Below are 72,089 nucleotides of genomic sequence, written 5' to 3' on the forward strand. Positions count from 1 at the left end.
ATGCAGTAAACCGCCCGTTACTCACTATGAGAGAATTTCCCCTAACATGCCGTAACAATTATTCTCTAATGATCGCCTGAGGCTCTAAATGTGTAACCAATGACTACTACAGACTACTACAGACTACTCATGTGTCCTCTCACTCCACAGAGAGTTATTAGTTCAGCAACTACTGCTCCCTCTTCCCAGTGATGGCGATTATTAGTAATATCGGCCCTGGGCTCCCTCTTCCCAGTGATGGCGGTTATTAGTAATATCGACCCTGGGCTCCCTCTCCCCAGTGATGGCGGTTATTAGTAATATCGGCCCTGGGCTCCCTCTTCCCAGTGATGGCGGTTATTAGTAATATCGGCCCCGGGCTCCCTCTTCCCAGTGATGGAGGTTATTAGTAATATCGGCCCTGGGCTCCCTCTTCCCAGTGATGGCGGTTATTAGTAATATCGGCCCCGGGCTCCCTCTTCCCAGTGATGGCGGTTATTAGTAATATCGGCCCTGGGCTCCCTCTTCCCAGTGATGGCGGTTATTAGTAATATCGGCCCTGGGCTCCCTCTTCCCAGTGATGGCGGTTATTAGTAATATCGGCCCCGGGCTCCCTCTTCCCAGTGATGGCGGTTATTAGTAATATCGGCCCCGGGCTCCCTCTTCCCAGTGATGGCGGTTATTAGTAATATCGGCCCCGGGCTCCCTCTTCCCAGTGATGGCGGTTATTAGTAATATCGGCCCCGGGCTCCCTCTTCCCAGTGATGGCGGTTATTAATAATATCGGCCCCGGGCTCCCTCTTCCCAGTGATGGCGGTTATTAGTAATATCGGCCCCGGGCTCCCTCTTCCCAGTGATGGCGATTACTAGTAATATCGGCCCTGTGCTCCCTCTTCTCAGTGATGGTGATTACTAGTAATATCGGCCCTGGGCTCCCTCTTCCCAGTGATGGTGATTACTAGTAATATCGGCCCTGTGCTCCCTCTTCTCAGTGATCGCCCTGCTCCCATTTACATCTAAACTCCTCGAGCGCCTAGTCTACACCTGCCTATGCTCTCACCTCAACGACAACAACCTCCTCGATCCCCTACAATCTGGCTTCCGCCCCCTACACTCCACCGAAACTGCCTTACTCAAACTCTCCAACGACCTGCTAACCGCCAAAGCTAATGGCCACTATTCAGTGCTCCTACTCCTTGACCTCTCTGCGGCCTTCGACACAGTCGACCACCCCCTCCTCCTCCTCAAAAAACTACACTCCCTCGGCCTCAGAGATTCTGCTCTCTCCTGGCTCTCATCCTACCTGTCACAATGCTCCTTCAGTGTTACCTATAATGCTACCACCTCCCCCTCACTCCCCCTCTCTGTTGGGGTCCCTCAAGGCTCTGTCCTTGGGCCCCTTCTCTTCTCCATCTACACCTCCTCCCTTGGCCAACTCATACACTCTCACGGCTTTAACTACCACCTCTATGCCGACGACACACAAATTTATCTCTCTACCCCCCACCTCACCCCCTCGGTCTCCGCCCGAATCACACACCTGCTGAGCGACATATCAGACTGGATGTCGCTCCACGTCCTTAAACTGAACCTCTCTAAAACCGAGTTTCTTGTCTTCCCCCCAGCCCGGACACCACCCCCCATTGACTTCTACATCACATCCAACAACGCTACCATCAAACCCGCCCCGCAGGCCAAAGTACTTGGTGTCATTCTGGACTCCAACCTATCCTTCCAGCCCCAAGTCCAATCTTTAACAAACTCGTGCAGACTCCACCTCCGCAACATCGCCAAAATCCGCACGTTCCTAATTCCAGAAACCACTAAACAGCTCATCCACTCCCTCATCATATCACGACTCGACTACTGCAACTCCCTCCTCACTGGCCTGCCTCGCCGCTGGCTATCCCCGCTTCAGTCGATCCTGAATACGGCTGCCAGACTCATTCACCTTTCTAACCGCTCCGTCTCCGCCACCCCCCTCTGCCAATCCCTCCACTGGCTTCCGATTGCGCAACGGATCAAATTCAAAATCCTAACACTGACGTACAAAGCTGTTCACCATACTGCCCCGAACTACATCACTGGCCTAATATCCAAGTACCGCCCAGCACGCACACTCTGCTCCTCACAAGACCTCCTTCTCTCTAGTTCCCTGGTCTCCTCCTCCCATGCCCGCCTCCAGGACTTCTCCAGGGTGTCACCCATCCTCTGGAACTCCCTGCCCCAACCCATCAGATTATCACCTACTCTCCTCTCCTTTAGGCGCACCCTGAAAACCCATCTCTTCAGGGAAGCCTACCCCACCCCCTGCTAACTTGCCGACCTCCTCCACTCTTCCTACCACTCCATCCCCCACAGCTATCTCCTCCTGTGCCACCATCCCCTCCCTCCTAGATTGTAAGCTCGAAAGAGCAGGGCCCTCAATCCCCTCATGTTTTGCATTGTATTGGTATTGTTCTGTCACATGTTCTGTCCCCCTTTGTAATGTACAGCGCTGAGCGAACTATTGGCACTTTATAAATACTGTATAATAATAATAATATCAGCCCTGAGCTCGCTCTTCCCATTGATGGTTATTATTAGTTATATCAGCCCTGGGATCCCTCTTCGCAGTGATGGCGATTATTAGTAATATCGGCCCCGGGATCCCTGTTCCCAGTGATGGTGATTATTAGTTATATCAGCCCTGGGCTCCCTCTTCCCATTGATGGTGATTATTAGTTATATCAGCCCTGGGCTCCCTCTCAGATCAATTACAACTGGGGAAGTCACTTACATTGCTCACAGCTGCTCTCCAGCGCTCATTAGCGTTCAAAGATAGTATCGTTGTGAGGAGACTTCAAGAAAATGGCGGCTGAAGCGGGGACATGAATTTTGATCACTAGGGGACGCACGCAGCGTTTGCACGGCGCGGTTTTCAAACGTCCCGGAAGTGAAGTGCCTATTCTTCTTATGGGTTTTCCCTGACGGGTCTTATTGTGGGCAGCTGATAGGTGACCGTTCAGCTGGGCTGAGAGGAGAGTTCGGAGGGTGAGTTACAGGGGCGGCTTGGAGATAGACTGTTCTGCCTGACACCGTGTTATGTGGAGGAGGGGTGAGTCCTTATGGGTGTATCCTGTACAGAGGGGTGACTTGGTCTGTGCACTCTCAATGTCATTTTAAAAGCTTGCTGATAGGCGGGGAGTTTATAGCAGAAGGAACCCTGACTGTGTCATGTGCTGGAAAGGCTGTCATGTACACCGAGCCATGCACAGTGCAGTGTACTGTCCCCAATGGGGACCACCATGATGTGACTCCTGTACGCAGGCGGCAGTGTTGTCATTCAAGTGGCCAAAGAGACGGAGCCTGGAATGAAGCGTGGGTGATGATGGAAGTACCTAGGACCCTGAGGATTGGTCAGCTCAGTGCTGGAGGGATCCTGGACAGCTCAGTCCGCCATAATGTGTTCATGTGTGGTGCACACTAGAATATTCTGGCAATAACCTACCTGAGGACCCTGAGAAAAATAAATAACTGTTTACTATTGCTTTAAAGCGGACCTTCACTCCAATAATACATTTAATGGAATCTTCCCTTCCTCTGCTATCTAAGCATGACAATTTTTTTTCTTTAAAGGATAAAGCAGAGCTCCACCCAAAAGGGGAAGTCCCGCTTTAAGGACTGGCCCCCCAATCCCGATTAAGGATTGGCACCTTTGGGGAGCGAGTACCTGAATTTGACAGGTACCAGCTCTCACTCCGCTGCATTCGCCTTGGCGATCAGAAGTTGTCCTCCCTGTAGTCTTCTGAGACACTTGACAGGTCCCAGGAGACTACGGGGCCATTCACAAAGCACAGCACTTCTCATACATGCGCAGTGAGCACCCAGCTATGAAGCCACTAGCTGTCACAGACAGGTGCCTGAAGATGCAAGGACTGAGAACACAGGGCGGCCAGTAAAACGGGGGGGGGGACATCAAGGGACAGGGGTCTACAGTTTTTTAGTTGCTGACTTTTTTAAATTTTTTTTTATTTTCACTGGAACTCCACTACAAGTCCACTTAAAAAAAAAAAATATATAATTTTTTTTTGCAGGGAATGTATTAAGGTAAAAAAATGTTTAGGCTTTACAACCACTCTACAACGAATACTTCCTGGGTCTAGTGATGAGCTACTCCCTCTGTACTCCATATGAGATGTAGGAAAGTCCCACCTGTGTCAAAACTGCAACTAGACAAGCTGTCAACACGTACATCCAAACAGGCAAAGGTCGGCGCACAGGTGGGTTAAGACTAGATGCTGATGCTTTTCCACTCTTACAGTCCTTAGTTGTCACTACAACTAAGGCCTGTAAGGGCGGGAACACATCAGCCTCTATTGTGTAAAGGATCCCTTTGTATACCTATGGATATGGAATTGTAGTGTATTGCGGGTGTAACCCAAATAAAACTTTTTATCTGCATTGAACACCTGAGTGAGGACCTTTTGCTTTTGGATGTCTATTCTTAACCCACCTGAGCAAGCCCACCAGAAGCCTGTACTGGACCACCCAGGGATGTTGAATTTATATCGCCCGACGCCTGGGACATGTAGTGCCGTGCAGGTATTTTTTTTTTAACCTTCAGTTTCCCCGCAGCAGGGCTCACCTGTCAGTTGGAAGCATTTGGGTGGCAGCACTGCCACCGATTGCTTCCACACAGTGCCAGCCTCTCCATCCCCCCATCTCCCGGGCTCTGCTTGTCCATCTGTGGGGCCGGGATGGGCTCACTGCCGTTGGCTAGAGGGGAGGAGAGCGGACACGTCCACTCCCCTCCCCTTCTTGTCTTGACCCGGAAGTGACGTTATGATGTTACTTCCGGGTCCCCTTTGAATGACTCCCGGCCATCGAGGCCGGGAGAGAATGTAATGCGGTGCGAGGTCTTCAAGTTTTCAGTTTTACTCAAATTTAGTTGATGCAAAAATGAATACATCCCACAACAAAAACTACTACATCTAGTATTTTGTATGACCTCCATGATTTGTAAGGACAGCACCAAGTCTTCTAGGCATGAAATTAACAAGTTGCCGACATATTGCAACATCTATCTTTTTCCATTCTTCAAGAATAATTTCTTTTCCAGCCTGGATGCTGGATGGAGAGTGATGCTCATCTTGTAACTTCAGAATTCCCCATAGGTGTTCGATTGGGTTCAGATCAGGAGACATACTTGGCCACTGAATCACTTGCACCCTGTTCTTCAGAATTGCAACAGTGGCCTTAGATGTGTGTTTTGGATCATTGTCATGTTGGAAAAGTGTACGACGACCAAGGGCACGGAGTGATGGTAGCATCTTCTCTTTAAATATAGAGCAGTACATCTGTGAATTCATGATACCATCAATGAAATGCAGCTCCCTGACACCTGCAGCACTTATGCAGTCCCACAGAAGAACACTTCCACCACTGTAGGCACCGTGCATTTTTATTTCTACTTCTCACCTTTGCCACGCCTTACAGCTTTGAAGCCATCAGTTCCAACAACATTTATCTTGGTCTTATCACTCCAGAGTCCCAGTAGTCTTCCTTTTTTTTTCCAGCATGAGCCCTGGCAAATTCTAGGTGGGCTTTTTTCTGCATGCGCTTTAGGAGAGGCTTCCTTCATGGATGACATCCATTCATGCCATTCCTCTGCAGTGTACGCCGTATTGTGTCATGGGAAACAGTCACCCCAGTTTGGCTTTCTACTACTTTAGCTTACTGTAGTGAACTTGTTTGGTGATTTTCCTCTGCCCTTCCCTTCAAAAGATGCTTCTATCGAGGTGTTAACTTCCGTGGATGACCTGGACGTCTCTGTGAGATGGCTGCAGTTCCATCTTTGTTAAATTTTTGTATCACTTTTGCTACAGTATTCTGACTGATAAGTAAGCTTTGCTCATCTTCTTGTAGCCTTCACCTTTCTTGTGTAAAGAAATTTTCTTTCTCAGACCTTGTGACATTTCTCTTGCCCTTTTATAATCAACTGTCTGCTGGACAACTGTTTAAGGAATATTTAGAATCCCCTGTAGTTGAGTTCTTGGTAATTAGGATTTTTTTGTCTAAAATTTTAGCTTTGCTCCTAAGACTTTCATTGGGGTGTATTCATTTTTGCAACATTGTATTGAATGAATGTGTTAGGAAAAATACTTTTTTGTGTGTGCAAATTAACAAATCTTGTTTGCAATCAATGGACCACTTTTGAGTATAGTGTCCCATAGAAAATGTTGATTCTGAAAGGAAAGTGAAGATTTTCTGATAAATCTGTTGGGGTGTACTCATTTATATGTGTGTGTGTGTGTGTATATATATATGTATGTGTTTACATATGCCTCAAACGGTTTGTTTTTGGGTTTAGATGTACTCGGAACATTTAAGTTCTGTAAAACTATAAAATGTATTGTGTGTATTATTTATTTATTTTTTTTAAACTAGTTACAACTTTTCTTTTCTCCTTTTTTAGAACGCAACAAAAATATGACCTCTAAAATCCTGACTAACAAGCTGGGCCTAAAGTCTCCTGTACCAAAATGTGACAACAATTTGGAGAAGCTCAAGAGAGAAAATGCTGCTTTGAAAAAGAAACTGGAGGATTCCAAATCAAAGATGTCTGATGCAGAGAGGAACAGACTGTTGGAGGTAATACATCACTGATGCATGTGGTCGCATCATTACAAAACGAGTGTTGGATGTTGCTGTGGCTTTGAGTAGAGTAGGGGGTTAAAATGAAACACTAGGCACATGTTAAAAACAAAAAAAAAAAGGCTAATGAATGCAGGTATTTTTGAAAACCAATCACTAAATGCTTTTTAAATGTAGCTGGTGTAAATACTTTTTTACTTTTTTAGCCTCTTCAATTCCCATGTACAGCAACCACCCAGAAGTACTTGAGTCCAGTCAGCTGTCCTTCATTCCCTTGTGCTGGCAGGAGGCAAGAGCGTAGAGCACTGTTGTTTGACTCCAGGAAAGTCATGCCATTGTGTTGGCTGCGATGTGCTACAGTACTCTGTAGGTTTCAGGGCAGGATTTACTGAAAGACACATCCTTTGGTATGCAAGACAGCTCCTTGTGTTGTATACCAACTCTATTAATCTGTGGGCATGGTTCAGCTTTAGTGATATGAAGATGTAAATGACTAATTTGTAAATGATGATACTTTGAAGGCTAAAGTAGATGAGCGAGGGTACACTTCTGGTACTGGGTAATTTAACTTCACACCACCAACCACAACATTATTAGCAAACTGATTTCAGTGTGTTTTAAAATGAAGTGATTTTAAATGAGGGGTAAAATCATGATTGCATTGAATTGTGTCCTTGTAGAAAATACTTGACCTTGAAACACAGATGGTGAAAAACAGTCAGAATCTTGAAATTATACAAAATCGTAATGATGCACTGAATGCCAAGAATAAAGAGCTGGTCCTAGAAGCAAATGAGGAAGCCAAGCGCATAGAGAACATTTCCAGTGAGATTCGCAAGCAGATGCCAGAGGTTCTACCACGTATAGTTCAGCCCAAGACCAGCATGTCACAGACTGGCCAGGTACTGTCAGATGTTTCCCAAAACAAAGCCTCTTTTATGAGATCAGGGTTTCCTATTGATTGTAATTCTGAAATGGTGCACAACTTTTGGAGACATTTTACATTTAGTGATCTTCATATAAACCTGTATTCTGCATTTTAGTCACATTCAAAATAAATGCTGCCTTTACATATTTCGGCCTTTAAAAAAATTACATTCCAGAATTGCTATCTGTCAGTCTGTTTTTAGATATTTTTTGCATTTTGTTGTAAAGTAGTGCATTTTGAAGCAGCCATATTGGCTTCCCTGCATTGTACATAATATAACTATATATAGGTTACTTCCTGATTTTTCTTTTTACATCTTCATCTTGTGAGGCATAGCATATACACACAGGAATGTCTTCTCCAAAGGATTTCTATGAGCATGAAGACTTGAGTTAGCCAGGGGATATTGTAATACAGATGACAGTGTTAGACTGTCGCTATAAACAGCAAGTTGGCTACATGAGTGCAAGAGGAAGGAGAACAAATTGGTGAGTACAAATTGGTTTTCACTATCTGCATGCCTGTCCCAAGCCCAGCAATTCTGGAGGATTGAGAAAGGACCTGGCAATGTAATGCATTAAAAAAAAAAAAAAAAGTAAATTCTATGAAAGACTTTGTTACCAAAAGAGCTTTATTGAAAGAATACTTTTTACAAAGCTGATATATGGTATAACCATAAAATGACACCAATGCAGCTAATGAAACCTCTGCCCTTGAAGGGCTAGAAAGGGAAAAAATTATTTCAGGAGGGGGATCTGTTCTGCAGGGGTCAAAGGTGAAGTAGTCCTGTTGTGAAGCAAGAGATAGGTTAGTAGTCCAACCTGGGTTGCCATATAGAGAGAAACTTATGTTTGTCTTCCAATATTGGCATTCGTTTTTCATTAACTAGAAAACCTTGGATTCCGGATTTAACTTCCTCGAATTAAAGATCTGGTGTCCTCCATGCACAAGCTATGGTGTGTTTTGTTGCCATAAAATGAATGCAATTAAAGCTCGAGAGCGCTGGGGAGCCTCTAATCGGTTTTTGAATCTCCTAGATTTTTCTGTGAGTTAAGCTGTGTGACCAAATAGATCATGTTATAAATGCGTGCGTATCCGCAATCGCTGGGCCTCCGGACAAGGCCTTCATACATGGTACATAGTGCCTTTTGGCCTTACATCTTCTGAAACAAGAGGCATCATAGCCGGGGACATAGTTTGCTGTACGTGGTGGGGGTGAAATACCATCGGTAGAGGACCTTTTTTATAAGAGTTTTCAAGGACCTATATATTATGGGAGCATTTTGCAACTGTTTGCCAAACTGGCACCCAGTCTTCTAGTGTTCGTTTCTTGTAAGTCTTTTTCCCATTGGGTGTAGTACGTGGGTAGGGATTCAGAAACATGGTTTCGAAGAGCTTTCTAAATAAGACAGGGCTCCCCTGGTAGTAGCAGATGATTTACAAAGAGGTTCAAAACTGGTCAGAGTTCTCGAAGAGGTGGAATTGCATATTAGATAAAGTGACATATCTGTAGGTAGTGAAATGACTCATTGGAGGATGTCTTAGTGTTGTTGAAATTGTGCAAATGCATACCTTTCGCAGCCAGCATTGAGCATAAGATGGTGAAACTGTGGGCAAGCCACCATCCAAAAGCGGCCTTACTCGACTCCCCTGGGGGAAACATAGGGCAGTCAAATATCTGTAACAGTTGCAGGTAGGGAGATATGAGGCTGGCTGAGTAGTTACAAGAGTCCCATATCTTAAATGTATATGGGTCAGAATTGGATTAAGTGGTTTAGATCATGAAAGTGGAGGGAGCCAAATGATGGAGGAATGAAAGACTTTCAAGTATTTTCAGACATGGTACCCAGAGAGGTAACCCACAGAATCAATGAGAGTCAGATACATCTGACTAAATACATAGTTAGGGCTATATATATATATATATATATATATATATATATATATATATATATATATATAATTTATTTTTTTGGGCACAGTTTTTTTTAGTTTTTTTTTTTTTTTTTTTTTTTTTTTTCCCCCAGGTATTTGCCAAAATATATTCAAGCTATAGTTATACAATGGATAGGAGCTGAAAGTGCACTTTCTCAGGTTTAATTTCAGGGTATGTACATCTAAATTGGAGGAAGGGTTTAGGAATTACAGCTCTTAAGAGTAGCCATCCCTCCTTTTTTCAAGGGACCAAAAGTAATTGGACAATTGAATGAAAAGCTGTTTCATGGCCAGGTGTGGGCTACTCCTTCGTTATTTCTTCATCAATCAGGAAAAAGGTCTGGAGTTGAGTCTAGTGTGGTATTTGCATTTGGAATCTATTGCTGTGAACCTACATCATGTTTTCAAAGGAGCTGTCTATGCAAGTGAAACAGGCCTTTGTAAGGCTTCAAAGATGAAACAAATCCATCAGAGATCGAGATCGCAGCAACATTAGGAGTGGCCAGATCAACAGTTTGGTACATTCCGAGGGAAGAAGAACGCACTGGTGAGCTCTGCAACATAAAAAGGCATTGAGGTCCACGGAAGACAACAGTGGTGGATGATCGCAGGATCCTCTCTATGGTAAAGAAAAACCCATTCACAACATCCAGACAAGTGAAGGACACTCTCCAGGAGGTGGGCATATTATTTTTAAAGTTCACAATCAAGAGAAGACTTCACGAGAGCAAATACAGAGGATTCACCACAAGGAGCAAACCATTCATAAGCCTGAAGAATAGAAAAGCCAGATTAGACTTTTCTAAAAAAAAATCTAAAAAAGCCAGACCAGTTCTGGAAAAGCATTCTTTGGATGGATAAAACTAAGATTAATCTGTATCAGAATGACGGGAAGAAAAAAGTGTGGAGAAGGCTTGGAACACCTCATGATCCAAAGCACACAATGTCATCTGTAAAACATGGTGGAGGCAGTGTGATGGCATGGACATGCATGGCTTCCAGTGGCACTGGGTCATTGGTGTTTATTGATGTGACAGAAGACAGAAGCAGCCAGATGAATTCTGCAGTGTTTAGAGATACTGTCAGTGAAATGCAGCAAAGTTGATTGGACAGCGCTTCACAGTACAGATGGACAATGATTCAAAACACACTGCAAAAGCAACCCAGGAGCTTTTGAAGGAAATGAAGTGGAATACTCTGCAATGGCCAAGTCAGTTACCTGATCTCAACCCAATTCAGCATGCATTTCACTTGCTGAAGGCAAACCTAAAGGCAGAAAGACCCACAAACAAAGAACAACCGAAGACAGCTGCAGTTAAGGCCTGATAAAGCATCAAGAGGAAACCCAGTCTTCGGTAATGTCCATGGGTTCCAGACTTCACACAGTCATTGCCAGTTAAGGATTCTCAACAAAATATTAAAAATGAACATTTTATTTATGATTATATTCAATTGTCCAATTACATTTGAGCCCCTGAAAATGGAAGGACTGTGTATAAAAAATGGTTGCAGTTCCTAAAATTTGTACTTGATAATTTTCAACCCCTTGAATTAAAGCTGAAAGTCTACACTTCAAATTAATTTGGATTGTTTCGTTTTAATTTATTGTGGTGGCATACAGAGCCAAAAGTATGAAAATTGTGCTTGTCTAAATATATATGGACGTGTGTGTGTGTGTGTGTGTGTGTGTGTGTATATATGTATGTGTGTATATATAGGACAGTGGCTTATTGTGTACTGCTGTGATCTAAAGAGATGCTGACGAGAATGATAGGCGAGCAGAAATCATTGGAGGCAGTGACACAGTTTTTCATTATATTTCACCTGTGATCTCTAGGCTTGTTCTTGAGACATTATAGTATTACAGTAAAGGCTGACCCTTCCTGACAACCAGTTAGAAAACACTTGGTGTGTGTCTGTCTCCAACATGCACTTTTGTATATATTCTCATTAACTCAAGGCTAGTATGGTAATGCTTTGATCTTGGCTGCATTTGTTACCTCAGAACATATTTCCTCCTGAGTGGTCCCAGTTAGCTAGAAGATATTTTTTTGTTTCCCTTAGAACCAAAACTTTGCATTCTTTTGGAATGAGTACGTTTGGCTGTTTTTATACTTGACTTTGCCTCTTTAAGAGTATTTATTTTAAATATTGACACTGGTAATATAAAATAGTTTGACAGATTCTGCATTTTTTTTGTTGTACAATGAATTGTTAATCTATAGCCATTGTTAGTCTGTGTCCATGCACACATCCAGTAGGTGTTTAGTCATAATTAGGAGTGATTACAAATTGAAAAAATAACCATCAAAAGCGCATTTAGGAGAGGAGCTTTTGAGCAGAAGAACACTTGATGTGCCTAAATGCGTGTAAATGCTAGACGTGTTTATGAGCGTTTTGAATTGTAATGTAATCCATTAATGCTGAAGCTTGATGAGATTAACTTCACGTGCAATGTACAGCTTTAGTTGTGATGATTTTTTTTTTTTTTTTTTTTTTTTTAAAGACGCATGCATTCGGCTTTAAAGAGTAACTCCGTTCTTGCTGACAAATATTCCTCTCTGGGTGATCTATGTATATTGCAAAGATTTTAACAAACTTGGTTGCAGATTCCTACCTTTTTTTTGTTGTTCTGAAAATATAGCTTTTTCGTTTTGTGTCCATGTGCAGAGTGAATCTGTATGGGAGTGATTTCATAATTCTCAATCAGCTTCTGCACCTGCAGAGCTCTGAGGAAAGTAGCAGGGCCTGCATCCCTTTCGACGTATTTTTCCCTCTGGAAGTATCTAAAAAAATGACTTTTGTGCTCAAAATCTTAATGCAGACTTTTGGGAAAATCAGTGAGCCAATCACTCAAGTAGAAAATGACATTTCTGGGGGGGTGGTCTGTACACTATCTGTGTACAGAAGGCCTCTGGGCATCCATATTGCACTTTACAGAAAATTATAAGGAAAGGTAATTTTTAGTTACAATGTGACTTGTATCACAATTGTATATGCTATATTAGGTTTTTTTAGTTTGCTAATTTTTTTTCCCACGAAGGTGGAGTTACCCTTTAAAGTGCCAAATGCAAAAATAGTGAGGAGTTTCAGTGGTTGGGGCTTGGTGGGTATCAGTTTGGGATGTGAGTGGTTGAGGGTAGGTGGATGTCAGTCTGGGGTGTCAGTGGATGGAGGGTAGACAGACAAGGGCCCGTTTACACCACAGTTTTGGCATTCCGATGCATTGATGCATTTATTTATGCGTTCTGATGCGTTTCTTCATCTCAATTCAGGACATTTTAGTTCATTTCTGATGCGATTACATGTGTTTTCAATGTCTTCCAGTTACTTTTTCTTTTCTTCATTTCAATTCAGGACATGCACTTTCTGGTGCGTTTATATGCATTACAGTGCAGTTTTTGTGTTCCAGTGCGTTTTGATGCTTCCTGGTGTTTTTTTTTTCTCCCTTATCTCAATTCAGGACGTGCATTTCTGATGCGTTTGCATGTGATCGCATGCGTTTCGAAGTCTTCCAGTGCATTTTTGATGCTCTCTTGTGCGTTGTGTGTTTTTTTTTTTCTTGTTTTTTTTTTTTCAGTTCAGGACAGAAAATCTGGGTTCTGGTGTGTTTTCATGAGTTCTGGTGCATTTTCTATGTGTTCATGCTGATGAATCATAAGATGCATGTGACATGAACCAGCCCAAGCAACACAGAACGCTGGCTCTTTTCTGACACATTGACACAGAATATGTCACGTGAGAGAAAATAGGGCTATAAAGTGTATCTAAAATCAGATTAGATAACCCCTGTCAGGTTGCTGTATATTGTGACACTTCTGGAATTATTCCTGCACACACATTTACTGACAGGTCCACTTTATATCCTCCAAACCCTCTCTGTCCAGTCCTGTCATTGTCACAGCTTTATCTGAACACACTGCCTGTTTGACCAGCTGAAATCTCCCTTCATATTTTTTTTTAATGTTTTGTTGCATACTAAAAGGTTAGATGTGTTCTATAACACGAGAGCTTCATTATTCAATACCAAAAATCTTCAAAGTAAAAAAGTTCATCATATAATGCAGGGCTCTCCAAACCTTTCAAACAAAGGGCCAATTTTATGACCTTTTGGCTTTAGGAGGGGGCCAGACTGTGGCCAATGCAAGTAAACCACGCCCCATCCTTGCTTCTTATGGGAAGAATATTGCCCCATTGTTGGTGTCAGTGGAAGGAATATTGTCTCAAGGGTCACATCTGGCCCCATGGTCACAATTTGCAGATCACTGATCTAGAGAAACAGTAGTAGCCAAAGTGATATTCTATACCATACTGTACTTATACTCTTAATCCTGACCGGATCATTGTCAGTACTGCCAGTAAAGTCATCGCTGGAGTTGGGAGCGCTATATCTGTGTGTGATTCACAGCTAATAGAAGGAAATATAAGAATTATAGAGAGAAATATGGGGCTGCCATTGCTCACCTCCTGGGAAGTAAGTGTGTGTGTGTGTGTGTGTGTGTGTGTGTGTGTGTGTCGATTTTTATCAGGCAAAAATAGGGTTAACTGCATTTTTGCTGATAGAAAAAAAATTTAAGTGCTGATAATTGACTTCAATGCAGAAACTCCCCCTGTTGACTTTAATACAAAAACGCCTCTAAGTTTAATTTGATATATATTTAATTTTCTGTCCAATTTTTGTGTGTCACTCTCAAGTTATTTTATGTTACTGAATTGTATTTTTTAAATTCATGATATTAATTAAAAATTTTAATCTAATACAAATATATATAAAAATGGTGTGTTGTGGTGTGTGTGTGGGTTGTTTTTTTTTTTTTTTTATAAACTCCATTTCATTTTTGCTTTTTGGCCAAGTGCATCCTGAAGTTTCAGTCCAGAATTTTCATTTTGGTGCACCACTGTATAACAATCTCTTGATAATCCTTTTTAATAGCTCCTGGTTGATGTAGTTTCCATTGTTTCCACCAGATGGTGATATTTGGCCATAGCAGATTTTGTAGGTTCCACATGAGGACTAGAGAGCAGTGAATGGGAAGAAGGCTGGGTTAGCTCAGTATTTCATACCTGTTCTGCCCTGTAAACCATTGCTGTGTTTTATTTATTGATTTTTTACCCAGTTAATTAGAATGTTATTTCTGTTGATTCGTACTTGCAGTTTAGAATGTTACTTATGTTATTTGATTCATATTTGTAATGTTGATTTATACTTCTACATGTAGTTAGTTGTGTAAGGATGGCCATGCACTATAAAATTTGATTGTACAATCATCTTTAGAATTTCCACAAATCTGTTATGTAATAGGGGGGCACCCCTAAGGGCCAGTTCACACCACAAAAACGCACTCCAGATGCATTCCAGATACGTTTTTGCTTACAGTTCATACCACACTCCATTCCGGTGCAGTTTTGATGCGGTTTGCCATGTTCCAGTACAGTTCTGTGCAGAAAAATGCAGCATGTTCCTTTTTTTTTTTTTTTTTTTTTCCCCGCATCAGAACCAACTGCACTGGTGTGAACTAGGCCATTGGAATACATGTAAAACGCTGTGCATGCATTTTTGATGCAAAAACAAAAAACCAAACTGGACTGCATCTGCTGTGAACTAGCCTTAACACTTCTGATTTGTACTAAATCAGGCAGGCTCTTGTGGTATATAGTTGATGGTGGATCTAAAGATTATACAATCGGATGGTCAGACTTCATAAAAGTGACAAATTGCAGAAGAAATGTGCACTTTTGCTGCTTTCATCCTCGCACATAAGAGAGAATTTTGGTTACTATAATGTTAAACCCGGGAGTCCGTGATCCGTGTGTCACCCTGACACAGCATATTACATTACTGCTGTGTCTGGGAGATCACATGACATTTTACCATGTGATTGCTGTGTCCATTCACAGCAATCGCATAGTAAACATACCAAACCTAAAGTAAATATCAGTCCTCTTTGTTCTCTCACAAATGAGCTGTGAGAGAAGAGAGAACCCTTGCTGCAGCCTGTGAGTGTACAGCAGCCTGTCACAGTGCATGTACACTCAGCCTGCAATGCTAGCCAGCACCAGTGTCCCTGATCGCTGCCCCAGTTTATCAATATTAGACAATGCAACCAGCCCCTATAGCCTGTCACAAGTGCTAGCAATAACAGGGCCATACACTGTAACAGCGTCCTGCACTGCATTACATTCAGGGGAGACATGCAGGGTCTCAAAAAAGAGAACCTGTCACCAAAAATCATCACATTGGGGTCTTTGTCCCCTATGTAATGGAAAAATAAATTCAGTAAAAAGTATTTTGTTTTTTATTAACGTGACCCCCAACCCCCCCCCCCGCCTACACATGAAAACAATGACTGCGATACACATGTTACATTCCGTTGCGCATGTCAAAATGCGAGCAATAATTCTAGCACCAGACCTCCCGTAATACTAAACTGATGACCTATAAGGGGCTTCAAAAGAAAAAATTGGATAATTTATTGCTTTTGTGCCCTAGAAATTTTTTTTTATTAGGACAAGTAGATTGTCATGAGGACCAAATAGATTGGGGCACAGATTTAGTCCCTGAACAAGTAGTTTTTTCAAAAATTTCCACACCCCTGCTAGATGCTTGATTTTATATTCCTGTTGCATGAGCTCGTGAAATGGCGATGAATGTCCGTGCCCTATATTTTCTATAGGCAACACTTTTAAACCCCTTTTTATAGGTCATCAGTATAATGTTACAGAGGATGTTTCATGCTAGAATAAATGCTCTCATTCTGGCGTGTGCGGCGATAGGAATCTGCAGCACAGTTTGTTCAAATCCCTGCAATGATAACCCAGAGGGAATTATTGTGTTGTGTTTTTTTTTTTTTTTTTTTTTTTTTTTTTTTTTAAATCAACAAAAATGAAGTTACTCTTTAAAAGAGACAGCATTTACTGACATCTTTAAAGTGTAACTAAAGACAAAACTTTTTTTATTTATTTTGGATTGTGTGGAAAGGGCTTAGAACACCTGTTGGGTTTTTATTGGCATCTGTGTCCCTATGTGGGAGATCTACACTTTGTATTTGTCCTGTTTACCTTTAGCACCGAGACTGAAAGTAAAAGAAAACCAGAATAGAGAGGAAATCTTTCAATGCAGACACTAGTTCTGGTGACAACCAGGAATTCTCTCACTTTGGATGGGGTTGCCTCTCACTTCCTGTTTTGGCTATGTGACAGGAAGCGAAGAAAAATCTTTCCAATGGAACACAGATGGCAAAAAAGGACTCTGTCTGAAGTTTTGCCTTTGGTTCTACTTTATCCTGGGTTCACATATATGCGGTGCAGTATATCGCATGTGATTCGCACAGGAGCCACACTGCATTCTTTTGCAAATCACATGCGATTTGTGTGCGGTGCAATTAGAGCCATACATTTTGTATGGCTCTAATCGCACCCGCACCAAAAAGGTGCAGGACCCTTTTTTTTTCTTTGGTCCGCACTAGAATTGGATCGCATGGGTATTCACACCTGTGTGATCCAATTCTGCACATCACACCGTGTTTTGCGAACCACTTTTGGGGTGTTGTTAACATACACACCTGCAGCGGTTCCAGTGATGTGCTCACCCGCACCATCTCTTCTCTGCCTCTTCTATCCCCGGCTCCAGCATCACAACTGTAGGCACCAGGCTGTGACAGCTTGCGGCTGTGAGTCACGCTGCGCACTCTCATTAGTCCGGTAGTCTTCTGGGTCCTGTGAAGGTTTCCCCCCCCCCCCCAAAAAAAGGGGGGGCAGGCAAATAAGCGGAGCTTCTGCATTTTGAGTGGACCTCCACTTTAAGTTCATAAGGTCTGTGCCCTAACAGTGCTGAACCTGTAAGTACAGAGATAAGAAAAGTATCACTGACCTTAAGGGCACAATTGTCATCACTCAAATGCACACACATGTGAATAGGGCTTTGTTTAGGCAATCAAGCTAAATCTGCAATCTAGGACCTACCATGAAACCTTTTATATCTGTTCTCACCTTTTTGATTTGTCAGTTGTGGGACTTACACTACTGTGCTTCTCTATAGGACACACCTAAAGAGGCAACTGTCAGTAATGTTCAGATTCTGGAAGCACAGCTGAGAGATGTGAGTATATCAGTCCTCCATAGTTCAGTATTCCTACATGTGATGATAATAGAAACAAATTGTGTGTAAGGTAGCAGATGATATGGTAATCATTTCTAAAGACATCTAAACATACCTTTTCCAGATGTGGCTGTAATCCGTCTCTATTTCACTTATGGTGAAATGTGGCAACTATTCTGAATAAATAAGTAGCAGCAATCCTTAATTGCAAGACCGTCTGCTCCAGACTGAGACAAAGAAAAATGAACTTGCTGTTCAAATATTTGATTGCTTTCCTAGCTGTTTTTAGCCGGAGAAGGATTTCTAATGGGCAAAACTCTGCTTAGACATTACGTGAAATAGAACAAATTGGACATAAAGTAGTTGTAAACCCTGACATATACCCAGTGAAGTGACCGGCTGCAGGTGATTCAGAGGTGAACCTAATTTTCTTAAGTTAGTTGTACCTGTTTATCCGCAGTTCTGTCCCCTTTATCTATTTAAAGTGCAAACTTTGCACAGTATCTCTCAGCTCTGAAAAGCAGGGGGCGGGTAGCCAAAGTTACTGATTGAGGGATGATTGGCGAGAAGGGACACATCCCCCTTTACACAGGAACAGAGCTGAGGCTGTCAATCTGCTGGAGGTCCCTCCCTGTCACCATTTTTCTGTTGGTGTCAGGAAAACTCATCAGAAGTGACTCATGTTGTTTCAGGGGCTACTTCGATACCCATCCAAGTTATTTGGTCACATCAAACTAACCGTGACAGTGGCTAGTTCTCAAATGAAAAAAAAATAAAGTAAGGTATGATGACTTTATAAATACATGAAAAGTGTTCCATTTCCATTGGTTTATTGAGAATGGTGTGTTTAGGTTAGTTAAGTAACCTGAGTAGTGTTTCATACAATGTAACCAAAGCTGGCCATACACTAATAGATTTTTTTTCTGACTGAATGGAAAAATCCTTACAGATGCCCCATCCACTCTAACATTGTAGATGCATGAATCCCCCCTGTCAGGCTATTGTATTCTGAAAGCAGATGTAGGTGGTTGTCAGAATACCTGAACTGCTGGATGATTGGATGCAGTCGCTGCTCAACCGACAATCCACTGCCATGATCTGTGCTAATAGCCTCTATATTTGAGTGCTAAATGTCACCATGTTAGATACTTTAATCCATCCCACACATGGATCATACTAAATGTAGCAGTTTTGTCAGATTCATAGGTTGCCACATTAGTCATACCTCTTATTCTATGATTATATATATTTTTTTTTTGTCCTATACCTAAAATACATCTAAATTTCTGTTATAAATGTCTATTTCCAATTCCTGTGTTTTCAGGCTCTTGAAAAGAACCAGCAGTGGTTGGTGTACGACCAACAGCGTGAGACCTACGTCCAGGGACTGATGGCTCAAATTTTCAATCTGGAGCAGCAGGTGGCCAGCACTAATCAAAACAAACAGCAGACAAAGGAGATCAGCTGTGATGGTGCAATGCTTTATTTCTGGATGTATTCCTAAAAACAGTAGCAATTTTACCACTTTTCAGCCTGTTATACCCCTTTATTACCAGGCCAATTTCAGTTTTCACGGATATGATAGTTTGACTAACAATTACTCTGTTATACAACACTGTGCCCAAATGAGTTTTAACTTTTTTTTTTTTTTTTTTTAAGAGCGCTTTTCTTTTGGCAGTATTTAATAATCCCTGTTTGTTTGTTTTTTTTATACTATTTTTTTGTTTCCCTTTCTGTTAAATTACAAATGCTAGAATAGTACAAAGCCCCCCAAAATGACCCTTTTTTGGAAACTAGATACCTCAAGATGACTTAATGTTTTTACACAAATTTTTGAAAATGCAGAAACATGCCAGTACTGGGGGAAAACATGGAGCTTGAGAATGGTGCACCAAATACATTAATGTCCTACATGGGGAGGAGGAAGTGAAGGGGTTAGTGTACTGGTTGGTCACATACAGTGGAAGGATGGTGATTTTCCTTGAGGTTTTTTTTATACTTCCCCCAACAAATGTGCAGAATTAATGAATGTTTATTACATTTGTTAACCTACTATTGATGCCTAACTCTTTCAGTCTTTCTTAAGTAATCCGTACCTGGAACAGAGGACCATTAGAGCTTGATTGTGTGCTGTCCAGCCACTGCTAACATTGTTTAAAGGTGCAGGTTTTGGGGCTGCTGGTCATGATCCTGGCATCACTATCTTGACGTTCAGTAACCTGGGACATGCATGTGGTCATGAAGTCTGAACTCCTGTCCTTCATTCTTGTTCCATGTCAGTGGCTGTCAAACTGGTGAAGACACTCTCAGTACCACTACCTGTTTTACAAAAAAAAAAAACCCCCCAAAAAAACAAAAATGGACGCTACCATATTTTTTTTTTTTTTTTTTTCCTTTTCGCAGCTAAACAATGGTAGGTTAACCCTGGTGACAGATTACTAGCACATAAAGTGTACATCATATTAGATTTTTTTTTTTTTTTTGTAACGTGGTCATGAGCACTAAGTTTATAAGAACACAACATGCTAGGGCCACAGACCGCATCCCAGCAGGATTTTAAAGCAAGCAAATGCCCCTTAGCATTAACTCTAAAACTGCTTTACAAACTAAATTTTTTTTTTCCAGTGCCAGCAGGAGCCATAATTCTGCCTTCGCACTGTAGAGCTCCATCCAAAAAGTTCCCAGTTCATCTGTCCGGTTTATATTGCTCTCTAAGTCCCCTTGGTCACTAGGGCAAGAATTGATTGGAAATCTCTCACTAGGTTTAAACCCAAAACAATGTTTTGGCTTTCTTTTTAGCTACAGAAAATGTAATGAATATTCATTTTGTAAAATATTATCCTTTTTAGCTAAAGAGGATGATAAACAGAAATATTATGACCGGCTTCTTCTTGCTGCCAGAAAAGATCTTGAAGGAGAACGTCAGATCACAGAGCAGTTAAATTCAGAACTCTCTGAAATGAGAATCAAACTTGAGGAGAAGACGAAAGAGGCTGCAGACTTGTCAATCGCCTTGAAATCCCTAACTGAGAGTGAACGGCAGCAGCGGGATGATGACCGCAGATATCTAAAGGACAAGATGCAGAGACTGAGGAGAGAACTGGATGTGTACCGGGAAATGTATGAAGAAGAGAAGAGGAAAAACTCTGAACTCTCTTCTCAGGTATACATACTTTATTTTTACACTTTTCTAGCTGGAAAAATAGGAGATGCTGAATGTTATAACTTTTGAGCTTTTGTTTGACTCTACAGACTACATCTGCTCAGTTATTACTTTTCTGTGCAGAGAAAAAACTGTATAGAATGCCATCATTTTGTAGGTATTTGACCCTTTGTGCTTCCATTTATCTGGACAAACATGGCTCCCATCCTGGCAACACAGGGCACATGCAGTAGGGGTTCTTATAAATAAACATTTACACCCCCCCCCACTTGCTATGTAAATTCACTGCTAGTCTGGGTGGTGTTTTGTTCATTTGAAGTGTTACTAAACCCACAACTGTAAAATCAGTCTGTATATGCAGTAAAGCATGTTGGTTATATCTCACTGTGGTACCTAAGGGGTAAGCCTCTGCATTATGTAAAAATGCTGTTTGATCCTGGCTTCTCTGATCATCCCCTTCTTCCAGTGTCTTCCTCTTATCTTCTGATAAGACACATATCGTGTAGAGACACTACATGCTCAGTTTGGTGTGTATAGCTAGAGAGGGTTTTTTTTTTTTCTTGGGAGAGTATATGTGATCAGCACAGGTCCAATCAGCACTGTCCAGGCAGAGGTCAGGGGGTTTGTATCCTCCTCGAGCAGAATTAAATCTCCTCCTACAAGCTGTAACCAGTGCCACTGATAGAAATCACAAGACTGCTATATACTGCTGATGAGAGAAGGCATTTATCAGTTTATATTTAATAAAATGATTGCATTTCTGTGTACTGTGGGAGACCAGGTATAGTGAATGCAGGGTCCTGGGTTTACTAACACTTCAAATTTTCATTCATCCTGCAGAGTACTGTAAGCACGGATCTTCCATCATTGAAATGTCTGGTGAAAGTGCAGTGATGATTGCTCGCGTTGTAACTTCCTCTCCCCTTGTCCCTTCACAAAAACAGGGTAGAAGCCATTATTGGACAAAAAGATTGTGACATTCATCTGCCCCTCGCATTGTCAGTACATCCGTACGGCAAGCAGATATACTGACAGATCTGCAGGAGACCTGCATGGCACCAGCAGTTTACCAGTGCATCAGTTTACCTGCAAAAAAAGTGTATTTATTTTTTTGTGTGTGGTTTTGTTTTTTTCTCTTTTTAAGATAGTGAAGATGGATTAGAACACATATTAGGTTTTTATTACTGTCTTTATCTGCATTTAGGGAGATTCACTCTCTCTATTTGTCCTGTTTACCATTTGAAAATGAAAGTAAGAGAAATCCCAGAAATGTAATGAAGGAGAAATCTTCTAATGGGGACACTAGTTCTGGTGATCTTGGGGGGGGTCAAGGGATTCCCTCAATTTTCAGTGATTTCCTCCCACTTCCTGTTTTGGCTATGGGACAGGGAAATCTCACCAATGTGACACAGATGGCAAAAAATAAAACCTAAAAGAGGTCCAAACACCCCCCCCCCCCCCCCATTTGTGAGGTCAGGCACTGATGTCGGACGAGAATGCCTGGCTCACAGTCTCTGCTCTAATTCATCCCAAAAGTGTTCTATGGGGTTGAGGTCAGGATTCTGTGCAGGCCAATCAAATTCCTCCAACCCAAACTCGCTCATCCTTGTCTTTATGGACCTTGCTTTGTGCACTGGTGCGCAGTCTTGTTGGGATAGGAAGGGGCCATCCCCAAACTGTTCCCACGAAGATGGGAGCATGAAATTGTCCAAAATGTCATGGTATGCTAGCGCCTTAAGAGTTCCCTTCATTGGAACTAAGGGGCCCATCCCAACCCCACATCATGATCCCCGTCCACCAAATTTGACCTGAACATCTGAATCCAATGATTCCGAGGGCTGTCCCAATACTTTTGGCAATATAGTGTATATTTCTACCATCATAAAAACTTGCACTCAGCTGATTTGGAGAGCTCTTGTTTAGGGGGGGTGTCAGATCTCTGCAAAAAGACCACTACTTGCCACAGAGGGCAAGGGTTCTTCTCTACAACATGTTGGCAGAGGACAGGCCTTTCTATTCAATATTCAGGTTGTAAGAAAACTGTAGGACCTTGGGCCTAAACACTGGCTTGTATAAACACCTCTCAAGGCACAGGGAAGAAAAGAGCCTCAAACCAGAACTCTAACCTCAAAGTTACTAACATTACTGGCATCTCTGTGATATTGGAATGTGGGAGTCTTTCTACAGGAATCTCAATTACCATTGAGAGCTTGTACTATGGTCAGAATTGGTTGTGGGCAGGAACTATGGTCAGGGAAAAGGAAATTTGGATTTGGTGTACCTTGCAGTTCAGTAGTTCACATATATGCGGCCCGTGTTTTGCATGGCCACGAGAGCCCATTCATTTGAATGGACGCCCGTGACACGCAGGAAAGAAGTCCCTGCACTTTTGAAAATGCAGCCTGCACGGGAACCTAAGTTCCCAGTACAGTTACGTTTTCCAGTGCAGGCGGCGTGCCATTAGAACTAATGGCACCCGCCCGTGGGTTTGCATTTCTCTGTGCGGGTTTGGTGCGGCACCACCCGCACAGATGTGAACCTAGGGTCACATGACCAAGAGGTTCTGATTATTACATTGTACCCAATCACTTTGTAGATGTACTAATGAAAAAAAAGTGAAGACCTACTGATTCGAATGGCTCTGGTCACAAAGGTGCAATGATGGCATTTGTGTATCCAATAATGAGCATTTCTCTTAGGTTCATTGATTGACACAGCAGCTTTTTTAACCTTAATGAAGCAGGGTTTTATATCTCCACCTACAGAAGTAGGACACTAGGCAGAAAAAAAGACTTGGTGCCTCCTGTGCGCATTCCTCTCTGTGTAAACCCTCCTCTTTGCTATAGGTCTCCCATCTTTTCTGCCTAGGGTCTCGGGAGTATGGATGTGAAGTTTTGCTGGGACTTGTGGCCCCACAACTTTTCCTTTTTTTTTTTTTTTTTTCCTGGACTTTTGTGTTCCTGCAGAGATCTTCTATCAACAGTCAGGCTGGGCGATGGGCTGGATAATCTAAATCCAGTGGTCATCTCAGTCTGACCAGTGAACAAGTGCAGACCACCAGCTCCAAGCTCACGACTATGCCCCATGGACCAGGGTGACCAGCGAGTTAAATGCCTCGCGGGGACACATATATGACCGGGTGCTTTTAGTGTCCCCATGGGAGGTTCACCCATGCACTTTGCTGGATTGGAAAGTAGTGCCCCCCCCCCTCTCCTGTCCAGGACAGAGTGCGGGTGTGGTTGTCCCCTGGGGTGATCGGTCCTGTGGGGTCCCCTCTCACCCAAAACATCCCACCCCCCTCCCCCCCCCCTTTCATACACCTACGCCTTGGAAAGGGTGTGGACTTAGCCCATGTACCTCATTCCTGGCTGGAACCTGGTAGTGCGTGCTTCCTCTCCTTCCCTCTGTGGTCTGGGACTGGAGGGGGCCTTGTCCTGCTGTGGGGGGAGGTGTCCAATATGATTTGCAGGTCTGCCTGGATCGGGGGGTGCAGGGCGTGCTGTATGTGGCTGGGATGGCCGACAGCCATGTTATTATAGCCGTGGTGGCCAATTTCTTGGAGGTTTTTGGCCTCCGGCCTCTAATGCCAGACAGGGCGGCCATTTTTATTTTTTTTTAGATCTTCAGTCGGTGGCCATTTTTTGGGGGGGTCTGAGTGGCTATCAAGTGATGGAAGCCACCTGGGAGAAATCCTTGGCGGCCATTTTCCCATCGTCAGTGGCGAGGATTCCCTCAGGTACCTTGAGCTTGTGGAGGCAGGGCTCAACACACTGTGCGGGACATGTGGGCACCTTGGCAGCTCCTGGCGGTGGTTGTGGGTCCTCCCTGGGGGTCGGTCTTTCTCCTTTATGGGGTGTCTTCTGTACTGGGAGCGTCCAGGTCCCCCTCTTGCTCCAGTGTCTAGCTGGGGGGACTAGACCCATGGTCCCTTGGTTCCCCCTAGATGCATTGTTGGCCATCCTGGAGACATTTGTGTCCCATGTGGAGGTGGCAGTTGGCCACAAGGTGAGCAAGAAGCGCCCCTGCCACCATCCTCGGACGATTCTGAGACTGAACCAGATCCCACCACCGTGAGTTCCGCATTTACTGCAGATCCTGAGGGCGCATCCCCTGTTTCCCCTGATGAGGACGACTGGCCCTCTGCCTCTGTTGCCGCATAGGAGAAGGCATTGGTAGCGGCACTTTATGATTTGGTTCTTGAAACACTAAAGATTGATGACCCTGCGAGGTGAGCTGATGTGATACCTGTTCCTTTTGGTACGCACAAGCTGGTTTTGACTGCTAAGGTGTTTTCTTACCCCGAATATTTTGACAGATCTGTTTAGAAGGATTGGAGTAAGCCAAATGGTCCGTTTGTGCTTCCCAAACGCTTTGTGGTGCATTATCCTTTTGAGGAGGCCCTGCTGAAGAAGTAGATATCTCCGACAGTGGTTGATCCTTCCATCACCAGGCTTAACAAGACCACATTGATTCCTGTGGAGGAATCCACCTCATTTAAGGACCCTGCAATCCACAGGGCGGAGGCCGGATAGACACTTAGGCGCAGGCTACGGCCTCTGTCTCCCAGACACTGACGGAAGTCCAAGGCTCTACAACAAGGCTTGACTTCTAATCAGTAGTTCTAAGAGTATGTGGAGCTGGCGGACCAGTTAGTCCAGGGTGTTTGTGATGCCACCCTTGATGCAGCTCCTCTTTTTTTCCAAACTTACCATCTCGGCCGTTGTGCTTCAAGTCCTTTTGGCTCAAGTGTTGGTTGGCAGACCAGGCCTCCAGGAAGGCCCTGGCGGACCTGCCCTCTCTGAACGACCGACTTTTTGGTGCTACCCTGGATGACAAAAAGAACCTTACTGGGGGCAGGAGTACCTTCCTCCCTCAGGCCACGAAGGGGAAGGAACCTTGTCGGAAGTCAGGGCCAATGTTTACGGCAGATAAACACATTTTTCGCCCGTCCAGCTCCACAGCCAAGGGCTTCAGGCCTTTTAAGGCCCCCCCCCGCAGGTGGGACCAAGTGTCCTTGGCCTCAAAAGACCTCCAAACTTGCGGATAAGTCTCCCTCAGCATGAAGGTTTGGAAGCGGGTGGGGGGATGCGTTTTCGAAAGGTTTCCGGGCCTGTGGACCTCCCTCATTCACGACAAGTGGGTTCACGAAATCATTCTATCAGGATACAAGATAGTTTCATTCCCTTACACTGGACAGATTTTTTTTTTTTTTCCCCCTCCAATCTGTGGCTTAAGCCAGGTCACCTGCAAGCCCTGTATGGGGCTGTGCAGGAATTGCTGCTCCATGGAGTGGTCGTCCCAGTACCTGATTCAGAGCATTTTTGCAGCTTTTACTCCAACCTGTTCACTGTTCCCAAGGTGGACAGGTTTTTCCCAGTCCTGAACCTCAAGGCCCTGAATGTCTTCATGCAGGTTCACGAATTCAAGATGGAATCTATCCACTCAGTGGTGGCCTCCCTCTACCAGGAAGATTTCCGGGCCTCCTTGGACAACAAGGACGCTTACCTGCACATCACCATTTGCGAGGGACATCAGCGCTTCTTTCGTTTTGGCATTGAGGACGTGCACTATCAATTCATGGCGTTGCCCTTTGGTCTCGTCTCCGCAGCTGGGGTGTTTACCAAGTTCCTAGCCCCAGTCCTGGCCTTATTGAGACTACCTAAATAATTTGCTCCTGTGTGCAGAGAGTCGCACATCGCTATTAGTGTGGAGATCACCATGGGACTACGGGACTTCAGGTGGATCCTGAACCTCAGGAAGTTGCTGTTGACTCTCTGTCCAGGTGCCTGGGGCTGATTCCCGATTCGGAGAAGGCCAAGGTACTCCTTCCATCAGAGAAATTGTTGAAGCTTCGGTCGTCAGTTCGGCAACTCTGTCTTTGCATGTGGGTGTTAAGCTTGATGGTGTCTACCTTTTTTTTTTTTTTTTTTTTTTTTTTTTTTTTTTTTTTTTTTTTTTTAAGCAGTTCCGTATGCCCAGTTTCATACGAGAACACTACAGAGGAATAGCCTATCGTAATGGAACAGGGCTTCCGCCTCCTTGGATCTTCTGATTCACCTGGAACGGTTGCTGAGGGCCTACCTTCTTTGGTGGATGAGGTCCCCAGCTCTACGGAATTGGAAGTCTTTCTTTCCCGTTCGCTAGACTGTGGTCCTGACAGATGCCAGTCTGTTGGGCTGGGGAGGAGTCCTGTGAGCAGACTCTGCTCAGGGTCGATTGATTCTGGGGGAAGCTCGCTTACCCATCAATATCCTGGAGCTTTGGGTGATCAGGTTGTCACTGACTCATTCGATGGACCATCTGTCAGGTCTGCTGACCAGGATTCAATCTGACATTGCCACTGTGGTGGCGTATGTGAATCATCAGAGGGGACACAAGAAGTGCAGCAGCGTCGCTGGAGGCATCTCACATTTTACATTGGGCAGAGAGGTTTGTACCGGCTCTGTCCATCGTATACATTCCAGGCGTCTCAAACTGGCAAGCGGATTATCTCAGCCGTCAGGCTCCGGATCAGGGAGAGTGGTCCCTACATCCGGAAGTGTTCCTTCAGCTCTGCATTTGCTGGGGGACTCTGGACATGGATCTTCTCGCTTCCCGCCTCAATTGGAAAGTTCCACTGTTCGTGGCATGATCTTTGGATCTCCTGGCAGAAGCAGCGAATGTGCTGGTTTGCACCATGGGATCAGTACACTCTCGTCTACGCCTTCCCTTTCCTTTAACTGATTCCTCGCCTGCTACAAAGGATAGAGGCTGAAGGGATTCCAGTCATCCTTATTTCTCCGGACTGGCCTCGTTGTCTGTGGTATGCCGACGGGGTGGATACTCCCTGTAGATTGCCTCTTAGGAAAGACCTTCTCTCTCAAGGGTCGGTCTTCCACCTTGCTTTACCGTTGCTGGCTTGACGGTGTGGCTATTGAAAACCAGGTTCTGAAGGACAGGGGGTTTTCTGGCTTGGTGATTCTGACTGTTGAAGGCCTGTAAGTACCTCCCTGGAAGATTTATTATCGCACCTGGAGAGCCTATATTGGTTGGTGTGAAGCCTTGGGGTTCCATCCATGTTCCTTGGTTGCTGCTTGGGTGCCTTCCTCCAATGGGGTGTGAATCAAAGGCTTGCGTTGAGTACAATCAAGGGTCAAGTCTCTGCTCTGACAGTTTTCTCTCAGCGGCCCTTAGCTACGCATTTTTTGGTCTATACTTTAAATTGGGGGGGTTCATTACGTGGTCCCTCCTGTGCACTCCCCTTTTGTCACTGTGGGATTTGAATTTGGTGCTGTTGGCTCTTTTAGAGGCCTCCATTTGAGGCCATTCAGGAAATCCCCTTGCTTACACTTTCACAAAAGGTTGCTTTTCTTGTCACTATCACTTTGGCTCAGAGGGTGTTGAAGTTGGCAGATTTGTCCTGTAAGTCGCCTTATATGGTTTTACACAAGAACAAGATGGTGCTTTGGCCTTCTTCCTTTCTCCTGAAGGTGGTGTCGGATTTTCATTTGAGTATATTCTTCTCTCACTGTGTCCATGACCAACTCACCCTAAAGAGGTGGCTCTACATTCCCTGGATGTGGTCTTTGTGGATTGCTGCCTTTCGGGGGTCAGATGGTCTGAAGAAGTGCCTGGAGGCATCTTCTGCCATTATTTTTCTCGTTGGATTTGACAGACGATTGTTCAGGCGTATGCTGTTAAAGGGCAGGAGCCTCCCTTCCCGGTTATGGCGCACTCTACTAGGGTGGTTAGTGCCTCCTGGGTGTTCTGACATCAGGAGTCTGTTTTTCAGGTTTGCAAGGCGGTGACCTGGTCATCTGTGCACGTTTACGAAGTTCTATAAAGTTGTGTTTGCATCCTTTGATGCCAGTTTTGGCTGCAAAATGTTGCAGGTGGCTGTTTAGGGCTCCTGGGCCTCCCATTTTTGGGGTTGTTTGGAGTGTTGGCTTGTTGCCCTGGGGGATCTTTCTTTTTACATTGTATGGTTGCCCTCCCCTCATTCTGGCACAGCTTGGGGACATCCCTGCTTCCTTAAGGTTAAAGAAGCCGCTGTGTCCATCAATGAATATAAGAGAAAACGGGATTCTTTTTTTTTTGTACTCACCGTAAAATCCCTTTCTCTGAGTTCATTGATGGACACAGCACCCACCCCTCTAGGGAGATCTCTCCTTTGACACTGCTTGTGACTGACTGGAGACCTATAGCAGAGAGGGGATTTTATACCCAGAGAGGACTGCCCATAGGAGGTGCCAAGTCTTTTTTTCTGCCTAGTGTCCTCCTCCTGTAGGTGGGGCTATAAAACCCTGCTTCATTAAGGTTAAAGAAGAAGCCACTGTGTCCGTCAATGGTAGGATGAGTACAAAAAATCCTGTGTTTGCATGCAAAAAGACCCTTCCCAACCTAACTTTAAAATACAAGAAACTGCAGATTAGGAACTGCTGATAGGACCGTTTTGATAAATGTCCCTCTGTGTAAGTTGGGTATTATTGCATAGCTTACATTTTTCACATCTCCCCCACTTTGGATCACTATAATAAATATTTCCTTATCTTTGGTTTTTTGACTGAAGAGAGATTTAACAGAAATTACTGTTTCCTAGATTGAGAAGATGCAAAGATCGCTGTTGAGGCAGCAAGAGGACCAGCAAAATGTGGCAGCTTTGGAGCAACAGGTGAAAGATAATTTTTCTGCTTTCTTATTGCTACTCTGTAGTTTGTCGGGGAATATACAGTATGTAATGCGTACGTACACACGTGTCCATTTTGTATTGGACCTACTGGGTGCAAACTCTTCCCCAGACCTGTTATGGAGCTAGAGGAAGTAAGAAGTGCAGTGGTGTCACTGCATTTGTGCTTTATTGAAATCCACGAGTCCCTATGCTGTAGTGGCAGATGAGGTGTATTCTTTCTATTTGTAAATGGATCTGTGATTGGATGACATGGCTGTGCGGACAGAGGCACAACTAATTCAAAACAAAAAATATACTGTATGTATGGGGAGAAGACTTCCCCATAATTCAGGTAAGTGTTTGTGTGGGGGGGGGGGGGGCTGTTGAATGTGACCATGCTTCATGTTACACCCTAAATATGAATGTAACTGGAAACATGGTCAGAGAAGTCCGTTATACTTTTAAACTGCAGAGGAAGGAGAGAGGAGAGGAGTCAGTGGGCGGACTTATCCGCTTGTGTGCATAAATGTGAGCTATTGCGAACTGCTGTTTCTTATGTGATTTAGATCCGGAAGTGCACCTCTGACTTGGAAAATGAGAAGATTGACAGGCATAATGTTCAGCACCAACTTTATAAAGTTCTAAAGGAATTGCGTAAGACACAGGACCAGATAACAAAGCTGGAGCCGGGGGTAAGTCTAGATTTATTTATTTATTTATTTTTATTCCTTTTTCTATCACGTACATACATACAGCTAAAACATGCAAAATTACTAGCCTGCATTTTTTAACCACTTTACAACTGCGCTACAGCGCTGTTGTCCAGTTCTGGGAGGGCGTCGTATGACGTCCTCCCAGAATGCACCCCCTGTGCTGTCAGTGATCGCTGTGTCCTACGGATACAGCTGATCACACGACTGGGTAAAAGGCCAATCATGGTGGCTTTTTACCACATGATCAGCTGTTTCCAATGAAACAGCAGATCACAAAGTAAATATAGTTGCCGGTTATCGACAGTACTTTCCTCACGCTGTCGAATCGTGAGAAAAGTACTGCTGATAACCGGCAAATGTCATGATCAGTGCCCTGATCATCAGTATCCAGCAGTGCTACCCATCAGTGCCCATTATTGCTGCATATCAGTGCAGCCTCATCAATGCCCACCAGTGCCACCTATCGGTGTCCATCAGTGTAGCCTCATCAACGAACATCAGTAAAGGAGAAAAATTGCCTGTTTGTAAAATTTTATAATAGAAACAGACTTTTTTTTTCAAAATGTTTTGCTCTTTTTTTGTTTATAGTGCAAAAACATAAACACCCCAGTTGCAATTAAATACCACCAAAAGAAAGCTCTATTTGTATCCATATGAAATTTTTATAATTTTTTTCACACCGTGCTGCATAACCGCGCAATTGTCATTCAAAGTGCTACACCACTGAAAGGTGAAAATTGGCCTGGGCAGGAAGGGGGTGAAACATAACCATCACTGAGCTTCAATTGAGGTATGTTTTAACTGATTCCTGACTGCCCCAGGGCGGTGCAAAAGCATGTGTGTGTGTATATATACATGATTTTGCATTTCTGGGTAGGGCATGCGTGCCGCCATTGGCTGCTACAGCTGTCGATCACCAGATCCAGGCCGGAGATTTCCCTGCTGACACCCGATGATCGCCGAGTATCACTGACATGGGAGAGATCTGTGTGTAAACAACACAGGTCACTCTCCTGCCAGCAGTAACATGCTGCTGTGTATTTGCAGAGAAATGCACAGCAGTATGTTTCTCTAGTAAAGCACACAGTAAAACAGCACACAGTTAACCCTTTAATCGCCCCAGATGTTAACCCCTTCCTGCCCAGTGTCATTAGTACAGTGACAGTGCTTTTTATTGGCACTGATGACTGTATTCGTGTCATTGGGATGTCAGTGGCAGTTACGTCCCCCCCCCCTCCAGTGTCAATGCCCAACGCAGTCCCACTATCAGTCGCTAATCGCCACCATTACTAGTATAAAAAAGTAAAAAGCAGCCTATCTACTTCTTTATCTGTTAACCACTTCCTGTCCGGACACTTTTACCCCCTTCCTGTCCAGGGCAATTTTCAGCTTTCAGCGCTATCACACTTTGAATGACAATTGCGCGGTCCCATCTGAATTTTTTACCATTTTTTTGAGACCGATAAAGCTTTATTTTGGTGGTATTTATTCACCGCTGGGATTTTTATTTTTTTTACTATGTAAATGAAAAAGTCCAAAAATTTTGACAGTGTTTTTTTTTTTTTTTATAAAATTTTGCAAATTAAATAATATTTCATCATAAATCTTGGCCAAAATATATTCCGTTATTTTTTTAGTAAAAAAAAAAAATCCAAATTAGTTTATAACCAAAAATTATAATTTTTAAACATTTTGTTTTACATTTTTATTTTATTTTTTTATTTTTTATTTTTTTTTTTTTACATACTGTCACCCTAGCAGTACAGTGTCACCATGGTGACACTGTACTACTTGTGGGGGGTGATGAAGATTTTTTTTTTTTTTTTTTTTTTTACACTGATTGCTTTTACACCCATATAGGATGTAAAAGCAATCATTTCTCTTTCTCTCTGTCTGCATTCTTGCAGTCATTGAGAAATACTGAGTGAGCTGTGATTGGTCACAGCTTGTCACATGATACAAGGCTGTTGTGAATAGCCTTGTACCATGTGACCTCTGTGATCATTCACAGATTTCACACGTAGTAAGCAATGATGTCACAAGTGACATCTTGCTTACTACTTTGCATGTGATCACTGATTCGCCAGTCAGTGATCACATGATCGGGACCTCGTACAGAGGTCCCGTCCGACGATCGGTGTTTCACTGTGTCCAGAGGACACAGTGGGCACCGGATCGCGGTGGTGCGCGCTCCCAGGGAGCGCGCACAGCTAGAAAAGGTGGGTGCCGTTTAGGAACGGCAACCCGCCCCTGGACTGCCACCGCCCTGCCGTTTATAAACAGGCGGACGGCAAGAGGTTAAGTTGAAGTCTAATTGGTGACTGCAGGGCAACAAACTTGAGCTGTCTTTGTTGCCTGTTCCTGACAATTCCTTGAAACACTCTGAGGTATACAGCGCTACACTACTTCTTTCCATGAGGTATAAAACTTTTAAAAGAACATTATTTAGCATAAGTCATCCACAAATCTCATAATCCATTTTAATTTTTGGGTCTCTCTCACAGAAACGTGACATTTATTTTGTCGATTCAACTAGCAACTTTGTGTCTGATTTTGACAAACTGTCCACAAGAGAGAAATACCCATCTCCAAAACCTAAAACTCTTCTTGATGAAAGTTTTCTAGAATGCCCACGATGTCAAGTTATGTACCCTACCAGCCAGCACCGTGAACTCCTTGCCCACATTGATGTCTGTACCAGCTGAGCAACTGACTGATGCTTTATATCTCTGTCAAAGGGATTGACTGTATTACACTCCTTTTTATTCATATAACGGTGATTTTTATACGCTTTGTTTTTATGTATATGTAACGTACGATTCATGTAGATTTTATGTATATGTAGACTACGATACTGTTTCTATGATTCATCAAAATGTTATGGCAATGAACAAACCAGAATAAAGGCCACAAATGTGGCATACTGTATACCTTAAAGCGGAGTTCCAGCCATTTTTGTGTTTATTAAAAGCCAGCAGCTACAAAAACTGTAGCTGCTGACTTTTAATAAACACACACTTACCTGTCCCAGGGTCCAGTGATGTCCTCACCCTGTCCCTTGCTTGCGGCTTCACAGCCTGGTGCCAACTGCAATGGCACTTGTCGCTCTGCTCTTCCTGATTGGCCCAGCAGTCTTCTGGGACCTGTGAAAGTTCCCAGGAGACTGCGGGAGGAAGGAGGGGGCCGAACTTCCGGCTCACTTCGCCGCGGTGAACTGAGCCAGAAGTGGGAGGTGGGTACCTGTCAAAACCAGGTACCCGCTCCCCCCCCAAAAGGTACCAAATATGGCAGTGGACGGGGGGAGGAAGCAAACAAGCGGAGCTTCCACTTTTAAGTGGAACTCCGCTTTAATACATTCGATAGGGGTTTTTTGATTGTGTACTCTTGACATAGAACTACTTATTGACCTGACTTTGTACAGGAATCAGACTTTCCTCGTATTCCTTTACCTTTTATTTGTGTTTGAATGCTTGTGAAAATGGATTAAAGAGCTGTTAAGTATTAGCCAGCTAGAGGAATTGGGGAAGGGGGTGCACAAAATATGTGTAAATAGCATTTCTGTTGCCCATTCAACTACTCTACTAGCTTTTTCGTTTCGGCTTTAGAACGCCTGCAGGTATATCAGGGAGTGGAGGCAGAATTCCTGCTGAGCAACTGCTGAGAGAAATTCATTTACTGCATGAGCTAACTGTAAACATCAGAGGACCCTAAAGGGTGCAGGCAAGAGGTGACCCTACAAAAGGTCTTGTCTCTTTTTTGTGTGTGTGTGTGTGTGTGTGTCTGTTTAAAACTACAGTCTTTTATCCAAATTTTAGAGAGGAATCTACTGGACTCTCAGAACTTTTATAGAGATGTTATCAAGTCTTCTTTTACTATATAATATTATATTTAACAACTGACAGGCCCTGAAGCTGCATTTGCCATTGTTGGGGTGAGTTATCAGGGTTAAAAAGATGCTATGATTATTTTGTAAATGTTACGTGTGGAAAATGATTGATTGTGTTCTTGCAGTGCACTGATTTTAAAAAGTAACTCCACGCTGGTTTTCAGTGGGGGAATGATTCTGCTGTAGTTGTGTTACTTACTGTATGATATGCTTGTCGAACTCTAGAAAGGCCATTGCTGTTGCTTTGTTTGCATGTTGGGCATTTCCTATATTACTTTATTCCATAAAGTGCAGTAGTGTGTAGCAAACAATCAGAATTCATCGTGCTTAAGCCAGACAAATACAAGGGTTCTGATTTGGTTGCTGTGGGTTACTTCACTTAAGAATAAGTGAAGTAACAGGACCCATAGATTTGAATTTGATTTGAAAATAAAGCAGAGGTTTACACTTACATAGGAGAAGCACAGGCAAACACTCCTAGCCACCCTGAAACCTTCTCCTATGCTCTGTGCCTGTCTGCTCATTCGTTTCTATGGAACTCTCATTCTCTGACCTTGTAAACAGTCATACTACCAGTGTTATTGAGTGACAACTGATTTGGCATGGAGTAAGCAGCAGCTAAAAAGTAGGGAAATATAAAAGGCAAATTCTATTCTGGGATGGATCTCTGTGGGATACCATGGCTTCTTTTGCCCCTGCAGGAAGAATGAGCCAGTAATTACTGTTACTGAACTGTGGAAAAGGAGAAAAGTATGGAATGAACATGACCTAGCCTAAAAAGTACTAACAGTGCTGAAGTACCTACACACTTTGTGCTACCCGCAGGTACCTGCATTCATTTTAAACTAATTCCTACAGAGTTCCCTGGATTGAAGGCCAAGGCCCTACACAGGACATAAACACGTTGATACAATGAATCCCATTGCTTGCTTTTTTTTCCCCAACTTTTTATTAAAGTGTCACAAAAAGGTACTTCATTTACTTTATGCACTAAAGGGCATTGCGACACAGCACAGTCACATGCAGTCAGCTGCAGTGCATGGTTTTTTGATGTAGCACACTGTAACCCATCAGTGCAATGCTATCTTGTGAACAGACACACAGAAAATATTTGAGCCTGTGTTTGACACCATGCCCATTGAGCTGTATTGGTCAATGAGTCCCCAGTCTTGACTTGCAGAAAACTACAATCCTGGACCTAAAATTTAAGGGGGTTTCACTTGTACTATTCCTAAGTCTAAAGCTAGCATACATGACTAGACTTTTCTTCATCCTGCGGACTGAATCTGAGAAATGAGTAGATTTCCCCATCCATGCTTACCAGGGTGGATGGGTGGCATCTGTGCTGCTACCTACTGTATGCCGACACCTGCAGCTGCCTGAATACCCAAACAGTAATTTCATCTGACTGAATGCAGCCACTGTTCAGCCGACAAATTTTCATCCGGCTCCTTTTGATTTCTCAGTCGACTTTTGTAGAGCTATTTGGTACTGCCAGGACAACCTACAGCTTGAATATTTGTCCGATTTTAAGCAGACATCACCCAAAAATTAGATCTGTTTATGGCTGACCAAACAAAATTACATGCGTACACTTTTAAGACCTGGTCAGGTTCACATCATTACTTACGATTTACATTCACTCTAATAAAACTGCAGATTTCCCCCTTAATCTTGCGTTTTGCCACAACACTGGGCCAGTGTTTCTAGGAGTGGAATGGCTTTAATTTTTTTTTCTTTTAAACATTTTATTTAAGGCCCCTGTGATCCAATGTTTTCCTCTACAGAAACTTGAACATGCTGTTTACCTCGGGATTGTGCAACTTTGTCATTCTAACATCTTAGGAACCAAGTCCCAGCTTGTCTCCATCAGCAGCTGGAGGGCCACAGGGTGTCTTAACTTATCAAATTGCACTTTGTTAACTCTTTGTTTCATGGCTTGTAGATTTTGTTTGTTTTTATATTTTTTTTATCAGAGCCAGTAATATATTTGAAATGTCAAGTCCGTGTCCTTTAAAAATATTGATTTGTTTTTCTGTACAAGAAAAGGGAATTGAATAAAATAAAAGCTCTATATAAACCATCTTGTGTGTTTTTTGTTTTGTTTTGCAATGCAGACATTGGTGCTGATTTACTAAAGCAGGCAGTTCACTTGACAAATTGAATGTTGGTGAATAAGCTGAAGCTGTGTTCATTTTGAATAGTCAGTTATGCGCTATACAAAAAAAAATTAATTTCTCTTAACTATGATTGGGTATTTAAAGTTAAAGCAGAGTTCCAGCTGAAAAAAAAAGTCAGCAGCTACAAAAACTGTAGCTGCTGACTTTTAAAATACAGCCACTTACCTGTCCCTCAGTCCAGCGGTGTCCTCTCCACGGCTTCTCTTCCTGGCGCCAGCATCTTCAGTGTGGGCACAGCTTAAAGCTTCACAGCCGGGTGCCCACTGCGCATGCGCATGTGTCCCAGAAGACTACGTGGGGGTGGGGAGGACAACTCACAGCGGAAGTGGCAGCGGGTACCCCCCCCCACTCCCCAAAGGTGCCAATCCTTAATGGGGAGCGGGGGACAAAGACCTAAAGTGGAACTTCCCCTTTTGGGTGGAGTTCCGCTTTAACATAATCTACTCCTTTTAGTAAATGAATCCATTGTGTGAGTGCGCCTGTTGCATACAGTAGAATTGCACCAGCTAACACTAAACAAATGTGGTCCCTAGGGTTTGTATCTTAATTAGATGCAGTCGTAGAGTCGTTCAGCTCATAAAATAGTCTTCCTAGTCTGATCCTCATATTGTCCAATTTACCTAAATATGGACCCATACATGGCACACTGTAGTACAGATCAATTTGATTTGGGATAAGATTTCTGCCATCAATACCCAGTCTTGTATATAGATGTCAAAACCAATGTTGCTTGCTATGTGATAATACTATGGATTTTGCTTGTACAACCTTTTGGCACATAAACTCTCAAAACCACTGTTTTCTTGTGGAATGCCACATTTTGTTTTTTTGGTTTTTTTTGGGGGGGGGGGGGGTTGTAGGAAACCTGTTTTGAGAATTGATTAAATTCTCATTTTGAAAATTCTAGTTGCGGAGTGGTTATGATCCAAAAGTATTTGATGCTTGGAAGCACTGACATGGAGAGAGTATATAGTTCTAACTTTATTGGCTGCATGTGTGTTCCAGATCAGCAAGCACTGGAGTAGATCACAACAATAAAGCAAAAACAGGCCACCAAAAATGACACAAATTAGCGGTGTCATTAGCATATCTCCGACTCACTTGTATAAGTGTGGATACAAAAAACCCAAAAACTACATACTAAACAATATGGTAGTGTGACAAGAACACCCCTACCTAAAAAAGCAGGTTACTAGATGATCCACGCGGAGTAATATGAATTCAAAAGAATTTTTAACAATACTTTATTTGATCACATAGATCATAGGGAGGTTAAACATAAGCACGGTGTACATATGAAAAAAACTCCTTCTAGAAGAATGCCTAATATCAGGGAAAATAAATGGCTAAGTACTTTTCTAGACCTAGTACATGATGACCTTGGAAAAATAGATTGGACAATGAGGAACGCTGATAACCTCACTAGAGGTGAAAGAATAGCACTTAGGGAACTTAAAAATGCTAAAAACATTGTGATTAAAAAGAGTGATAAAGGGGGGAATGTAGTACTACTAGAGAGTGTGGAATATGAGAAGGAGGTGCTTCGACAGCTGAAGAGTCTGGATACATATCGTAAACTACATAACAATCCGTTCCCAAAACTTGTGGTTGATTTAAATAAAAAAGTGGGACTGGCACGTGAAGCAAACTTATTAACCAAACGGGAATGTGATATGTTGTTAGTTGATACATATAATATTCCCACCTTCTATGTAATCCCAAAAATACATAAAAATCCCTCTCAACCACCGGGACGCCCTATAGTATCTGCTATTGGTGGCCCCCTGGAACCAATAGGCAAATTTGTAGACGACTTAATCAAGGATCTGGTCTTGGAACTCAGATCCTATGTAAGGGATACGGGAGATGTACTTAAAAAGATTGTAAATGTAAAAGTACCAAAAGGCGTACTCCTGGTGGGTATCGATGTGGAATCATTGTATACCTCCATCCCACATGTATGGGGACAGAAAGCGGTGGCCCATTTTCTGGAGACCTACTTTCCCGAAATGGAGGCTCAAAATGAATTTATATTGGATTTGCTGGAGTTTATGCTGACCCATAACTGCTTTCAGTTCCTGGGTTCCTTCTATCAGCAAATATGTGGCACCTCCATGGGAGCACCCTGGGCTCCGGCATTCGCGTGTTTACATCTAGGTCTGTGGGAAGAGGAGTTAGTATATCCCTCCACTTCCTATAAACAATACGCAATAACTTGGTTGCGATACATTGATGATGTGCTGATGGTCTGGGATGGAGGTATCGATGAGCTTAAAAGATTTATGGAATCTTTGAACAAGAATGATAGAAATATCAAACTTACTTACACAGTGGATAGAGAGGTGATAACCTTCTTGGATTTGTCAATCTCTGTCCACGGAGATGAATTGGTCACCAAAACATTTAGAAAGGAAACAGCGGCCAATACACTTCTACATGCTAATAGCTATCACCCAAGGAGTTTAAAACAGGGAATTCCTATTGGTCAGTTTCAGAGAATAAAAAGAAACTGTACAGAAGATTTAGAGTATAGACATGAATCTATCCAACTCTATAAGAGGTTCAGAGAGAGGGGCTATTCACATAGATCCCTAAGAAGAGCAAAAAGAAGAGCCCTCAGTAAAACAAGAGAGGAACTTATTAATAAACCAAAATTAAAGGTAACTGCGAACACTGTAAATCAACCGGTAAGATTTATAACTAAATTTGGACAACAATGGGGTGAAGTCAAGAAGGCCCTGGACTCCCATTGGCATCTACTAACTCAAAATCCGCAGATAGCGAGATTGGTAGGTGAGAGCCCCCACATGGTAGCAAATTGAACTCGGAACCTAAATGATATACTAGTACAATCAGAATTTCAGAGGGCACCACAAAGAAACTGGCTAACTAGGAGGACTGGCGTATATGGTATGTTTCCATGTGGCCACTGTCAGATTTGTCCATTTGTACATAAGTCCAATCAGTTCTTCAATAATGATAACTCTAGGATATTTCAAATACGAAGCTTTATTAACTGCTCTAGTAGTAAAATGATATACATGATAGAATGTCCATGCAAAAAGATATATATAGGTAAAACAAAAAGAAGCCTCAGGACTAGGATTGGCGAACATCTGAGAGATATTAGAAATGAAAATAGGAATGCAAGAAAGGGAGAAAAAGAGAACCCACTGGCACAACACTTTAAAGAAGTACACGGAGGCAAAACAGATGGTCTGAAAGTGAAAGGGATCTTCCTGCTGAATATTTCGGCTCGTCGGGGTGACTTTGACAAAGTCCTCCTACAAAAAGAAAAATTTTGGATTTATACCCTGGGGGCACTTGTCCCATTTGGACTAAATACAGAACTCAACTTTGGGGTGTTTTTGAAATAAATTCCCCTGAACTCTTCATATACCCTGAGCTATAATCTATATTGGGATAACATATATATGAATTAAATATGGACCTCTGTGGACAAAATATGAATCTAACTATGTAATCTTCTCTATTCCTTTTGGGTGGTGAGCATGATAATAATAGGACTGATATTCGAGATCCTGGTGGCTGGACCTGGTCTTGATGTTTCCCAGTGTGAACAAGAAATATGTTTATAATAATCTCCTCTTTATTATCCTCTTAGAGGATGATTTGATCTATAGCAATTAGGCTCCTCTTGTATATCCAGCAATCATTCTTTTAAAATTCAAGATATGTGTTTTAATTCACTTTGGATATTCTCAGTGTAGTGATATTCTTTCAACACAAGATGGCGAGGTGGAGACTATTTGGTATGCAATTAGTGCACCATATAAGGCGAAGGATTGAAGTCCCCTCCCAGTTCTGACGAAGTCTGCGGTGATTGTCGGACGAAACGCGTCAACGTATTGACGTCACTACGCTCGGCGTCTTCACTGGGTGCGGCGCCCACGAGGCGGGAAGGAACGGCGGTGTCACAGCTCCCTGCTAGGAAGGCCCAAGACCCTCTGAGAACTACCACTGGGCTACTATTACAGCGGTTCGCAAAACGGCAATCCCTCAGGGAAACATACCTTCCACCGGTGGCAAGTTATTTAAAGCTTACGGCTGTTGAGATTTATAGAGCCTATATGGTGGCAATAGGGCATGTTTTATGGGCCTAATTTACCCTGTATACTCGGGGAATTTTTTGGAAACCCTCTTTGGAGGATAATCTACATGTATATATATATATATATATATATATATATATATACACTATCCTATTCAGGCAATTTTTGCTGTGACATAGCCACATCCTTATAAAACCGCAATAACCTTCTCTAATTGAGCAATTTTTGGAAACCCTGCATTGGGTATATTAAACTCAGGTATCTACGGCCTGCTATATGTTACATACACACTATATATGTGTTTGGAATCCACGCACTGTGACTACCTGGCTCCTCACCCCCATATGCATTTTTGAAAAAGCATCAAGGACCTGATCCTATTTCAAGTTGACAGGAGTCTCCTTGATCTTTATTGATGGTAATATATCCACATTTTGTGTGTGTTTTGTTTTCGGGGTCACTTGATGCCTATGATCTATATATTTATCATTTTTCTCTCTATATATCCTCAGAATCATTTGGTACTGTGGACCTTGTTTTACTTGGGGTGGCTATCCAGGAAATCCCTACATTTGAGAAGCGGGCATGATAGTCTCATTATTGAGAAGGTAATAGTAGTATCCATTGACTAATGTGGAGGGAGGCCTGGTGATTTTTGGATGTGAATTGGTTTTCATATTCCTATACATACAATATGTATTTTTGTGTTCCAGCTCTTACATTCCAGGAGGTCCCTGACACATATGGGGAACATATCTGTTGAACACATGGTTTACTCGAATTTAAGTGGGAAACCCACGGAAATCCAGGATAACTATCGCATCATTACACAACTCTGCCTTATATGGTGCTCTATTTGCTAAGATGACCCTAAATTGAAGACGCTAAGTGTTTTTTAACATGATTTTATTTTTTTCATATGTACACCGTGCTTATGTTTAACCTCCCTATGATCTATGTGATCAAATAAAGTATTGTTAAAAATTCTTTTGAATTCATATTACTCCGCGTGGATCATCTAGTAACCTGCTTTTTTAGGTAGGGGTGTTCTTGTCACACTACCATATTGTTAAGCACTGGAGTAGACCTGAACGATTTGCAGCCACCGTATTACTTTTAATATTTTCTTAGATGAATTTTAAAATAGCACCTCCGTTTGTCCTGAATTGGCCCCTGTATCGTCGTCTTGCCTCAGTTTTTTTCTGTTTGGGATCTGGTCTCTTCTTCCTGCTCGCACATTTAAAGTGGAATTCACATCAATACCTAACTAACACGAAACCTACTCCCACACCCATTCTAACTGTAAAGAAAAGATCACTATACTTACCTATTCTGAAGCCACTCCGGTCTCCAGCTGTGGCTTCTGTGCAGCCAACAACGGCTGAGAAAATGCCTAGGAGAGGACGTCATCCATAAACTTATAATGGGGCATCTGTTGTCGGCTGCCTTTCCTGCACACAGAAGCCACAGCTGACAGCTTGGTTTAGGACTTGACCAGAGCGTCTTCAGGATAGGTAAGTGTAGGGATCTTTTCTTTACAGGGTTAGATAGAATAGCTTTAGAATGGGGGTGGGAGTAGGTTTAGCGTTTTGGTAAATACTGGAATACCACTTTAATTTGCTCCACTTTTCTGATGGAGTGGGATGGTCCTGGACCAAAAGATATTTTAACTGCAGTTGAGGAAAGTAAGGTGAGTAACCTGGCTGTATTGTCTGGCATGGTTGCATGAATGTCAAATCTGGCTGAACAGAATTATAAATTAGTTGCAAGTTAGACTGTTCACATGTGGTTATTAAAGGATACATTCACCTTTTTAAAGGAGCTCCTTTGCAGGTTAAAAAAAAAGTGCATTTTTTTTTTTTTTGTCTACAGGAGCCTGGAAAGCATTGCACCAGCAATCAGTAGATTGCTGATGCTATGCAGGTCTCCTGCAGACCTGTCAGAACATCTGCTTGCCGTACGGGATGTACAAGCAAGCAGATATTTTGGCAGGAAGCATCAGTGATCTACCATGGCACTCCACAGCACTGTCGGAACTTGCAGTTCATTAATTCACGGAACTCCGTGAATGGATGATGAGCCCCTGTGGGTGGAGCCCCGCACATCCGCGCTGTTTTCAAATTTGAAATAGTACAGGGAGACTTCTCCCTGTACTATCTGTCAGAGGGAGAGGGGGTGGCAGCGACGACTATGGGAACTTGTTACATGTTCCCAAAGGTGAACTTATGCTTTAACTGTAAACTTAGTTTTTTGCCTGACGTTTCACCTTAAAATACCAAATGGGGTGGAGCCTTAAACAAACCAGTTAAATTGATTTCTAAAGTACTGCAGAGCTCCTTTAGCTCCTGATATGTGCCTACTGTACCATGTCTTTGTATGGGGGAAAAAAGTATCCTGTTTCTTTGTATTGCTTTTACTTCCTTTATGTGAAATCCCTGGTCTTCTTGCCAGTCCCTCTGCTTTCCTATTAAAAAAAAAAAAACAACTGAATAAACTAGGTATGAGTGCACATTGTAGTCGGTCCTCTAGCTTTCTCTCCTCCAATAATCAGACTTCTGCTCTCATGCCCCTCTCCACTCCCCCTGCACAGCCATTCTTTGGGAAGTTCAGTGTTCTGCTTCTTCTCCTCCCCCAGCTCTCTGTTCTCAGCTGCATAAGATACCTAGAGGGTATGTGATCATAGCTAAAACGGAGGAAAAAAAAGATATTTATAATATTTTTAGTTTTTTTTATATGTATGCACAAATGTTTTTTGCGTTTCATTTCTTTTTTTAAACTGATTGGGTGGTTTTACAAGGTGAGGGTTTATGCATATGAGGGGTCTTCAAAAAGTGTGTGTGTATGTATATATATTCACTCACTGGCCACTTTATTAGGTACACCTTGCTAGTGCCAAGAAAATATCCCCGACCAACAGCATTACCCCACCAGCCTGAACTGTTAATACAAGGCAGAATCGATCCAAGCTTTTAATTTGTTTATACCAAATTCTGACCCTACCATCTGAATGTCGCAGCAACCAGTCTGCCCATTCTCCTCTGACATCAACAAGGCATTTTCGTCCACACGATGACTGAACGTCATCCCCGCCCAGCCAACAACTGCGGCCAGCGATCGACACCCAGAAGCCGTCCCACCTGAAGATGTCAGTGGCTGGGCGGGTAGCAGCAGGATTGAGTATGGTTCTGCTTTGATTACCACACAAAAGCCACAAAGCATATAAATCCACTTTTTGTGCACAAAATGCCTTTGAAATCCCAGATATCCTCCCTCCTAGATTGTAAGCTCCAAAGAGCAGGGCCCTTAATCCCCTCATGTTTTGCATTGTATTGGTATTGTTCTGTCACATGTTCTGTCCCCCTTTGTAATGTACAGCGCTGAGCGAACTATTGGCGCTTTATAAATACTGTATAATAATAATGTAACCTTTTTGATGACATCACCACTAGGCTGGCCATAGTGTGGAGGGTAGAGCTGTGGAAGGAACTCAGGCTCCACCCACTACAGGCTGCCTACAGAAAATTACGGGGGGGGGGTAAGGACAAGACCAGTCACTCTGCACAAGGAGAGAGCAGCAGTGACTGGTCTTTATTACAGGAAGCTCCTGCACAAATGAAAGGTTTCACACTGGATTACTACGCAGATCTGGAAGAAATACACAAAGCAAATTAGTGCTTTAAGCTGAAGTGTCTCTACCTGCAAGAAAACACACACACACACACACCTTTTCTGTGAATCATACAAAGTGCTTTGTGTGTGTTTGCATTGTTTAAAGGATAAGTTCACCTTTGGGAACATGTTACATCCATTTTTAGGATGTAACATGTTCCTGATCCTGCAGCTGTCGCCCAACAGCCCTCCCCTTGACAGCAGTACAGGAAGTTCCCCGTTCTAGCTGTCACTTTTTAAAAACAGTGCGGCCGTGCGGGGCTTCTCCCACATAGCCGCATCATTCATTCACAGTGTTCTGTTCTGTGAATGAATGGACTGCAAGTCCTGAAAACCTTAGCAGCTGTCGACTTGTAGTTCTCAATGAACTACCCCGGTGCTGTGAGCGTTGTGGTAGTTCATTGAGTCTTCCTGTCAGAAGTATCGGCTTGCCTGTACGGGATGTATGAGCAAGCAGATAAAGGAACAGGTATGCAAGAGACCTGAATGGCTTCAGTGGTCTGCTGATCATTGGTGCACTACTTTACAGACTCCTACTACAAAAAATAATAAATACACATTTTTTTTTAACTTGCAGATGTGGATTGTGCGTTTATTTTTTAAAGGGAAACATACAAATGAGCGCAGAGAGGCCACTCCAGGTGGAAACAGTTGATCACGAGCTCACCACTGCTGCCTTGTTAATCATTTGTATGATGAAGAGAACGGAAAAGAATAGGTGCTGTGTCAAGTTTTATTATAACAAAGGACTGCAGCAAATCTAAACTACCAATCAAATCTAAAGTTTACTGGGATCACAAAAACGATGAATTCTAACTGGCTGCCCTGAGTCATTAAAAGGATAAGTTCCCTTTTCTACAAAAAATAATAAATTAAGAGCATATTTATGGAGGTCTGACCAATCCCAGGTCGGAGGTCTGACCAATCCCAGGTCGGAGGCCTGGCAGTGTGGCAGACTGGCCCATAAATATTAGCCTGGCCTGCAGGGGCGTTGTGTGGAAGATAGGGTGCTGCTGTGTAGCCTGGCAGGGGGCCCTGGTGGAGGGGAGTTCTGCCTCCAGGCTGGAAGTCGGAAGGACGCTGGCAGGGAACTCTACTGCCTTACAGTCTACCAAGGAAGGACAGCCTGTTAGCCTGGAAGGAAACCAGCCCAGCAGCAACGCCTGACAGCAGTTCATCCAAAGCTACAGGAGACAAGTACCTCTACACCCCCAGGCTCTACAGGAGAGAGAGCTGCTAGGTGCTATACCCAACCTGTTCTCCCTGGGTCAGTGCTGCAGGCCTGTTCTGGAATCCCTTGATCTGGGATGCTCTTCAAAAGACAGCCAGGTGGATGGGTAGTTTCTAGCTGAGGTCTGACGAGGTTTACCTAGAGGGACCAAGAGCTTCTCACACAGACTTTGTTACCTGTCTGTGAAAAGACTGTTGCCACTCCAGAGGGAGTAAAAAGTTCAGGATCCTACATTTTGTGAAGTTTGTCCTCAGAGGTTTGGTTGGGCATCCCATATACCCCTAGGCCCAATCTAAGTTGTTTATCTCCAAATAAAACAACAAAAACGAACTCATGCACTGGTTACTGACTCTGATTGAAAGTTGTAAAATGCATGTTGCCTGGCTGTGCAGGAAAATAAGGGGACCCAAAACCAGTGGCTCTCAAGGGGGTAGCGCTACATGTGTATTCTAGGTATGTATTCAGAAGGATTTTTCGTCAATACATTTTTATTGAGTTTTGAATTAAAGTGTTACTAAACCCACAACCGTAAAATCAGTCTGTATATGCAGTAAAGCATGCTTGTTATACTCACTGTGGCGCCTAAGGGGTAATCCTCTGCAGCGTGTAAAACAGCTGTTTGATCTTGACTTCTCTGATTCTCCCCTTCTTCTAGTGTCCCCCTTTTTGTGTGGAGTCACTGCACATGCTCAGTTTGGTGTGTATTGCTAGAGAGTTTTTTTTTCCCCTTGGAAGAGTGTATGTGATAAGCACAGGTCCAATCAGCACTGTCCAGACAAAGGCCAGTGGTTCTGCATCCTCCTAGAACAAAATAACTCCTCCTGCAAGCTTTAACCAGTGCTCTGCTGGACACTGATAGAAGTCACAAGACTGCTCTAACTGCTGATGAGAAAAGGTATTTAACAGTTTATATTTACTAAAATAATTGCACTTCCATATTCTGTGTACTGTGGGAGACTAGATATAGTGAATGCAGGGTCCTGGGTTTAGTAACACTTTAAGCAAGCAAAGCCATTACAGAAAATAATGGTACAAGAGAGTCACTGTTTGTGGCCAATAGTGGTACAGCAAAATGTACAACAGTCTACATACAAAGAAGTCTGGCCGTTGGTAGAGGAATATAGCAGGGGACAACAGTCTAGATACAGATGTGCCCTATAGCCCGGAAGGCAAGAAATAAATTAAATGTTGCTGTGGGGAAAAGGGGACCTTGAAATATGATACATCCCTTGCTGACAATCCAGGGAGCCCCCTCACCCAAGGAATAAAAAAGAAATGGCAAAAAAAGGGGGAGGTGGGCAAGAAGGGAGGAGGAGTAGGGAAAAAGGTGGTAATATTCCCACAAGCTCCAGGAGTTTTCTCACTTTCAATCTCTATATAAGCAACTACTCAGCATCAAAGGAGGGTTGCATGCAGGACTCAATACATGGTTCCTATAATGTACAAAATGATGCCATCTGATTCATTTGTCATTTTCTCAAAGACCATTACTTGTGAAACTTAGTGCTTGACAGCAGCAAAGGGGAGGGTCGGGGTGCGCCATGTCCGCACTATAACCTTCTTTGCTGCCAATATCAATTTAACGTTGGTGCACTCCTCAGGTTGTCGCCCAGGGAAAATATAATTCATGTTACAACAGAGCTGGCTGTACTGCCCTATCGGTGGCCTTGGCTGCACCCTAGGCAGCTGCCTAGTTGTAGCACCGGCCCTGCCAATGGTAACTTGTCCCTTTGTGTTTTTCACAAGCAATCTCCACATGGTCCCCTAAGTGTCATAGGGGTCCGTAGGAAAGGATTTAGAAATGATAGTATAGAGCAGGGGTGTCACACTGGCGCCCCTCCAGCTGTTTCAAAACTACAACTCCCATCATGCCTCTGCCTTTGGGAATCATGCTTGTAACTATCATCATTCTCTCCATTCATTATCTTCTTTCTTGTTAAGAACAACATAACAAGAGAGAAGATAATGAACGGAGAGAACGATGATCGTAGTGTTGCACTTTATTCTCTGGCTCGTTACTAATGAGCTCCTAAGATGGAGAGATTCCTGTTTTTTTTCTGCGTTTGATCCGGTGGTCTATAAGTTCTGAGGAGATGTCCCTGGATGCTGAGAGGGTCCTGTGAGAGAGGTCTGAAGTTGCCTTGTAAGCCGACCGTGTGCCAGATGATTTCCACCATCCTTATCCACACCCAGATGACCACAACGGGATAATACATACACAAATGCTCTTTTAATTTGCACTTCTGGTGAGTGCAATCACATTATCAGTTCCAGTCACGGAATTACCGACACGGATCACCTAATTGCTGGACTTTATTTATATGACAATATTTCAACAAATCACTCAAGTTACTTTATATTTATTTATTTATTTGTTCTCACTTTGCTGATATGTCATCATTGGACGATCCACGTCATATTCATTGTTCACCTATAGCTCTATAAAGCGCTCACACCAGTCACTTTAAACTTGTTTTCAATGCTGCTTATCTATCTATCTATATATATATATATATATATATATATATATATATATACACAGTTGTGTTCAAAATAATAGCAGTGTGTTGAAAAAAGTGAATAAAGCTCAAAATCCTTCTAATAGCTTTTCTTTCCATACACACAAATGCATTGGGAATACTACACATTCTATTCCAAATCAAAACATGAAGAAAAATATATAAAATTTGTGTTGTTCCTCTAAAACAAATGAAGAAAAGTGAATATTAGACTGTTCAAAAAAATAGCAGTGTTTGTATTCTTCTTTACAAACTCAAACATTCACTATATAAACTGAAAAATGTTTGAAGATTTTGCTTTCCTTTGAATCACTTAGTTAATATTTAGTTGTATAAGCACTGTTTCTGAGAACTGCTGTACATCTGTGTTGCATGGAGTCAACCAACTTCTGGCACCTGTGAACAGGTATTCCAGCCCAGGATGATTGGACTACATTCCACAGTTCTTCTCTATTTCTTGGTTTTGCCTCAAAAACTGCATTTTTGATGTCACCCCACAAGTTTTCTATTGGATTAAGATCCAGGGATTGGGCTGTCCACTCCATAACGTCAATCTTGTTGGTCTGGAACCAAGATGTTGCATGTTTACTGGTGTGTTTGGGGTCATTGTCTTGTTGGAACACCCATTTCAAGGGCATTTCCTCTTCAGCATAAGGCAGCATGACCTCTTCAAGTATTCTGATGTATTCAAACTGATCCATGATCCCTGGTATGCGATAAATAGGCCCAACACTGTAGTATGAGAAACATCCCAATATCATGATGCTTGCGCAACCATGCCTCACTGTCTTCACAGTGTACTGTGGCTTGAATTCAGTGTTTGGGGGTCGTCTGACAAACTGTCTCCGGCCACTAGACCCAAAAAGAACAATCTTACTTTCATCAATCCACAAAATGTTGCGCCATTTCTCTTTAGGCCAGTCAATGTGCTCTTTGGCAAATTGTTACCTCTTCAGCACCTGTCTTTTTTTCAACTGTAGGACTTTGCGGGGGCTTCTTGCAGATAGCTTGGCTTCACATAGGAGTCTTCTAATTGTGACAGTACTCGCAGGTCACTTTAAACCTTCTTTGATCTTCCTGGAGCTTATTGTTGGCTGAGTCCTTGCCATTTTGGCTATTCTTCTATCCATTCGAATGGTAGTTTTTCGCTTTCTTCCACGTCTTTCAGGTTTTGGTTGCCATTTTAAAGAATTTGCGATCATTTTAGCTGAGCAGCCTATCATTTTCTGCACATTAAACTGCCCAGGAAAGCTCTTCCTCTTGGAGCTGAGGAAGCTGAGGAGAGCACATCTGCTGCATACTGACCAGATTGCTGAGAGGCCTGACCAGAGGATTCACCTGAGGCAGCGCAGCACAGACCGCGGCACTTGCATCTGCACTGTAGCCTCAGGGAGACCAGAGCATCCTCTCACCCTCTGCTTCCACTGCTGAATCTCCAGAAGACTGAGAGGGCTCTCCCTTTCTACAACGAGAGGTCACTGAAGTTTCCCGGGACTGGTGGGAGGGCTATTCATCCATTGCTGATACTGCTAGCAAGGACAGAGCTTTTACCACACCAAACCTGCACCAAAAATGCAACGAACAGGACTTTGAAAAATGCAGCAAACCCGTAACTGATCAGTGTGAAGAGTTCCATAGGAATACATGGTCACACGTTTTTCTTCTTTGTTTTAACAAAAATGTGGAAGAAACAATGGAACAGTGAGAAAGCAGTCTAACTGATTACATCAACTGTAGTGGGACAGCAAGTCACAGCATATCCTCATATTATGTTCCTGAAGACTTTCATTCCCTTCTGATTGGCCCAGGTTAGGTTCCAGGGGAAAAAGTGTGCTAAAGAGAACGATCATGAGATATGTAGTGCCTTCACCACCAAGTGGAACCGCTCTCTATTGGGAAAAAAAACTACAGTTCCCAGGATCCCTGCAGCTGAAAAGAAGGGGGGAAGAGAACTTTTACAAAGCTGCCTGGGAAAACCAGGGGCACTTGGCACCAGACCGGGAAGGGAGACAGAAGTGGGGACAGTGTGTTGAGTCTGTAGCATCTGTGTGCCCCTGTGACCTATCTTCAGCGGTCCAGAGACACCAAGCCGAATCACCAACCTGTCTTCAGCTGTACCAGAGGCACAGAGTGGGCTGCTGGTACAACTGCAGCTATACTAAAGAACAGAGCAGAATCCACAGCCTATCTCCCTGCATTCCAGAGGCACAGAACTAGTGGGTCTGCCCCAGCTGTTCAGAAGTGGATTAGCTGGAGGTCATCACATCAGAGCATGAGGGGCCCCTCCACTGCCAGAACCTACTGATGATGTATCAGAGTTGGTGAGAGGGTTGTTAACCCATTCTTTGCAATGATCAGCTAATAATGACGCTCTAGTTCACTATTGTTTAACTATACCACCCCTTTAAAAGTCATCCAGCCCAATGATACCATCTGCAAGGCTGTTGTCCTCCCCCCTTTGCCCCAGTATATGTATAATTCATTTTCTCCTCCCACCTTGAACTTGTTAAACGTTTGCAATTGACTTGAGTTTCTCTGGGTTAAACCCTATACATTTCCTTCTGTTCCAATTGCCCTAATGACTCTAAGTAGGCAAGGATCATTGAGCTCCATCAATTGTGCACCAGTGTAAGGCCCCAACCAAGCCAACAAGACATAATAGTTTTCCTCCTTTGTTTTTGTTTTGGTTTTTTTTTTAGGGAACTGCATAATTTTGGTAACTATATACCCATCTTCACAAACTTTACCATCCAAGTCTTACTCTTTTATGCGATAATTGCTTAACGGGTATATTGTGAGGTCCTGCAGGTAGACTTGAACATAACTAGTTCAATTTAGAGGGACTTGAGGGTGACATAGTCTATAGAGGTTTTGCTACTATATTTCTAGCTGCCATCACTGCACCCTTTGATCCTTTGTTCCAGTTTAGGCTGATCTAAGCATATGGCCTTTTAGTACACTGCCATATTTACATAGAAGGTCTCTGTATAGTGCTAAGGGTTATTGCATGCTTTTTGCCATTTGACTGTGTTACTTTATTCTTAATTAAGCTGACATTAATAGAACCACAGCTTTACTTAATTTGGTCTCCCCTAATTCATTTTCAGGAGTGTGTCAGAGTGGTTAAAGTAATAATATTAGTGAACCCTGACACAGTGGCTCTTTCAGGTTGTGGCCTACATACATTCAACCTGGTGGGCCAGAGGTTCTTGAGAAGGTCAAAGAACAAAGGATCCATCATATCCAGTGTCTCCTACATGTAAATGGATAGAACTGCAATTTTGTATATTTATTACATATATAGCATGCAGAGCTGTGCAAAAGTGCTCTTCCCATCCTTCAGGACCTGGAAGATCTGCAAATGTGGAGGTGCAGCGTGCTTAAGAAGGTACAGGACCAGGGGTGGACTGACAACTCAGGGGGCTCCCAGGCAATAGGGGATCATGGGGCCAAAATGTCCTTGCCCAAACTCAAAAAAGCCTATGAAAAAGGTACCAGGGGCATCTCATGGGGCCCCGTACTGACCCTGGGCCCTTGGGCAGTGCCCGAGTTTCCAAATGGTCAGTCCGCCCCTGTACAGGACTTTGTTGGGTCTGTGCACATGCACAAAGGGCTGTACCTTTCTAATCACACTGTGTTCACGTGGACACACCCACAGCACATGCACGTGGATGACAAAGGTCTCTGCCAGGTACTGAAGGCCAGACAGGGCCCTTCAGCACATCTATGCATGTGTGGATTGGGCTCAACATAATTCTCGCCTAGGCAGGAAAGGTGTAAATTCATCAGCACAAAGTAAAAAAATATATCCAGTTGTGGGAGAGGGAGGGGAACTATGCCAACTGGGTTACTTTAAAAGTTGACAGTTATGTTGAAGTTAAAGGTTAGGTTTAGGGCCTCGGTTTTTCATTAAAAGGTAGGTTGGGGGGGGGGATTCAGTTAGAGGTAAGAAGGGATAAGGTTACGTTCTACTTAGGGGTGAAGTGGAAGTAGAACTCATATACAATATGTTTTTGTCTCTGATAAATTTGTTTTTCTGGTGAACAGTGTGTGCTAAAATATCAACTGTGGTATAGATGTTGTCAGATATGCATGGATGATAAAACCTGACTCATGTACAGTGAAGCATTTAAATATTCCATTTCACGTGAAAAAATATTATGCAATGTGAAAAACCACTTCAGAAACAATTCTCAGAAAATACTATTAATAAAGATTAGCCAAGACCAAGATTAATAAAACACTCAGAATCTGAGCCTGAATATGCTGTCTTAGGCCCTATGTACACGGGACACTTCTGAACGATGGAAACTGCCTGCTGGGAAACGTAGGTTAAAAACATCTGTTTAGCCATATTTGCATAACGCGTTTATGTGCATTTGCATTTAGCAGAGTTTTTTAAAGATAAGCACAGAAGAACCTCCCAAATGCCCAGAATGCACTTAAAAGTGGTAAATTATTAACTATTTCAGAGAAATACAGAGAGTAGAAGCAGAGACAGCAGTATGTGTTGACATTAGCTTAGGTGGGAGTTGCTTTTGTTTTCAAGGGTGGGAAAGGTGTCTGGTGGAGTGAGTCATTAAGGCCACCTGGCAGGAAGTCTTCGTGAGGAATTTGAGGTGTGAATGGTCATTAACATATCTTTTGTTTCCAAGGGTGTGAATTGGTCATTACCATGTGTGACAAGCTTTGTAGGAACATCCTGTTTTCAGTGTTTTGTCCATTGGAGTACCTTGACAACGCTTTACATGCATTTATCATGATGAAAAAAGGCTGTCGAGAACTGTAAGAGTTAAAAAAATTTCAGACGCAAACACTTCTAAACGAGATTTGCTGCATGTACAAGCATTTTGCGTTTGAAACGCTGATAAAATCGGCTGCTGAATGCAAGTTTTCTGCGTAAAAAAAAATGACTGTAAACTCAAATGCCTGTAAATGAAGATGTGTACATGGACACATAGGAAAACATTAGGGAGAGTTCAGGGGCTGCTGAAAAAAACACTGAACATCTCCTAAATGTGAGTTTATCAGCTGCAGTGTACATGAGCCCTTAGGTACTCCCAGCTGTCATGTTTGCAGGACTTTTAAAATTTAATACATAAAAATAAAATTTTCAAATAAATCTAAAATCAAAACCTTTTTTTACAATTTGGAACGTGTAAAGAATGGGTAAATCCCCCAAGTTTTTTTTCCATTAGTGTTCCTTTCAAGAGATTTTCCTTCACCTTTTGTCTTGTAGACACTAACCGGAATTAAGAGTAAATCTCTGCAGTGTGAGGAAAATCGCCTACTGGGGATCATTCATATGTACAGCAGCCCATTCAGTAAAGAGGCAACATATTGCCTGGTATGACCCTGAAAATGCCGACCTATCATGCCACAAATACGTGCACGATTGCAGGGCTGTTGCGGCACAGCCCCATTCATTTGAATTGGTCCTGTTTGGCAGCAGTACTGCCTGCATATGTGAAATACCATTTCATTTTTGCCACAAAGCATCAGACGCAGCATGTGTACAGCCCTGAGCGGCTGCATGTCCTTGTTTAGGTGGGCTGTCAGGGAAAGGGGTGGGGTGTAAAGCTGAAACGTAGCCACTTGCTTTTACTGTCCCCTGGCTAACTGTGTGTCAGGAAAGTCATGCTCAAGCTTGTGTTCAAAGGAATGCTTGTGCTCAAAGGAATGTGCATGTGCAGTCCATAGAACTGTGCAACATTAGGACCCTCGGCACATCTACACGAGCACGCGTAGGTGAGCTTTAGTGTTCTGCACGTGCTCATTCTTGCAAGTTGCTTGTTTGATGGACTTTGGTGCCAATTGGCCTATTTAACTGCTTCCCAACCTCCCTATAGCAGAAGTACTGCTACAGGGCGTCAGGGATGTGCAAAATCACTTAAATATGCGTGATTTTGTATTTCCTGGTCCCTACCCACATTGCTATTGGCACCTCGGCATGACAATCACCGGGTCCCGCATGCCGATTCTTGCCCAAGACTTGGTGATCGTCGGCAGAGCTGACAGGGAAGAGGTCTGCATGTTAGCAATACAGATCTCTCCCCTGTCAGCACAAACAGGCTGCTTTGTTTTGCTCTGCACAGCAAAGCAATACAAAGTAGCTTGTCTACACAGTAAAACACACACAGCACACTATGTAAAACACACACGGCACACAGTTAACCCTTTGATCTCCCAGATCTTAACCCCTTCCTTCCCAGTGCCATTAAACGGTGTCTGTGCTTTTTATTAGCACTGATCACTGTTTTAGTGTCACTGGAGATATCAATGGTAGTATGTCTGTTCCCACCGAGTGTAATAATGCTCGCCACAATAAGTCGCTGATTGCATAGGTCCCGCAACAAGTTGTTGATCGCTGCCATTATTAGAAAAAAAAATTCCAGTATACTGTATATACCACCATTTGTAGACGCTATAACTTTCACGTAAACCAATTAATTTATACGTATTGGGATTTTTTTCAGCAAAGACGTAGCAGAATACATTTTGGCCTAAATTTATGATGAAATTAGATTTTTTTAATTTTTTTATTGGACATGTTTAATAGCAAAAAGTCAAAAATATAGTTTTTTTTCCAAAATTGCCAGGTTTTTTTTTTTTTGTTTATAGCGCAAAAAATAAAAACCGCACAGGTGATCAAATACCTCAGAAAGAAAGCTCTATTTGCGTGAAAAAGGACATAAATTTAATTTATGTACAACGTTGCATGACCGCGCAATTGTCAGTTAAAGTAACACAGCGCCTTATCGCAAAAAATGACCTGCTCAGGAAGGGGGGTAAATCCTCTGGAGAGCAAGTGGTTAAAGCCTTAAAGGACTCAGTTTCATTGCTGAGTGGTCACCAGCTACTTCTGCTCGTGACCTGATCCTGTGCTCATCTGTATCCTGACCTGGCTTGCAGATCCTGCTTGTTCCTGAACCCCTGTTGTTGACTTGTGACCTGACCCTGCTTCCTGCCTGCTGTTCTGGTACATCTGCTCACTTGACTCTGACCTTGGCCTGGCTCTGACGCCTGGTTCCTGACTGTACTCCTGCTGCCTGGTTGTTTCTGTACTCTACCCATCTGACTATGTATCAAGATCCATTATCTGACTGCTGTCTGCTGGTCTGCTTGAGCTTTGCGCCTGCTACCAAGATACCCATGTCACTCTATGCCCTGGTATACCCTCTCATCATTCTCAGGGGAAACATGGAAAGAGTTGTATGGGCAGCCCTCTTGTCAACTTGGCCTCGATCAGGTATGTAACAGTGCGAACGAGCCCTTACACAGTTTTCATTGTTTCAAGTGTACCCATTGGAAGATCTTGCCTGCAATCCTGTTCTGGCGAAAACTCCAAATTTAGGATTCTCCCTCAATTTCAGTCCTAGTGACAAACGAAGAGAGTGGATCTCCCTAGCAGAGACACAGACAGCGATAAAAAAAACCTGAGAAAGGATCTAACCACTTTGTCCAAATTTAAAAGGTTTAAATTTAAAGGTTTACTTTTAGAGACAGTATAAGGAATATGTCCAAAACATAACAAACATTTTGGAATCCCTCAGGGGACCAAATACATGTAATTCACATTCTGATCTGTCCTGTGGTTTCTGAGTAGCATGGCTGGACAGTTCACCCGCCCCTTTTTCTCCAAAGCTGTTGGACCACACTGTTCACAAAAAGATATGTAACTAATTAGGTCTGACTAATAATGCTCAGCAGGCTGATCGGGGAAAAAAAACAAAAAAAAAACTGATCCCCCCCCCCCCGATGGGGGAATTCTACCCACTGCACTAGTGCGTTCTCATAGTGGGGACTCCTCCATTGTCAGAATATACTGACCAGTGTTGCAGCCACTGATTAAATAACATTTTTCCAACATTTCCATTTGACAGAAATCAGTCGTTAGACTTTGTTAGAGTTCTGTGGAGCAAGAACGGTCATAGATGGAATGAAATTCTGACGATTCCTGCTGAACCAGCCAAATTTTGATCAATCTATGGCTAGCTTAAGTTTTTTTACAATGTGTGAGTACTTCTGTAATGACCCCAGAGGGTCAGGAAAGCAAATGGCATAGATTGCACACAAAGGTTAGGCATTTGTCCCTCACTTCTAGAATACAGTATTGAAGCTATTAAAGAAAAATAATTGTTTATGGTAATTCTCTACGGTAAATTATTTTTTGTACAGGAAAGCTGTCATTTGACTCTCCCTGTCAGTCAAGGACTGCTCAGTCAAAATTTATTTCAGTAGTCAATGAACCGTCTAAAAATGTTTTGACGGCAAAATCTCAATCATGTGATTTTTTTTTGTGATATGAATGGAACATCGTGACACTGTTTAACATATAAAAAAAAGATATGATCTCATCACTCTTAGCATTTATCAGGAACATACAAAATAACAGTACAGGAAACACAGTATCACTTCATCTTAAAAGTAGTCATATTACTGAAACACAAGGCAGTTTATTTGCACTCTGCAAATATTTCCAATTTTATAAGGCAATTAAACATTTCTATTATTTTGTAGTGGAAGTGGATGCATCATAAAAACACAACACCTTCATCTTTGTTTTAGCTGGGTGGATATTTACAAGAATGCCGTGTGACTTCCTTGTTTCAAATCAGTAAGTAGATGGATTTCTCTGCTGCTGGCTGAATCACACCATGCAGAGCCTAGCTACAGCAATTAAGGACATCTTTGGTGGATCTTTGCAGGTGCTGATGTTTGACATAAGAGGCATTCTCTTGATTTGTTCTGCCATTTGGACATACCTGGTCTTAACATGTTAAGTTGCTGATAATAGAATCTAGAAGATAATGGGGCAGCTGATTATTTCATTCCAGGATACACAGTATGGTAACCATACCCAATTCACTTTCTACTCTGAATTTAACAAAACATTGCAGGTGAAAGTGGTGGAGACAGTTTTCTTGTGTTTGGTCTTCATATTCTCTTGGCTTACAAATGTCTGTGCCATAGTGTTGCTGATCCGAAAAAAGAGACTGGTCACCTCCAACTGTTTTGTTTTAAACCTTTTCTGCTCCAATTTGCTCTTCATCAGCATGATTCCTTTCATCTTGGTCACCCGCTGGACAGAGAACTGGATCCTAGGGGAGTTTGTATGCCACCTTTTATTTTATGTAATTTGCCTCAGTGGTTGTGTCATCCTGATTTCTTTGTCTGCTGTCAGCCTGGAGAGGATGATCTGTATCATGAAGATGACACAGACAACCACTTGTAATGTGAAGGTGGTTGTGATGGGACTGGTGACAATCTGGGGGTTCTCCGCCATGACTGCCTTACCTCTGTGCCTATTCTTTAAGGTGATTGAAATCTCTGACAATGACAAGGTGAGTCGGTTTTATTCTGCATTATTTGACATATTAAAGAAGAATTATCACAATTGTTTATATATTTAATTTCCCTGTGCCCTAGGTGCCATGTAATGCTAGCTGCAATGTTGGACAGGGTGTATTGTCTTGGCAAATGGCTACCCAACACTTTAGCTAGCAAGGAGATGGCTACTTTGCTAGAGAACATCTGTCTCTGGCTCTCAACAGTTGCCTGAGGCAATAACCAACACTCAACTCCCTTTGCATTCTTCTTGCTAGTGCTTGCCTTCAAGTGTGGGGAGCTGGAGACAGGCACTCTCTATCAAAGCAGCTGTCTCCTTGCTAGCTGAGGTGTGGGGCAGCCAGTGACTAAAGTGTTTGCATTGGTGTAATGTTGCATTGGGAGTAATGGGGGTGCTTTTATTTTATTTTTTATTTACTTTATAATTATAAATAACTATTATAATTTTTTTATTTAATTTTATTATAATTTTTTAACACTTTTTTTTTTGTCACATTACAATATGTGATTGCATGTGACAGGTCCATGAGACCCCCAATGTCTCTGCCCTGCTCTCCACTGCATCTAATGAAGCACAGATCATGCTTGCTTTAACCACTTGAGTACCAGGAAGTTTATAAATGTACCTTGGCAGACAAGGAGGTTAAGTGGTATCAAACACACAAACAAAAATATAATATATCACAAATACCAATCCTCAAGCGTGGTGTCTGCATTCAATTATTAAGGCTTTTTTTTCTTTATTTTCACCTGGTGATCCAGCCAGTAAAATGACTTGTCTTAGGGCAGTGTTTCTCAATTCCAGTCCTCATGGACCCCCAACAGGTCATGTTTTCAGGATTTCCATTATTTTGCACAGGTGATTTGATCAGTTTCACTGCCTTAGTAATTACCACAGCTGTTTCATCTGAGGGAAATCCTGAAAACATGACCTGTTGGGGGTCCATGAGGACTGGAGTTGAGAAACACTGTCTTAGGGTGTCTCCACTCTGGATGGAGGAACAACTGAGACACCTTTGGACAGTTTGGGGAGAGGGAAGTTTTAGATGTACCAGCAGATTTAGATGAACTTGACAACAAACTAATGGGGGGTACACACTATGGGCCGGTCCACACCATAGACATGCATTCCGGATGCATTTCTGTATGCGCATTTTTGACGCTTTTTTTTATGTGTTCTGGTTCATTTTTCCCCCTCTCTTTTTCTTCAACTTAAATAAGGACATATGCATTTTGGTGTGTTTTGGTGCATTCCGGTGCATTTTTGGTGCGTTTTACTGCGTTCCAGTACAGTTCAGTGCAGAAAACATGCGGCATGTTCTACTTTTTTTATTTTTGGAACTGTAACACACTGGAATTGCACTGGTGTCAACTATGCCATTGGAAACCATATAACCTACTCTCGAAGCGTTTTTGATGCAGAAAAAAACGCACTAGACTGCATGTGGTATGAAATGGCCCTAAAAGAAAATCGGACAAAAGATTGTCCAGTATTCCTAGATTGTTGGCAGCAAGTTGAATCCAAGGATGATACTAATTGTATGACAATTCTCGAACGACATAGGCATTATTTGCCTTGACATAGGAACGTTGTAGCATAGATTAGGAAGTGGTATAATGTACGTGTAATCCTGTAGTTTTGTTCACTAATGAGAAAAAATTTGAAGTTTGCCCCTTCAGATATTTTTGTCTGGAAGGTCTGAATCGGCTGGTGAAAGTTATGTGCAAACGATCGTTTGAAATATGGAATTTTCTGTTTGATTTTCATATAGTTAAAAGAAAAGAAAGGAAAATAGGCTACACACCCATAAGGCTATTCCTCATATAAACTATTTTTAAGTAAAAATACAATGCATCACAGATATGTTGCAAACCCTGCCACACTGTCCCCTAGGATCCCCTCCAAAACAAGATGGCCAATCCCACCCCAACCTGAGACAGGCTGATTTTCATATAATGTGTGGCCCCCATAAAGCTGAACTCCAGGGCCCTCGTAACCCTCTTGTATTGAAATGTATTGTTGCTGTATTGTCTCCATTTATTTTGTAAAGCGCTGAGTACACTGTTGGCGCTATATAAATCCTGCATAATAATAATATAATAATTCCAGCTAATACATTTTAACCCACGGTTTACACTATGTAGGCTGGTTGCAGGAATCACATCTGTTCCCTCACCCACAACCATTCACAGTCGAATCACGCTCCCCTTACAAGATACGCTGGGCTGCTAGCCCTCAGCACATTTGCGGGTGCAGCAACCGCAGGGAAAACGCATTTTCAAAATGGTGCATGCATCTTTTTTGTGCAGAAACGCAGGCACAGCAGGGCACAGTAGTGTAAACCAAGGATTAGCAGATACAGCAAGAGTGTTTTTGTTTCTTTTGGAATAAAGGTTTTAAAAGCTGACTATTATAAGCACCCTTGTCAGTATTGAATGGTTTGTCTCAACCCACAAACAGCCACTTTTGCTGGCCAGCATGGTCTGTTAAAGGAAGATAAAAAAAATAACAGACTTAATGGCTGTATCACCAGGTGAAAATAAAGGGAAAATCCTTAAAAAGAGAAATAATGCAGACACCACATCTAAGAATTGGTGAGCACCAATATAATACATTTTTCTTTTGAGGTTTAAAGGTAGATTGAGTCCTTTAATTGGTTTCTCTTACTTTTGGAGGACTTATGCGGTCAAATTCCTGTGCCTAAAGTTTAGTAAGCCTGCTGTGGCCATTACGAAGTGTCCCATTTTCCATGCTGAATCCCCAATTCATTTTTTACTATACAGGAGGAGAGAGAAGACTGTAACAGTGACGTCAGTGTAACAATCTCTCGGTGTCTGTGATATCCTTAAAAATATTACACGTGCTCCCAAAATGTAATCCACCTTCATGGAGATATTTCTTTTAATCCGTGAAAACCTCACAAAAAGAAAACTCAATATAGTGCATTATCCCACATAAATATACAAAATATCATATAATCACCCTGTGGTTAATCCGTGAAAACCTCAAAAAAAGAAAACTCAATATAGTGCATTATCCCACATAAATATACAAAATATCATATAATCACCCTGTGGTTACTGACGTGTCACCCCACTTAGTGTCCACATCTAAATGGCTGTATAAAACACCCTTACCCTATCAAAACTTGTCTCTAGCTCTCAATATCATATACTCCAAAAACCGTGCTCCAATCCGTCCTTTTCGTTCTTCAATTTTTCCTCCAAAAAAACAATAATAATGCAATATCCTTTCGGATACAAAAAAAGTGCTTCCCTAATATTCACGGTACAAATGTAAATGTGAAATGCACTCCTCGTCACCTTACACATGATGCACCTTACCGGACTAAACACTTTCTTAAGCATAAAAGGCTCTCCTCATCCGACCATCCCTGCTCTGTTCACTCTTCATGTGGTAGCATAATGAGGGTCAAAACAAAATCTTTATAGTGTAGTATGTCATAATAAAAGGGATTTAGTTTAATAAAGTTATGCTTACAATAAACAAATGCAAAAACAACTTTTTTACTCCTCCTTTATAGGGAAAAATGAATCCTCTGAAAAATGTCAATCAGTGAATGAAAAAACCTTAGTCAACCCAGTTTTTACGTCTATGCCCGACGTCACCTCCTTGACGTGCCCCGTCACCCCCGACCTTCTCACAAAGGTTGTGATATTGCACTATTATTGTTTTTTTTTTTGGAGGAAAAATTGAAGAAAGAAAAGGACGGATTGGAGCACGGTTTTTGGAGTATATGATATTGAGAGCTAGAGACAAGTTTTGATAGGGTAAGGGTGTTTGATAGGGTAAGGGTGTTTTATACAGCCATTTAGATGTGGACACTAAGTGGGGCGACATGTCAGTAACCACAGGGTGATTATATGATATTTTGTATATTTATGTGGGATAATGCACTATATTGAGTTTTCTTTTTTTGAGGTTTTCACGGATTAAAAGAAATATCTCCATGAAGGTGGATTACATTTTGGGAGCACGTATAATATTTTTGAGGAAATCACAGACGCCGAGAGATTGTTACACTGACTTTTTGAACTTTCAGGGGAGAAAGTGGAACTTTTCGTGTCTAGGGAGATTCAGAAATATTTGGAGTGATTATTGTTAGGTTAATCGCATTTGTGTGATTGTAACAGTGATGGGACTATGTCAGACTGTAAGGTGGGCAGGAAAAGAACTGGAAACTATTAACAGGAAAATCTCACCCCTTGACAGGAGATAAAGAGAGCCAGAAGGTGACTTGAGTCCATCTAATGCTGAACCATCCTTTTGAGGTTGACTAACCCTTTAACTAAAACCTTTTCCCATCATAATACTGTAAGGGTTAAAATTATCAGTGCATGAAATGGCTTGGATGTGCATGTAAGTAATCAGGAAACAAGACACATGGACTGATAGGAGCACGCACTAAATACTTCTGATTGTGCCAAATCACACATAGCTTGGGGTTCTCCTTTTCAGATCTGTTTGCTCTCTAAGCAGTTGCCGTCCCAGTACATACTTCACATAAATCCATTTACTGGTCTGCAATGTTAGCGTGACTCATACAAAATGTGTTGGCTTTGGGCTCATTCATTGTACACATTTGTCACAAAGCTCTCTAGATTTCACAATGTCTGGTAACGCCAATACACTAGGTGTACTGTGTCCGAGCCATTTACATCTCTTAATCAGTTCCCTCCTAACTAGAGCGATAACATCTTCTGTATAAATCAATTGAAAAGTCACATCGCATGGGAAAGGATCATAAAATGGAAAATAAACATTTGCCTACTTACACAAATCGTTACTTTGCCTGAAATGGGAATTACAAATGTGTAAGTGTAGGTCCCTCTTTAATAGCACCTTGTCACCTAACCATTCATTTCAACTAAAAGCTTACCATGAGATTAGACGTATGTTTAAAATGGGCCTTCACTCAAAAACTCATTGTATCCTTGCAACACTCCACAATCTAAACAATCTTTGTAATTTACCCTTTATCCTGTTCTTCCTCCAGCCCACCAAGGGTAGGGTGACCAGAAATCACAGGTTTCCAGGGACAGTTGCCAATTTTAAGGGGCTGTCCCCAGGAAAAAAAAAATCCTGATTTCATCCCCCATTAAAATAATGCGTCTTTTGAGCTTTAATAATAGCGTCCCCAGCTCAAGGGGCTGCAGTGTAAACCATCTTAGCATAATTTCTGTGATTGACCTGGAGGCAAGAGAGGGGTGTGCTTACTCCTGGCTGTGTCCAAGGTTGCTGATGATGTCACATGCTAATGTCACATGGTCTTCCCAGTCCCTCCCCTCTTGGCTTATGCAGACTTTGATACTCGTGGCTATGGATGTGGATTATTTGCTGCCTTGCCTTTGCTTTTAACAGTGACCTGCAGTGCACAGCTGGGTCTGCACTCTTGACATACAGCAAAGTAGGCTTGGTGTTATTAAACAATATCCCTTTAAGCCACTCCCACTGTCCGCACAATTTGACCACACCCATTATTTTATGTGGCATGCTTTGCTCCACCTGCTCCACCCCTGTCCCACCCACAATAAAAGTGGGCATGGTCAGTAAGGTATCATTTTGAAAATCTGGTCACCTTAGCCGAGGCAAGAATGACTCTCCTGAAGCCTCCACAGGATATGCACAACATATATTCCAGAGGCAGCTTCTGCACTGCAGCTGGAGGAGGATGGGCCTGATGGCTCATCATCATGGAACAGCTGCAACAACCAGCTACAGACATCTGGCTCCTGACATAAGGAAGAAAAGCACAGGAACTGGAAGTGGAGTGGTGGGTTACTGCAGGACAATGCTGGTTTCTCTGAGCATGGGAGTATGTTTATTGTGGGTAACCACACCAAAAAATGTAAGTGGGGATCTGCTATTGGTATATATTGCCTGGACACAGGATCACATGGTGTTTTACCATGTGATTGCTGTGTCCAATCACAGCAATCACATAGTAAAAAAACAGAAAGTGAAACTAAAGATCGCTTGTCTCTGTCAGTGTGAGAGCAGAGAGAAGCGATCCTGCAGCCTGTGAGTGTACAGCAGCCTGTCAGGTTGCTTGTACACTCACAAACTGCAGTGCCAGCCTGCTACAGTGTCCCTAATCAGTGCCCCTTTGTCTCTGATCACTACCCCAGTGTAGGGACAATAAATAATGTAGCCAGCCCTGTCACCTGTCCCAGTGCGCACAAATACACCACTGTACACCATACCTGCCATACCCCAAACCAAAGCCCTGACCACCACCATATGCCATACCAACACCCTGATCACAGCCATATGCCATACCAGCACCCCGATCACTGCCCTATCCAAAAACCAGCATTCTGATCACCGCTATACCCTATACCAGCATCGTGATAGCTGCAGTGCCCCACACCAGGACCCTGATCACTGCCATTCCCCATACCAGTATCCTGATTATCCTATATGACAAACCAGCATCCTGATCACCGTCACACCCCATACCAGTGTCGTGATCACCTCCATATCCCATATCAATGTCTTGATCACCACCATACGCCATACAACCGTTCTGATCATCGCCATACCCCATACCAGCATCCTGATCACCTCCATACCCCATACCAGCTTTCTGATTACCACCATACACCATACCAGTGTACTGATCACCGCTATACCCCATACCAGCATCCTGATCATCACCATACCCCATACCAGCTTCCTGATCACCCCCATACCACATACCAGCGTCCTGATCACCCCCATACTACATACCAGCGTTCTGATCACCTCCACACCACATACCGGTGTCCTGATCACCCCCATACTACATACCAGTATCCTGATCACCACCATATCAGTGTCCTGATCACTGCCATACCCCTTGCCAATATCCTGATCACCGCCATACCCCAAACCAGTGTCCTGATCAATGCCATCTGGAAATTTAGGGTCTAAACTGATCAATTTTCAAATACTTCGTATATCCCGTAGCTTGTAGACTCTATAGCGTTCACACAGACTAAATAATATACAGTTTTGGGTTATTTACCCCAACAATGTAGCAGAATACATTTTGGCCTAAATTTAGGAAGAAAAATTATTTATTTGCAAAATTTTATAACAAAAACGAAGGAAAAAATTATTTATTTATTTATTACTATTTTGAAGCAGAGCTAAGCTCTACAAATAACGCTTTTTCCATAATCCATCATCTGCAAGGTCACTCGTCAGAGCTGACATCTCATCCCCAGCTGCTGGAATTTAGGCCGTCTTGATTTGCAAGCGTAGGATGACGTAACTCCCAAATATGCGCAAGAGTTTATTCATCCCAGCAACAACCACTGTGCCAAGAAAGTACCCTAAACTGTGCATGTGTGGCTCAGTGTACATTCTACAGAAGACTGAGCAGGCAGGTACGCTTGTCTTATTGCAGAAGAGACATAGTAATAAAGTGCCTGATCGTAAATTTTATTCACACCTTAGTTACACTTTAAAGGGTTCCTCCACTTTCATGGGAAAAAAATTAGAAAATAAAACAAAAATGATTTTATATATATATATATATATATATCTCAAATAATATAATAACAATTGTAATTGAGTGTTGGTAAAAATTACCTTTCCTCTTCTATCTGCAGCGCTGTAATTTTCTGTAAAATTCATTGTCATATGGCTACCTGGAGACGTTCTATACACAGTTGGTATACGAAACCCCTCCATATATGTAATTTCCTGCTTGTGTGATTGGCTCACTGATTTTCCCTCAAGTCTGCACTAAGATACAAGTTAGATTTTAGGCATCCACTGCTACAAACATTTCACTTTTGGTGAGAAACTCCCAAAACATTTCTAAAAGTGATGCCGACACTGAAACTTTCCTGATTAGAAGACTGCAAGTGCATCAGCTGAGTAATAATAAAAAAGCCACCCCCATTCAGAATTAGAATCCAAAGACACAAAGTAGAACAAACAAAGCAGAAACAGGTAGGAATCTGCAACTAAGTTTGTTAATATTCCTGCAATGTACAGTACAATGATCACCCAGATGGTATTGTTTTTTTCTCAACAAAAGTGCAGTTACTCTTTAGTAAGAGTTTAATTTTTCTGAATTCCTGTTTTCCATTCATGCGTAGACAGTCATTACAGACAGATTGCGTTCTCTTTCCTGTCTTGGGTTATAGCTTGACCTCCTACCACTTTCAGCCTATATCTCAACCTAAGTCCATTAGTAAACAAGCCTTATGCCCAGATATTACCTGGAATTATGAAGGGATTATACTGATGAAGACATAAAATAGAAACAATGATGTACTTATAAAGAGATTACCTTTCCCTTTCTATTTTATTCATATGTGATAAGCTCTCTGAATTTGAGTATATGTCAAAAATAGGGCAAATATGTCCCATGCTCCATATTGTATTTGTGATATGGTTAGCTGCATAAGCCCTGGTTCACACGGGATCCGACCTTGAAATCGTGCAACTTCACTTGAAGTTGCACGATTTCAAAGTCGGATGGCGATCGCATGCACAGATGTCTATGCAAGGTGCACCCTAAATCGGAGTAAAGTAGTGCAGGAATTACTATTCTAATCAGTGCGACTCTGGCGAAGTCGGAGTCACACAGATTAGAACAGTTCCATTGCCAATTATTGCATGCAATTTGTCATGTGACTTGTATGGTTAAATCACATGACAAGTTGCATCAGTGCGAATGGGGGCTTAGAGTCAGATATTTGTCTTTTTTCATTGTTTTCTACAAATAACTATCAGAATTTCCATTAAAGCGCTATATAAACAGATATTTTTACAGAAGTCATGTCTTGTGGTTACCTTGTGCCTAAGCAAAACTGCTGGTACTCAGTGCGATCTCCACAATACTGCACAGTCACAAGGATCAGTTTATGGTCTTTACGCACAAGTCCCCAGGACAGATGCCACCTTGCAACTTCCTTCGGTAACAGACCCTCAGGCTCTGGAACCCACCTGGGGAGAAGGAACCCAACTCTCCAGTGCCTAAGACTATTTATCACCTTTCCAGTCCCCTTCTGGATATTCCTCTCTAGGGATTGGCTGGAGGAGGATACATATTCAGGATGGTTATTTGAATCTCTTGCCCTAAGCTCTGGAAGCCTCTCCCAGAGGCAGGGGGAAGTAAGCAAACTCCCAGCCCTTGAGACCCTTGTCAGGCCAGAACAAATGATTACTGCTTCTTTGATTACAGAAGCAGCCAAAAACTAGATTTACCTATCATCCTATGCTAGGAGGATGCTACATCAACATCCTTTTTTGTCAGCAGTGTAAAAAGTAAAAGTACATAGGGAAGTATGTATTACTTACAACCTGTGCTGAAAAAACTGACTAAAAATAGTACTTTGGTCTTTATTCAGATGAGATTTAGCAAATTACATATTGAAGCATCTTTTAAACATCTGTTTCTGGAATAATTTAAAATTAGCAACAAGAAAATGAGGAAAGGGAACTAGTGCATTTATTAGCAGTGGTTGGTGAATCAGTCATATTCCGAATGAGTCAAATGAATGTTTGTTTTTTGGCTATGTTTGTTATTAGGGCTTTGTGAACATTGCTAGTCGAATTACTTATAAAAAAAAGTTTTGGGTTTCAGCAAACACACTATAACCACAACACATGGGAATATCTGCACGGCTCCTAGCAATCAGCCTGCTATTCATTTACCTTTCTTTCCCGTAAACACATTATTAGTGTTGGCACTTTCTTGTTCTAGAGTTCCAGACCACAATGACAGCCAGTGGAGAGACTTAAAATATACACATAATTCCAAAAATATTAAACATTTTTTGGGTTTGTTTGCCTGATGGTGGTGAAGAACATCTAGAACAATACAACGGGCTTCAATCATTTCTTCTTTTGTGGATGTAGTGATCTCTAGCTCCATCGAGGCCATTTTTCAATTTTCCCTGTATTGGGTGGAAAAGCATAAGGACTATGTTAAAATGAGTTGCATTTACCTGGCCTCCAGAGGGTTAGTTGAAGTCTAAGTTTTGTTAGTTTTTTTTTTTTTTAAATCAGCACAAAGGATGTTACTGTTACATTTGATATGAAGTGTCCCTTGTGCTGTTGGCTGGTCCCTTAGTTAAAGTCTCTGCTTTACCTGCATTATTACCAAAAAAAAGAAAGGTCAAACCCATTATTAAGGGTTAGATTATAGAAGTGCACCCCTTCCAGCAAAAAAAGAAATGATCCTTTTAAAAAAGAAAAATAAAGTGGTACCAATGGCAGGTGTCCATTCTCTTCAGATCCTGGTCAGTCTGCTGTTTTATAGAGACACTGAGGTTGATTTACTAAAGGCCAATAAGCTGCTCACCCTTAAATGCTTTCACATGGAGGGAGTCACATGAACATTTCCCATACCCCAAATGCCCACTTCATTGGAGCAAAGGAATTAGGACTTCTGAAATGAAAGCTTGCTCTGGATTGGATGGAGATCACCTTTGGTAATACAACACAACAGTGGCTACAGAAATGCATGAATTGTAAACCTTTCATAATTTTGCTATCACATGTTAATGTATTGGTTTCTATCCACTAGGAGATGAAGATCTGTACACTTATTTGGCCTACACTTGCAGAAGAACTCTCATGGGATATCTCATTTATTCTTCTGGATTTTCTGATCCCTGGTTTGAGTATTGTTGTCAGCTATACCAAAATCTATAAGGTACTTAGCTATAAAGAGTCTATCATGTTCTTTTACTATTTGCGGAAGCTTAAGTAAGACAACTTTACTATTTCATGTATTGCTAAAACAGCAGAAAGGACTTCTAACAGTACTCTAAAGTGCTGAACAAGTCCCAGCCACTTCCCCTTTAATTGTTGCACACACTTCTTAGCTAATTGGTGGACATGTAGTCATTCCTCCACAAAAGCATCAGTGATAATGTAAGCAGCCAGTTGATTTTTAAAAACATTAAAGTTAGACAGACCACAGGAACATTTTAGTTTATGAGGAAACAAATTCAGCATTTAAAGAGGAACTTCAGTCCCCATTTTTGTTGGCTCAGGCCCCCATCCATTACTGCTATTATGGCGTGTGTACAGATATGCTGATGGCCTCTGCCCAGATGTCAGGTTCTGACAGAGCCCTCTGGCACATCAGAGCTTGTGCAGGATTTCCCCGTACATGTGCAAAGACAGCAAAGTTTTGGGATTTCAGTAATAACCATCTTTGCTTATGTGCAGGGGAAAGGTGTGCGTGTGCAGACGTACGAAGGAAGTTGCCTGTGGACTGATATGCCAAGGGGTTCTCAGGACCTGAAGCCCTTATGACACATCTGCACACACGCAGAACTATGGGGAGGGGGGATGCAGATGTCATTCTTGCCTAGGTAAGAATTGCGGAAGTGATGCTCAGCAGCACAATAAATTATAAAAAACTATATCCAATTAGAAGAGGGGAGAGGGGGAGGAGCAGGGCAAGATAAGATTAGGTTTAGGGTGAAGCTTCATTTTAAATTGCCGAATTAATAGGCAAGCAAGGTGTGACGGAAGCATAGGCAGGACAGAACACACAAAGATGGTAAACACACAACGCTTTATTGAACTATGCAAGGCACTCAATCAGGGTAGGAAGGTAGCATCCAGGTACCCAAAAAGGGAAAGAGCCCAAAATAATTGTAATCCGGCCCACGATAGGGCAATCTAGGTAGTGATGGCCTGAGCACTCGGGGGGGGGGGGGGGGGAGGGGGCAGTCCAGGTAGCTACAATACTCCAGACACACAATAGGCAGTCCAAGCAAGTATTAATCCCAGCGCACAATAGGGGCAGTTCAGGCAGGACTGATCCGGGCATTCAATGGGGCTATTCAGCTGGCAATAATCCGGGCACTCAATGTGGCAGTTCAGGTAAGGGTAATCTGGGCACACAATAGGGGCAGTTCAGGGCACTCCGCAACATGCAGCTTGTAGGGACACTCTCGGTAGGCGGCTTGCAGACACTCAGCAGCAGGCAGCTTCCAGGGACACCCGATCAGCAGACAAGGGGCAGCTTTCCAGGGACAAAGCAGTCAGCAGACAGGGATCCTCATGGGCTCAGCTTTCCAGGGACAACAGCAGGCTCACGGGGACTCAGCAGGGTCTTGGCTGTGGGGTCTGACCTCAGCTCAGACCTCACACAGCTTTCCAGGGACAAAGCGGTCAGCAGACAGGGATCCTCACGGGCTCAGCTTTCCAGCGACAACAGCAGGCTCACGGGAACTCAGAGGGGTCTTGACTGTGGGGTCTGACCTCAGCTCAGACCTCACACAGCTTGCCAGGGACAACAGCAGGCTCACGGAGACTCAGCGGGGTCTTGGCTGGGGAGTCTGACCTCAGCTCAGAACTCACACAGCTTTCCAGGGACAAAGCGGTTAGCAGACAGGGATCCTCATGGGCTCAGCTTTCCAGGGACAACAGCAGGCTCACAGGGACTCAGCGGAGTCTTGGCTGTGGGGTCTGACCTCAGCTCAGACCTCACACAGCTTTCCAGGGACAAAGCAGTCAGCAGACAGGGATCCTCACGTGCTCACCCTTCTAGGGACACAGCGATCAGCTCCCCAGGGACACATCGATCAGCGGACACTCAGCAGGGTCTGGGCTGTGGGGTCTGGCCTCGGCTCAGACCTCCCAACAGCTGTTCTCTCTCTCTCTCTCGTGCAGGGGACCAACACAGCGGTCAGCTTGTCAGGGACACAGCAGGCTTGCAGGGATTCGGCAGGGTCTTGTCTGTGGGTTCTGGCCTCAGCTCAGACCCCACACAGCACCCTGTCCCGAGCGGGGGACAAACCACAAGCTGGGTCCCGTGTCGGCCTTCTTAAGCCGGCGCAGGATGCTTCCTGGTTGCCCCGGCCGGCCCAGCATCGGGTTGCCGGGGTAATGAGGCACGCCCCCCTCACTCGGGCTGTGCTCAGGGAGCGCGGGCTATATCTCTGCCGGGGGGGGGGGGGGCGGCAGGTCGGTGGCTCTGCGCCGGATTCCCCTGGTGGGGGGGGGTCACCCCTCTTCCGGTTATATGGCCGGGAGGGGTGTGATTACCGCCACAGGGGTCACTTTCCTCCCATCCTGCGCAGCCTGTCTTCAGAGGCTGCGGCAGGATGAGAGGACCTGACAAGGGGGGGGGGAGGTGACACCTCTCATCCTGCACAGCCGGTCTTCAAAGGCTGTGGCAGGATGAGAGGACTTGACAAGGATCTGACAAGGGGGGGGGATGAGGTGACACGGAGGGGATAGCAGGCACAAGGCGGGTGGGGGGGAAGCACTGCACTCCGTGAAACAAGGCCATTTACAATATTGAATTTTAAACAAAGCTCCAGGTATACTTTAAAACCTTCTTTACCAGTTGGCTAGTCAAGAGGATTAAAGTAATAATAAAGGTACAATTAAAAAAAAAATAGCAAACATGTCATACTTGTGCAGTGGTTTTACACAGAGCAGCCCTGATCCTCCTCTTCTCAGGTCCTCCACCGGAACTTCTGGCTTCACCCCCTTGACCAAAGCCTCTAATACCAATGGGGACACTGGTGCATGGTTGTTCCCAAGCCCCACTCTATGCGTCCAAAAGACATATAGGGGGAGATTTACTACAGCTAATGCACTCAGAATCTGGTGCAACTGTAAATGGTAGCCAATCAACTTCTAACTTCAGCTTGTCCAGTTGAACTTTGACAATTAAATCTGGAAGCTGATTGGTTTTTATGCACCAAATTTTGCACTCTCCAGTTTTAGAAAATCCCAACATGGAGTTGTGGCTCAGCCAAACCTTTAGCCTTTACAATCACTTTAAAAGTAGGTGGACATCTTTTCAATGTAAATGCAGATGAAACTTGAAAGATGTTCTAATTCTTCACCTCTTTATCCAGATAATAGCACCCAACTGTCCCTGATTTGGAGGGAATGTCCCTCTTCTGGAACAAAATCCCCTGTCCCTCTTTCCTCCACAGTTGTCCCCCTTTTTGGTCTGATGTATAACCTCTAAAAATAATATACTTATAAAGGGGGACTAAGATTGGGCAGGTGTTGGTGCCAAACTATACAAGTCCCCATCCCGCTTCTTCTTGAATAGAACAGCTACCCACATGTTTATGGGTTAACCTTCCACCAAATGTGTCAGCCAGCCATCCCCTGGCTGAGGCCTGGTTATTTGAGAATAAAGGAATATCCTCACACAAATACATTGCCTACATTTTTCTGTAGCTTTTCCATGACATATCTCATTTACATACTAGCAGAATAGCTGGATATGGAACACCAGGAGGTTAGAAATCCAGTCATTTCAGCGCAGAGCGCAAAAACACATCTTTTCTGCCATTTTCCCCTTTACACCTCCATTCATATCCTCGAGAGCACCACAGAGGTGGTACTACTTCCCCAAGCATAGTAAGTCCACTGCATTAAGCTTCCATTACTAAGTCACAGGACCCAAAGGAGAGGGTGAAGGGGATCAAGGTGCTCTCATTATTATACCAGTCTTTTTCAATGTCCCTTCTATAGCTCTGCGTTTGCTCTTAGATGACACACTCACTCCAGGCTTCCACCATTACTCACGTCAGGAAACTCTAGCCTGGCCTTCAAGGCCTTAAGCACCCTGCTGCAGGACCTGCAGAAGAAGGTCAGGGGAGACAGGGTGACTACAATAATTCTTGCCATGCTCTATAATACCTTGCCTGGGACTTCAGCCCTGCAAAAAGCCCCTTTGTTCAAAACTGTAAAAGACAATCTTGACAGCTTTGGGGAGTGTGGCTCCAATGCCCCATCTACCCTGGGCTCCACCACCAATGGCATATATGTGTGCACTAACCCCAACTATTAAATCACTGAAAGAGGGATTACTCTAAAAGGGGAGGTAACATTCAATTACAACTTTCCCTTTACCAGAATATATTAGGATCAGAGCCATCTAGTAACAGGCAGGCTAACTGCACATGCCAAAATACTATTTATCAAAAGTGTTTTACTGTGCTAAACCTTTCATCTAAATTCTAAATTATTGCATTTGTTAATTTAAAAAAATCAGTATAAAGGAATAGTAGTGGTAAAAAAGCACTTGTGGGTTCAACCAAAGATTTTATGTGCATTCTCCATATAATGGC

At 42.8% G+C, this 72,089-nt stretch overlaps 2 protein-coding genes across 2 annotated transcripts in view; both read left to right on the plus strand.

Annotated features, from left to right (window-relative positions):
• Positions 1-2,912: 2,912 nt before the first annotated feature.
• CEP55 (centrosomal protein 55) lies at positions 2,913-36,068 on the plus strand. The gene is made up of 9 exons (XM_089690314.1): positions 2,913-3,012; positions 6,437-6,612; positions 7,296-7,517; positions 17,517-17,576; positions 18,901-19,048; positions 20,426-20,739; positions 29,318-29,389; positions 29,953-30,078; positions 32,604-36,068. Exons 2-9 carry the CDS (start codon positions 6,451-6,453, stop codon positions 32,802-32,804), a joined length of 1,305 nt encoding a protein of 434 aa, XP_089546440.1. The 5' UTR covers positions 2,913-3,012; positions 6,437-6,450; the 3' UTR covers positions 32,805-36,068.
• A 20,144-nt stretch (positions 36,069-56,212) lies between these two features.
• Positions 56,213-72,089, plus strand: part of FFAR4 (free fatty acid receptor 4) — an 18,805-nt gene continuing 2,928 nt past the window's right edge. Inside the window, exons 1-2 of the mRNA XM_089690316.1 lie at positions 56,213-57,001; positions 67,556-67,684. Of these exons, the coding sequence (XP_089546442.1) occupies positions 56,468-57,001; positions 67,556-67,684 (663 nt within the window). The 5' untranslated portion in view covers positions 56,213-56,467. The remainder of the gene's footprint in view (positions 57,002-67,555; positions 67,685-72,089) is intronic.

This window comes from Staurois parvus, unplaced genomic scaffold (genome assembly GCF_062004578.1).
Source record: "Staurois parvus isolate SC_StPar_1 unplaced genomic scaffold, SC_StPar_1.0 ptg000525l, whole genome shotgun sequence".
Taxonomy (NCBI): domain Eukaryota; kingdom Metazoa; phylum Chordata; class Amphibia; order Anura; family Ranidae; genus Staurois; species Staurois parvus.

Coding starts and splice junctions, on each gene's coding strand:
- CEP55 (XM_089690314.1), top strand. CDS start 6,451: ATGACCTCTAAAATCCTGACTAACAAGCTGGGCCTAAAGTCTCCTGTA. Junction 6,613..7,295: donor AGAGGAACAGACTGTTGGAG/GTAATACATCAC, acceptor GTGTCCTTGTAG/AAAATACTTGACCTTGAAAC. Junction 20,740..29,317: donor ACTCTGAACTCTCTTCTCAG/GTATACATACTT, acceptor ACTGTTTCCTAG/ATTGAGAAGATGCAAAGATC.